This window comes from Alosa pseudoharengus, unplaced genomic scaffold, assembly GCF_046254945.1.
Source record: "Alosa pseudoharengus isolate Yale_2024_CS ecotype anadromous, Long Island Sound unplaced genomic scaffold, YU_APseudo_1.1 YU_APseudo_1.1_scf_7, whole genome shotgun sequence".
NCBI lineage: Eukaryota > Metazoa > Chordata > Actinopteri > Clupeiformes > Clupeidae > Alosa > Alosa pseudoharengus.
Genome location: NW_027468859.1, coordinates 29,809,150 through 29,881,238, shown reverse-complemented (window position 1 = coordinate 29,881,238; position 72,089 = coordinate 29,809,150). Strand labels below are relative to the sequence as shown.

The 72,089-nt window shown below is 40.9% G+C and overlaps 4 protein-coding genes across 4 annotated transcripts; 3 read left to right on the top strand and 1 right to left on the bottom strand.

Moving 5' to 3' along the window:
- Positions 1-11,448: 11,448 nt before the first annotated feature.
- LOC143110015 (G-protein coupled receptor family C group 6 member A-like) lies at positions 11,449-23,035 on the top strand. The gene is made up of 8 exons (XM_076272833.1): positions 11,449-11,678; positions 11,804-12,095; positions 12,188-12,505; positions 13,231-13,371; positions 13,517-13,831; positions 20,602-20,817; positions 20,908-21,025; positions 21,564-23,035. Exons 1-8 carry the CDS (start codon positions 11,488-11,490, stop codon positions 22,760-22,762), a joined length of 2,790 nt encoding a protein of 929 aa, XP_076128948.1. The 5' UTR covers positions 11,449-11,487; the 3' UTR covers positions 22,763-23,035.
- A 4,024-nt stretch (positions 23,036-27,059) lies between these two features.
- LOC143110014 (G-protein coupled receptor family C group 6 member A-like) lies at positions 27,060-39,243 on the top strand. Its single transcript, XM_076272832.1, has 8 exons — positions 27,060-27,314; positions 27,440-27,731; positions 27,845-28,162; positions 28,358-28,498; positions 28,626-28,940; positions 30,483-30,698; positions 30,800-30,917; positions 37,774-39,243. The coding sequence occupies exons 1-8, from the start codon at positions 27,124-27,126 to the stop codon at positions 38,982-38,984; spliced, it is 2,802 nt and encodes a 933-aa protein (XP_076128947.1). The 5' UTR covers positions 27,060-27,123; the 3' UTR covers positions 38,985-39,243.
- A 2,590-nt stretch (positions 39,244-41,833) lies between these two features.
- pcare2 (photoreceptor cilium actin regulator 2) lies at positions 41,834-46,889 on the top strand. Its single transcript, XM_076271934.1, has 2 exons — positions 41,834-44,530; positions 46,127-46,889. Exon 1 carries the CDS (start codon positions 41,834-41,836, stop codon positions 44,528-44,530), a length of 2,697 nt encoding a protein of 898 aa, XP_076128049.1. The 3' UTR covers positions 46,127-46,889.
- A 3,831-nt stretch (positions 46,890-50,720) lies between these two features.
- On the bottom strand, positions 50,721-66,810 carry mcm3 (minichromosome maintenance complex component 3). Its single transcript, XM_076272285.1, has 17 exons — positions 66,645-66,810; positions 65,969-66,081; positions 65,434-65,642; positions 64,931-65,061; positions 60,378-60,616; positions 59,921-60,029; positions 59,087-59,240; positions 58,737-58,868; positions 57,417-57,625; positions 56,877-57,051; positions 56,276-56,399; positions 55,831-55,981; positions 55,429-55,569; positions 55,164-55,273; positions 54,730-54,818; positions 51,721-51,802; positions 50,721-51,444 (listed from the first exon to the last, which is right to left on the bottom strand). The coding sequence occupies exons 1-17, from the start codon at positions 66,717-66,719 to the stop codon at positions 51,246-51,248; spliced, it is 2,442 nt and encodes an 813-aa protein (XP_076128400.1). The 5' UTR covers positions 66,720-66,810; the 3' UTR covers positions 50,721-51,245.
- Positions 66,811-72,089: the final 5,279 nt, after the last annotated feature.

Genomic DNA, 72,089 nt, shown 5'->3' with positions numbered 1-72,089 from the left:
ACGTTAGCGTAAGAACTGGTTTATAATGCTGAATGAAGCACAAAGCTTTACTAAAGCACATCCACTGTTTAAAGTCACAAACACAACGAACTAAGGTAACTTTTATGCATGCGCGAACCTATACATACCGGTAGATATGGCTGTGTAGTCTGTGCCATAACATTTATTCCTGCAGGCTGCCCGTTTTGGCTGTCATACTTTTAAATGGCTTCGCAAGAAGTAGGCCTACATAGACCATAACTTCTAGGCCTACTACTGTCATCTTCTTTAACAACTTTTCCCAAAAACTAGAAATCTAGACGCACCCTAGCGGCGGCAAATTAATTTGCTCAGCCTGTACGTCTAGTATCGAACCATAGGAATTTCAATTGGCTTAACACCGTGGATGTTCTCCAATCACAGCACTCTATTTCGTTAGAGAGTCTTAAGGCAGGCTTAACAGGATAACGACATCATGCGACGGTGAACGGTGACGGTGAGGAAGGTGGCTATGGCGAACGAAGAGCGGTTGTTTGAATCGGCGTTGGCGTCAACTTTGGAGGAGTTGGACTTGTGCTTTTCTTTGAAAGTAGAGCAACACAATGCACTTAAGTCATTCCTTTCGAAGAAGGATGTATTTGCCGTTTTGCCGACCGGATACGGATATGGTCGTAGCGCTGGCCTATTGCATGCCTAGGCAGTTTGAAAGACAATTCTCTGCCCGCCCCTTGGATTAAGCAGGTGAATGATTCGATTCCAGACTATACATTTCAATGATATAGGATGGCCCGCCAGGCTAAATATTTCCCATAGCCTATATCGCTTTTCCTGAAGGGGTGTCTTTATTATTTTAACTCGCGTCTTCAGCTTCTTTACTGTTGACTTTACTGATGCTTTACTGTATTGATGCTAGCCTTCTCGTGATATTTTAAGTAGGCCTATTTGTAGAAATTATATATTTATTTAATTTTAACTGACCCGCCCGCAAATGACCCGAATATCATTAAAATATTTTGTTTATGACTCATAACCGCGGGTGACCGCGGTCATCCGCGGGCGACCGCTTAATTTCGGGCAGACCGCGCAACACTGTTACCTGTATCTCAGTGCACACCATCATGTCTTAATGGCACATTCAAGAAGGTGTCGAATATTTCCTGCTGCTACAGCTGCATCCTCTGTTCTTAAGGGACCGTGTAAACTCTCATGTGTCAGACGTCTTATTGACACGGAATACTACTGTACATCGAACTTTCCCCAAGGGAATTTCCCCTGTGCTTTTTAAGACCATGCAGAACAGTGAATGCCTACTGTACTTGAAAAAAAGTCTGAGTGAACTGTACTTGTTTTGCTTTTGAACAAAATACATTTGACAAAAAAATGACAACATTTGACATTTAACATTTGAAGAAGAACAGCAGCTCTGTGGAGGGGGACCTGGACTGGGCGAACCAGTTGAACCACTTCTACAACAGGTTTGACTGCCCTGCTCCAGCTCCAATGGCAGTGGTCTGTCCACCATCTTCTTATCTTCTACACAGGACACATTCCCACCTAGACAAGGGGAAAAGTGCTGTGATAATCATGTTCTTTGATTTCTCAAGTGCTTTTAACACCATCCAGCCCCTCAGATTGGGAGACAAACTCTTGCAGATGGGTGTGGACGCTCACCTGGTAACCTGGATTACAGATTACCTGACCGAGCGACCACAGTTCGTCAGACTGAAGAACTGTCTCTCTGACACTGTGATCTGCAGCACCGGAGCGCCACAGGGAACTGTGCTCTCTCCAGTCCTGTTCACCCTGTACACATCTGACTTCTGCTACAACACCGAGTCATGCCACATGCAGAAGTTTTCTGATGATACTGCAATTGTGGAGTGTATCAGGAACGGGCAGGAGGAGGAGTACAGGAGCCTGGTGGAGGACTTTGTGCAATGGTGCAAACTCAATCATCTTCAACTTAACACTTCAAAGACAAAGGAGATGGTGGTGGATTTCCACAGGTCTAAGCCCACTCTGCTACCAGTCCACATTGATGGGGTCAATCTGGAGGTGGTTGGCACCTACAAATATCTGGGTCTCCACCTGGACAATAAACTGGACTGGTCAGCCAACACTGATGCACTCTACAAGAAAGGGCAGAGCAGGCTGTACTTCCTGAGGAGGCTGCGGTCCTTCAATGTGTGCAGTAAGCTCCTCAGGATGTTCTACCAGTCTGTTGTGGCCAGTGTCCTCTTCTATGCAGTAGCGTGTTGGGGAGGAAGCACAAGGAAGAAGGATGCGGGGCGAATTGACAGGCTGGTAAGGAAAGCTGGCTCTGTAGTGGGAGCTGAACTGGAGTGCATCACTTCACTATCTGACAAAAGGACCCTGAACAAACTGATCAAAATCTTGGACAATGAGTGTCACCCACTCCACAGCACCATTGTTAAGCAGAAGAGCCTGATCAGCTGGAGACTTCACTCACTGCCTTGCACAACGGACAGACTGAGAAAGTCATTTGTCCCCAGGGCCATTGAACTGTTTAATGCCTCACTTAAGGGAAGAGGAGAGAGACTTCTCTGCATAGTCTGTCTGCCTCTTCACCCCCTCCATGTTTGGTACTGTCTGTCCACTAGCCACTTGTACCACTGTCTTTATGCCTCACTGTTTGCGTGCTATATTAGCACATTAGCACATATGCATACCCCCCCCCCCCCTCCATGCCACAGCGTGGCCACACTTATACATTTTCTTAAATAGTTAAATATATAGATATATAGACTTTACTCTACTTTACTTCTGCATTGTTGCACTGTTGGACTTACTCATTTGCACTGTTGGACTTACTCATTTGCACTATCACCATGACCACTACCACTGTCACCCAGGGGCGATTCTAGACCTAGAGCTTTGCTGGGGCACAGGCCCCCAACTCCCAATACATAAAAAAAATAATAATAAATATAACCGCAAGCGGTGATTTACGGGGTCCGAGCAAAACGAACATGATGTAGCATAGCTTTTTAGTTTTACATATGCTTTGATTGTTTGGGCACAATTGTTCAAAAGAAATGTGATCGGATTTCGGTTATCGGATTTCAGTTACCGGATTTCGGCTATCGGATTGGATCAAATCTTGAAAATGGGTTGTTCAAAAGGAAACAAGGATCCTGAAATTGGATTAGATCACATAATCTATTCTTGGTTTTGATCTGGATAAAACCTTTGTGTTGTTCAAAACTTTTGAGTTAGATTGGAATAAATTTGATCCATAAAATTAGGATTACCCTGTGCTGTAACGTTATAGTGTGCTAACCTCCACAACCCAACAGTATTCTAACAATACTTGATTCTACAGGACTATTTATTTGTTGTGGATAAGATGAAGGGTTTGATAATGGAAGGCAGTGTTTCCCACAGAATTGAATTGCATTTGTGGTGGTGGGTTCTGTGTCGGAGTCAATAAGATAAACAGCCTATAATTATACAGTTATACTTGCCTTGCACTACAAGTCCATATTGACAAGTAGCTGTAATGCTGTAATGTTATAGTGTGCTAACCTCCACAACATTCTATTCTAGTATGCTAACCTCCACAACCCAACTGTATTTGAACACTAATGCTTCAGGTGGGATTTGAACTCTCAACATAAGGATGACCAGTACAAGGCATTATCCCACTAAGCCACTGTCAATCCTACATCTTTACCAGTCACATTCACATGGTGAAAATGTGTATTGGTAAACACACAAGAAAAACTCCAAGTATACATTTGACAATAAAATGAAGGGCTTTCCTGAAAGAGAACACCTGAAAACGTTTGGAAATTCTGGGACAATAAGACATTTGTAGAGAACAGTAATGGATGAAATATAAATATGATAGACTTAATGATGAAGGAAAAATAGTAAACAAAGAAGTTCCCCTATATGTCTTCGAGTGTGTCGGCATTCTGATTCTTGGCAACTAATGAGTGTGAATGTTGATTGCCTGATGTCATTCAGGTGCTGTTCAATGGTGTGACTCTTCAATAACCAATAGCATGTGCATCTTGAGCCTAAAGCTCTAGCAGGATTCGAACGCTCAACCTAACAAACACCAGCACTAGGCATTATCCCTCTGAGCCACTAACAATCCGACATATTAGGCAGTCACATTCACATGGTGAAAATGTGTGTTGGTAAACACACAAGTAAAACTCCAAGTATACATTTGACAATAAAATGAAGGGCTTTCCTGAAAGAGTTCACCTGAAAACTTTTGGATATTCTGGGGCAATTAGACATTTATAGAGAAGAACAGTAATGGATGAAATATAAATATGATAGACTTGATGAAGGAAAAATAGTAAACAAAGAAGTTCCCCTATATGTCATAGAGTGTGTCGGCATTCTGATTCTTGGCAACTAATGAGTGTGAATGTTAATTGCCTGATGTCATTCAGGTGCTGTTCAATGGTGTCAATCTTCAATAACCAATAGCATGTGCATCTTGAGCTTCAAGCTCTAGCAGGATTCGAACTCTCAACCTAACAAACACCAGCAGTGTGTAATGAGTGTGAATGTTAATTGCCTGATGTCATTCAGGTGCTGTTCAATGGTGTGACTCAGAAGGCTCAATGGTATGGAGTGATGACACGGAGATGGCAGGTTTCGGTGCAACACAAGTTAACTTTATTTGAGTTTCAATTCATCTGTTCTTTTGTTCTTTACTTGTATGTGTGCTGCATCAAAGAGGAAACAAACAGAAAATGGAGTAATCAGTGAAATGGGGTAAATCAGTACAGATCCCAACTCACAAACAAACCAATTGACATTTGAACAATAAACTGAAATCATATGGCTATATAAGGTGAAACTAAACAATACTTGACATCCCAAGTCAACCAACATCACCTAATCATCTCTCACATGGGACTCCAACACACCAAACCAACAAACAAAGACCTTAACTTTACACATGATGGCAGAGCTACTCTACAAACTGATAAACATCACAAAAGTCATAGTGAGGGTGATTAAAGTGATGACTTACGTTAACTCAAAGACGCACACAGAGCAGGACACACTGGAGTGCTGGGTTGAGATGAACAAAAGAGCAAACTGAGGGCGAGCAAACAATTTATCCTGGTCTGAGCCCCTGCTCCGGAGCTACAGGGTTTCCCAGCGGGTAAACTTTGGAAAGATTTGCAAAGATTTGGAAAAGATTTTTGAAAGACTACAGTCTCAGACCCTCTCACATCTAAAGACAAGTAGTAGAGTTTTAAGTCACAGACTATGATTTTGCAATGACTAGGGATCTTGCAGGGTCACTATTTACAAGACTGCAACATGATTCCTTTAAATTATTACCCATTGTGCAATAGATAAACAGGAACTGAAAATTATAGCCTACTTAACTCAGTCATATTTTCGTGTTTCTGCAGCATTGTTTCATGCGTGACATCCTTAACCGATATAGAGTTGTTCTGTCAAGTGGAAGAGCCGACTAAATATGTATAAGAAATGACAAATATTATAAGAATAACAAATAATTATAGGCTACAGCTTATAATTATACAGTAATACTTGCCTTGCACTACAAGTCCATATTGACAAGTAGCAGTAATGTTATAGTGTGTTATCCTCCACAACCCAACAGCATTCTATTGTAGTATGCTAACATCCACAACTCACTAATGCTTCAAGTGGGATTTGAACTCTCAACCTAAGGATCACCAGTACAAGGCATTATCCCACTGAGCCACTGTCAATCCTACATGTTGGCCAGTCACATTCACATGGTGAAAATGTGTATTGGTAAACACACAAGAAAAACTCCAAGCATGGAGGGGCGATTAGACATTTGTAGAGATGAACACTAATAGATTAAATATAAATATGATAGACTTGATGAAGGAAAAATAGTAAACAAAGAAGTTCCCCTGAATGTCATAGAGTGTCTCGGCATTCTGATTCTTGGCAACTGATGAGTGTGAATGTTGATTGCCTGATGTCATTCAGGTGCTGTTCAATGGTGTGAATCTTCAATAACCAATAGTATTCGAGCTAGAGCCTAAAGCACTACCGGGGATTCGAACCCTCAACCTAACAAACACCAGCACTAGGCATTATCCCACTGAGCCACTGACAATCCTACATATTGGGTAGTCACATTCACATGGTGAAAATGTGTGTTGGTAAACACACAAGAAAAACTCCAAGTATATATTTGACAATAAAATGAAGGGCTTTCCTGAAAAAATACACCTGAAAACTTTTGGATATTCTGGGGCAATTAGACATTTATAGAGAAGAACAGTAATGGATGAAATATAAATATGATAGACTTAATGATGAAGGAAAAATAGTAAACAAAGAAGTTCCCCTATATGTCATAGAGTGTGTCGGCATTCTGATTCTTGGCAACTAATGAGTGTGAATGTTAATTGTCTGATGTCATTCAGGTGCTGTTCAATAGTGTGAATCTTCAATAACCAATAGCACGTGCATCTTGAGCCTAAAGCTCTAGCAGGATTCGAACTCTCAACCTAACAAACACCAGCACTAGACATTATCCCACTCTGCCACTGACAATCATACACATTCAGCAGTCACATTCAAATGGTGAAAATGTGTGTTGGTAAACACACAAGAAAAACTCCAAGTATACATTTGACAATAAAATGAAGGGCTTTCCTGAAAGAGTACACCTGAAAACTTTTGGATATTCTGGGGCAATTAGACATTTATAGAGAAGAACAGTAATGGATGAAATATAAATATGATAGACTTAATGATGAAGGAAAAATAGTAAACAAAGAAGTTCCCCTATATGTCATAGAGTGTGTCGGCATTCTGATTCTTGGCAACTAATGAGTGTGAATGTTAATTGTCTGATGTCATTCAGGTGCTGTTCAATAGTGTGAATCTTCAATAACCAATAGCATGTGCATCTTGAGCCTAAAGCTCTAGCAGGATTCGAACTCTCAACCTAACAAACACCAGCACTAGGCATTATCCCACTCTGCCACTGACAATCATACACATTCAGCAGTCACATTCAAATGGTGAAAATGTGTGTTGGCAAACACACAACATCAAGAAAATTCCTAGCATACATTTGACAATAGAATTAAGGGCTTTATAAAAAAGAGTACATATCTGAAAATGTGCACTGTTAATGGTATCCACCTAATGATGGTTGTATGGTTGTTATCCAAGAAAAAAAAATTACACATATAGGAATATAGGTGATATAGGAGAAATGGGCTGAGTGGTCGAACTTTTTTGGCCTATATCTCTGAAATGGAACAACGTATCCAAATTCTTTTGATAACTTTTGTGAGGCTTTGTCTAAACATTGTCTGTGAGAATTTTGGTGAAGATTTGATTATTTTTGAAGCCTGTGAAACTTTTTATGATGTTTGGCTTTTCTCTGAAATTGTGGCAAAAGTAAACATTTTTAGAGCATAAGACCAGGGTGAAAAAGATGCATCTGAATGTAGAGATTAATATGATGAAATAATTTTGAGTCTAGGTGAATCTGGTAAGGAGAAATAAGCGTTTTTGACAAGAGCGCCACCTTTGGGTGCAGTACCCCAAATTTGGGTTATGGGTAGTGGGGGGTACTGGTAACAATACTTGAAAATGTCAAGTTTCTAGGACTTACGGTTTATAGGAATATAGGTGATCTAGGAAAAAAGGCCTAAGTGGTCTAACTTTATTGGCCTATATCTCTGAAATGGAACAAAATATCAAAATTCTGAGCGATAACTTTTGTGAGGCTTGGTCTAAACATTGTCTGTGAGAATTTTGGTGAAGATTCGATTATTTTTGAAGAGTGTGAAACTTTTTATAATGTTTGGCTTTTCCATGAAATTGTGGAAAAAGTAAACATTTGTAGACCATAAGACCAGGGCCAAAAAGATGCATCTGAGTTTAGAGATTAATATTCTGAAAGAATTTTGAGTCTAGGTGAATCTGGTAAGGAGAAATAAGCATAATTAACTTTTTTTTTCAATAGCGCCACCTTTGGGTGCAGTACCCCAAATTTTGGGTTATGGGTAGAGGGGGGTACTGGTAACCATACCTGAACATTTCAAGAGTTTTGGAGTTACGGTTTAGGCTGCAGTATGACTTTTACAGAATTTTGGCCAAAAAATGAACGGTACAGAAACAATAGGGTTCCTGCAGCTACGCTGCTCGGACCCCTAATAACTGTGCGCGCAATATGAAATACATGGCTAGCCTGATTTGGACCATCACATATTTCCCCTAGGCTCCCCCGACATCCTCCTCCATACTCTGAATAGTTTTACGTCTAGCCCCCATCATGTTCTCATCCGTTTCTTGCCTGTCTCTCTCCTCCTCCTCCTCCCCCTGCCTGGTACTGGACTGCCCAGCCTGTGCTCTTTCTCCCCTCTCTTCTCCCTCTCTTTGACCTTCTTCTCCTCCTCCTTCTCCTCCTCCAGCACTCTCTCCCTCAATTGTTGTAGCAGCCACTATCCAGCAAAATCCAAACACATAGGCATAAGTAGGCCTATACTCACTGCATTAATTTAATAGGCTTTCCTACTAACACAAGGGAAGCTTATTTTTAGTCAAAATTGAGATATACTTCCCTCCCAGGCAAGGGTCCTATAGACATCCTGGCAATACTGCAGTTCTTTGTAGCTTAAATAGCCTACTAAAGCCTTCATTTTTTCAGCCTTCTTTTGGTGATAATTAGCAAATGTAGCCTATAATAATCTACACAGATGGCTATCTGATTCTGTGTATTATTATAGGCTACATTTGCAAATGCAGCAAACTTATTTGAGTTTGCCATTCAATCATTGATCAAATCACAGCACTGGCTATTACCAGCATAAATGTTAATGTTACCGTTAATGTGGGCAAAATTATCATACCTCCCTCACCCTACTCATCTCTCCTCACTGTTCCTCTCCCTCTGCCTCTGTTCAGGAAGAATTTTCTGATGTCCATCTCTATATAGTTTATCAGAAGGCTATGTTTAGTTTTACAGTAGGACAGCTTCACAAACAGTATAGGCTTTTACAGGACTCTTTCTACAGTAGGCTATAGTATAAATCGTTGTTAATTGTCCGGATGTGTGTATGCAGCCTACGCATGGTGTGTGTGTGTGTGAGTGAGAGAGCACAAGCTGGTAAACTGTTGCTAAGGCTACAATGACGCTAAGCATTGAAAAACAGATGCTAGTTATGTGGGCAACACTCTCTAACAGCGATCAACTTGTCATTTTTTCTGTCAAACAAGTTGTGAATTTGTTGTAACATTAGGGGACGACTTACTCTGTGCTCAAAGTGATGTAATGAGCTCCAGCCGATTCCACAGTGTATGTGTGTGCAGTACAACCAGGGGCGATTCTAGACCTAGAGCTTTGCTGGGGCACAGGCCCCCAACTCCCAATATATATATATATAAAAAAAACATTGAAATGTGCGCGCAATATGAATTAATGGATTTACGTCTAGCCCCCATCATGTCCTCATCCATTTCTTGCCTGTCTCTCTCCTCCTTCTCCTGCCTGGTACTGGACTGCCCAGCCTGTGCTCTTTCTCCCCTCTCTTCTCCTCCTCCTTCTTCTCCTCCTCCTTCTCCTCCTCCAGCATTCTCTCCCTCAATTGTTGTAGCAGCCACTATCCAGCAACATCCAAACACATAGGCATAAGTTGGCCTACTGTATACTCACTGCATGAATTTATTAGGCTTTCATACACAAGAGAAGCTTATTTTTAGTCAAAATTGAGATATACTTCCCTCCCAGGCAAGGGTCCTGTAGTCATCCTGGCAATACTGCAGTTCATTGTATCTTAAACAGCCTACTAAAGCCTTCATACTGACTTTTGGTGATAATTTGCAAATGTAGCCTAATAATCTAAACAGAATCAGAGTCTGATTCTGTGTACTCTGATTCTGTGTAGATTATTATAGGCTACATTTACAAATGCAGCAAACTTATTTAAGTTTACCATTAAACCATTGATCAAATCACAGCACTGGCTATTACCAGCATAAATGTTACCTTTAATATGGACAATTATCATACCTCCCTCGTCCTCATCATCTCTCCTCACTGTTCCTTTCCCTCTGCCTCTGTTCAGGAAGAATTGTCTGATGTCCATCTCTGAACAGTTTATCAGGCTATGTTTAGTTTTACAGTATGACAGTTTCACAAACAGTATAGGCTACTTTTACAGGACTCTCTCTCTCTCCAGTATACGTATAAATCATTATTAATTGTCCGCATGTGTGCATGCAGCCTACGCATGGTGTGAGTCTGTGTGAGGGAGAGAGCACAAGCTGGTAAACTGTTGCTAAATGTAGGCTACGACGCTAATCATTGAAAAACAGATGCTAATTATGTGGGCAACATTCTCTAACAGCGATCAACTTGTCATGTTTTTCTGTCAAACAAGTTGTGAATTTGTTGTAACATTAAAACAGGGGACGACTTACTTTGTGCTCAAAGTGATATGACGAGCTCCAGTGGACGAAATACTCGGAAGAATCAGGTGAACAATTTTCATTGGTTGTTGCGTTCAATCTTACCCAGCTACAGAGGTGCTATTGATGGCTATTATGGCCCCTTTCTTTTTTCCCTTGTTTTTTTTATTGGCTGGTAAGTGACAGGCTCGAGTCATGACTAAAGCAGGTACTGAGATGCGCTCATGAATGCCGTTTCCAGCGAGAGCAGCGCTAGAATTTTACTGGGGCACTGGAGACTTTTACTAAGGCACGTGCCCCAGTGAATAAGGTCTAGTGACGCCCCTGGGGGGAAATCCTGCCCAGTTTCCCTTTAAGACATAATTAAAAGAGACCAGCTAAGGTCTCCTCTGAACTGTAAAACTATCATGTGTCAGACACTCTTTGTCACAGCATACTGCATCAAACTTTCCCCAAGAAAATTTCCCCAGTTCTTTTTAAGACCATGCAGAACACTCAGAAAAAAATCTGAGTGAACTGTAGTTTTTTGCTTTTGAACAAATTACATATTTTCACTGTATTTTTATGCAGTGAAAAGATAATTTGCCACTATCAACAACTTTACAATTAAAGTAAACATTTCCTTATTACTTCCAAACATCCCATCTGCCTTTAGGGCAATTCCACGGAAAATTGACTTTTTGTCACATATCCTTGGCATTTGAATGATGTGAATGATAACATTCATTTTTTGTGCATTTTTTCTCATTTGCATTCTTCAGCCAAAAATAGCAAATACTCAAATCTCATGTAATCATTCACATTATACTATATCATCACATTTTATTGGCGTTATGGATGTTACAAAAAACATAATTTCCCATGGAATTGCCCCTAAGCTATACTCGTTGTCATCTGTGGAATGCAGTTGTTTTTCATTCAACAAGTGTACATTCCCAGAAATTGTAATCTGCTACCTGTAAAGACACCACCCACAGTCAGTATCATAAACAAGAGTCCTCCTTCTTGCCTATATAGGAAACCAGAACAGAAAGAAGTGTCACTGTCTCAGTTTCTCAGTCTCCAGTCCATTGCATGCAGCGCACTATGTGGTTCCATCTCCTCAGCTTGGTGCTATGGGCAGCGCTTGTTCAGACAGATGAGAACAGCTCCCAGTGTCTTGTCCACGCAGATGGAGACATTATCATAGGGATGCTCACCTCGGCTCACGCCACAGTCGACAATCTCCAGGACCGCGTTCGGCCATCGGAGTTCACCTGCAGCAAGTGAGTATAGAGCCATGGGTGCGCCCCTGGAAGGCATATTTAGAGAATCCCTTTCTTGGCTGTTTGTTTAAGCTTTTTACCTGCCAGGTTTGATCTAATCTTTGATATATTATTTTTCCTGACAGTTTTGACCTTCTTCCCTTCGTCCAAATGCTGGCTGCCATCTACACCATTGACAGCATCAATGACTCAGGCTTCCTTCCTGGTGTTCGACTTGGATATACCGTGTGTGACCCATGTGCAGACGCCACCAAAGCTCTCCACTGTGTGGAACACTTGCTGTCAACCAACGGCTCTTTGCCTGTCCTGGATGACTACTCCGAGTTCCGTCCAAAGGTTAAGTTCATCCTTGGAGAGCGATACTCTCTGTTGACCATCCCTGTGGCCAGACTTCTCAGCGTTTATCTCATCCCTCAAGTGAGAAAAAGCATGAATCTACATATCTACTTGTGCTGTACATGTGTTGATTATGTATGAATACCCAATTTGTTTTTTTATCTGCCCTTCAGATCAGCACAACAGCCTCTGCGGTTGTGCTGAGCGATTTGCTGCAGTTCCCAAGCTTCTTCCGAGTGATCCCCAGCGATGTGCACCAGACCAAGGCCTTGGCGCAGCTCATAAGTCACTTTGGTTGGAACTGGGTCGGCCTGGTCTCCATGGATGACGACTATGGCAGGGGAGTCCACCAGAGTTTCCTGAAGAGTGCAGAAGAGGCTGGGGTGTGTGTGGCCTATGAGGAGGTCATTCCACACTACCTGGACCATGAGCAGAAGGGACAGCACATCAAAGAGGTGGCAAAGCAGATACGGGACTCACCTGAAGCACAGGTAGCGATGGGAGGGACTTATACTGGGGCACGCTTCCCAAAACCATAGTTGCTAAGTAATTACCAACTTTGTTGGTTGCAATGCAATTTCCCATTGCCGACCAGGTTAGCAACTATGGTTTTGGGAAACGCACCCCTGATATACAAAGTACAAAGTCATGGATTGATGTAGGAAAAGATATTGAGTTGAACAGTGTACATTAATAGATTGGCTTCATTTTTATTTTGAACAAATTTACTGTTAAGTTTTGATACTAAAGGAACCGTGTTAAGTTTTGATACTAAAGGAACCGTATGTAAGAAATGTATTTCAATTAATCATAAAATGGCCATGATATGTCACTAGACATTAAGAAATCATGTTCATTTCAAATACTTCACTGACAACAGTAGTCCGGCTAGGATATTGTCATTTAAAAAGTGAAGTTGCAGCCCTCAATTGATGTTGATGTTGTCATGTTGTGTTTTGGCCTAATGCGCCACTCTCCACCTATCTACTAATCACGAAGTCAGTAATGTTTCGGCGTCCGGGTTGGCAGCTCTGACAGTCAGGGGGGAGGGGGAGGGAATACAATGCTCTAAAGTAATTTGAAAGTGATTGTAGTACCAGTTTCAGCCACAATCTTACATACGGTTCCTTTAATTTCACACTTTTTCAAGGCGTTTTAGTAAATTGTTGAAAGGCCTTGTGTGAAGTAATTTGCTAGAAATATACATTTTTGCTAGGTGGTGATGGTGATCCTAAGGCCAGAGCTTGTGAAGATGCTGTTTGAGGAGATGATCCGCACCAACAGCTCTCGGGTTTGGATCGCCAGTGATGCTTGGTCCAGGTCTGGAGTTGTCACAACCATGCAGGACATAAACAAGGTGGGTGGAGTGTTGGCAGTATACATTGTTCCAATGAACACTGTTAATGACCATTCTAACAAGAGCATCACAAACTCTGTTCTCTCTTTGAGCAAACATGTATGAAAATTCTGATTAGAAAATGTTTTCATATTTCCTTTTAAAGGTTGGAGACATTCTGGGGTTAAATTTTGTCACAGGAACCATTGATGGGTTTACAGACTACTTGCAGAAGCTAACAGTCCGTCCAGGCGTGAAAAATGATTTAATTAAAGAGTACAACCAGCTGTATTCAGACTGCGACCCTGATTCCTCAGAAGATTGCAGTAAGCCAAGTGCTGACCATCTAGTGAAGAACGTCGACCTCCCAGTGGTCTATGGTGAAAGGGTGGCTGTTTGGAGCATAGCCCATGCTCTGAGAGAACTACTTGGATGTAATGAAGCCTTCTGTCCAGGAGAAACTGATTTCCCTCCATATAAGGTAATATGGTAATACGGTTTACAGTGGGCAGTGCTTCGACTTGGCCAGCTTCACTCGCGGTCCGCGCGTGGGATCACACGGTATCACGCGACTTAATTTGTATTTTCCCAGTGAGACGCTGCAACAACCCAAACAACCGGTAGATGGCTCATGTGAGCAGGGTGTCTCGTAAAAAGAAATGGAGCCTGGAAAACCCTACACACACTTCACTACAGACTTTAGCAGACAGGTTTAGAAATAATTTAATAGCCAGAAATATGCCTGCCTTGCCCTAATAAAGAACTATTTGGTTAACTGAGAGTGAATCCCGTTTGCAGCCGTAGAAGAAACGCAGGACAAATTAAACATTCTGGTTTTCTCCGAGTGCAACAATGATAGACAGACATCATTTGGACAAAATATAGAGCATATTAACCTCCGTTGCTCAGCCAAATGCCTTCCTGTTACGTCCTGTTATCACGGAGTTACAGGCTATAAACGATTTTTGATGGTCACAAGTTTACTTCATTAGCGGTTTATTTTTTTGATTATTAAAGAGTGTTTTTCATTTAAAGGTTTGACTTCGTGCTTATTCAGTAGAGCATTTAGTGCTCTTCCCAATCCCAGACGTTCACATTGCATGTTTGTTTGTAATGGATGCAACCGCGAGGTAGGCTACGCGTGGCTAGGCTATGCATGCCAACTTTTTCCGTGTTTCTCACGTATTTTAACTTCCCCCTGCTGTCTTGCCGTTTTAATGTTTTCCCGTAGAATATCCCATATTTTAATACTCTCATAACAGCCCTGCCATGTGTTGCCCTGTTGCTACCCCTTGCCCTTCCAACGAAACAGATGTCTTCAAATCATCGTTTTCCTTGCTTGAAGGCGAACTTAAAGTGATGTTAACCTGTATGATGATGATGTATTTGTTCAACTTTATGAAGCAGAATTACGCACTAGGCTACTTGGAACATAACACATTTGACAAAGGACAGATGTATGTTATAGTGACAAAATATTAACTTTCAGTGATTTACGATGTCTTTGTCATGGGGAAGTTTTTTTCCCCATGCATTTATTCTAGGCTACTGTCAGTGACTGCCGTGAGAGAAGCGGGTTCTGTGTTTCGTTCATGTCAGTGACTGATGCGAGAGAAGCGGGGTCTGTGTTGCGTTGCATTAATTTATTTTCAATTGGGCATGCCGTGCCATGTTGTCCACAGCTCAGTTCTGACAAAGCCGAATTTACTCCTTTTGAAACAATAAGTGCGCGTGTTTGTATGGTTATATTGCTTGACAGGGGGGATCCCAAGCAGCTTTCAGCCATAAGGCTACTTTGAGAACATTTCCTAATTCACCCGACACTAATATTCAAAATGTTGAAAACTATGTCGGCATAGCCTATTAACTGACCACCCGATTCACGTTGACTGGGGGGCAGGGGGGGGGGGGGGGCATCAGACGTGCCCAGTTAATCTGGCCCTGCCCCCAACAAACCACACCTTCCCACCAGCTGTGACAGCTTAAAAGAAGTCAAGAGGACTCCTAACTCACAGACCTATTCACAAACCGGTTTTGTGGCATTTCGCCTGTTTTGAAATCCTATGCGGCTACAGGAGCTTCCAATCGTGAGGAAGCAATTTTGCATTGTAGGCATAACTAACATGCAATAACGCCACCAACAACAACCGAAACTAGGCTACTCATTGTCAACATGTAAATTAAATGTAACATTATTGTGAATCAAATTAAAATGTTCTCTTTTGCAAACGTAGGCATAGGCATAGTAACAGATTAATTTAATAATGTTACAAAGATACTACATCAATCCGTATGTTTCATTAGGCTACTAGACGGCCTTACTCTTGATTAATTTAGGCTAGGCCTTTTTATTCAGTTATTCATCATCTTCTGTCCTTGTGTAGCGCACGCATTCTCAGACCTGTCACCTGCCACTCATCGTAAGGGAGGTGTTTGGAATCATTCCCGCGTTACAATCATCAGCCAATCAAGGTGGTCACTTCAGTCAAGCTCATGCATGAGTAATAACGTCATCCATAGCAACGAAGACTCACTCACTCTTAGACTGTTAGTCAAAGATTCTAGAGCGCTCAGCTCCAGAATCTGTTCAGGAGTTGTCATTTTCCCTTACTAAGAGTAGCCTAGGTCTGAAAGGCTTTGTGAATAACTTAATAAGAGAAACTCCTATAGCTAAAATATTTTATTGCTATTTAGGAGTAGCCTACTCCTAGTGGTAAGATAAAAGGCTTTGTGAATATGGCCCCTGGTGTCTAACCCAATGTATAGCCCATTTACACAAAATAATGGTTGAATATTAGGCTACTGATGATCATTGTTATTTAAGAACATGCAGAGCACCAAAAACATCTTGCTCGTAAAAAATCATCATACCGCACATTGTGGCGGGTCTGTTATTTAACCTACTTACTGTAGGCTGCGCAAACCACAGGCCTTTATTTTGGGCAAGCCTGCATTCGAGGCAGGCCTTCTGTTGAAGAATTTTATAAAGCCTGCGCTAACAGTAATCCTCCTGCCCCCGATACCACAGCTGTGGATAGTGTGGAATGCAAGTAATAACACAATCCAATGTGTGTCTCAATTGTCCCCCGCTGACCACCTCACAGATTTCTCTAGATTTTGCAACGACCTTACATGACACAATGCCATAAAATGCCAGTGTTTAGGACATCGAATAATGTTTGTAATGATACCAGTTAGGCCTACGTTCAACAGTAACATAAGTGTAATGAGCTATTCATTGTCGAAGGTGCATGGTGAAGTGAAATTCTTACTTTGGAAAACAAACATTTGCCGATATCATTGGATAGGGACTATGCCTTGTTTATTTTTTACGTAGCCTACAATGGCCAGTTCAGACAAAGCCGAAATTACTCATTTTGAAACATTTGTATGGTTATATTGCTTGACTTAAATCCCAGAGAGTAGGCTAGGCTACCGCACCCCACGGTGATGGGCCTAGCTGTCTTATACGCGTTCAGTGTGGGGTATAAACAAACTCAGAAATTAGCGGTGTCACGTCTGCCTGTCACAGACGTGGGGAGCTTAAGCTTGGGATACAGTTACTTCAGTAACAGTATTTTATTTTACTTCTTATGGAATATATATTTTTTTCACTTTTATAAAGGCTTTGTTTGAATGCTGTTGGAACAAATAGTAGGCTAGTTGATTATAAAGGCAACTTTCTGTTGCAATATTCTGTGTGTTCTGGACTGCAGGTAACTTGTTAAGCCAGTGGTTCTCAAACTTTTTCTTTCATTCCCCACTTTGATCAAGGAGGCATTGACTGATGATAGTGGAGATAACGTGTTATCCCGAGGCCTTTGCAAGTCAGCATCTCCGACGGTAGTCTACCCTATTAAAAATATACGTTTTCGATGTCCCAAATCGTTTTTAACGATCTCTATGCTACTCACCAAAATGTAGGCATGGGAACATGATGAAGTATCCAACTGTCGTGTGTTAAATTATTGTGATTACGAGCCAGTGGTTTTCAAACATTATGCGTGACTCGGACATCTATGCAACAGACTCATATCGTCCTCGCATTCGCAAAATGAGGACAGACTGCTCAGATAACAGGTGTACCTCCAGTTATGCACGATTTTAGTCAAGTCATTTAAATGTGCTGGTGAAACAGTTGTGTACTCTGGGCACAGTTCTGGGCACAGTTCTTCCAGGGCCCACTTCCCCGAAAGCATCTTAAGCCTAAGAGCATCGTAAAGTCCCTCTTACGAACGTCTTAAGATTTGCCGACTGTTTCCCGAAACCATCGTAGCTTAAGAGCGTCGTGAAAACACTCGTACACTCTAAAAAAATGTTGGGTTAAAAATAACCCAAATATAACCCAGCCGCTGGTCTACGAGTGCTCCAGAGTACTCGTTACCGGCTAAGAGCGTCTTAACTACTTCTCACTGAGGTCACCAACAGGACATACAGAGGAATTACAACTTAGAATACATAATCCAACTTACGTTCCCATTCTTTATTGTGTTTACCTGTGATGAATCAGATTTTAGCGTGCAAAATACATTTAATGGTCATAATAATGTGATGAAAAGCGGACAAAAATACAATCAAGTTATGAAACGAGACGTTGCCAGAATAGTTTGACATTATCTTTGCTAAGTGAATATTTTATTAGGCCTATGAGGTAAAAAGCAGAGAAAGCAACATGTGGTTTAGTCTGTAGCCTACTGCATCAAAATCTAAGCCTACACATTTCCTCTCTTTCTTACTCGACTTCTTTCTTATCTTCAAACGTGTTCTTAAGTGGCACCGCGAAAAATGATTGCATGGTGCAACAATCTAATCTTAAAATAATTACAATTATTTATGTATCTGTGTGGTATATAACCTACTTGGGATGCTTACATGCAGATGTCAAAGTGTTTCTATTTTCGTATTGATGTGAATTAATGTGTAGATCCGAAGTTTAAATGGTAGGCCTATAGCTGTGACGTGCAGTCACCTGACATCACCGTCAAATCAGAGGATATTTCAGAACTATTAACGTGGACAGCTCCCCTTAAGAGCATCTTAAGAGCAGTGCACGCGCGTTCACGCTACGAGCATGTTCGGGAAACAGTCGGAAAAACCAAACGAACGATCGTAAGATGAATCGTAGAAAACCCTCTTAAGAGCGTGTCTCCGTCGTTATCGGGGAAGTGGGCCCAGAACTATTAACGTGGACAGCTCCTCTTAAGAGCAGTTCACGCTATGAGCATGTTCGGGAAACAGTCGGAAAAACCAAACGAACGATCGTAAGATGAATCGTAGAAAACCCTCTTAAGAGCGTGTCTCCGTCGTTATCGGGGAAGTGGGCCCAGAGCTTCGTGCCAAGTAGGCTAATAAGCGTTGAGTCGAGATGCTTGTGTGAATGAAACGAAGCGTATAGGCCATAGTGTGACATGCGTAAACCAATGGTGTAGATATGACGCCACAGGGTTTTGTTTAAGAGAGCCTACGTTTGTATGTAGGCAATTTATATTCACAATACTTAGGCCTACTAGTATTTTATTTGTATTGGTTGTTTAGAGTAAAAAAAAAATCGGTCGGTCTTAACGCAAGTTTACAACAGTTCAGTAGAGCATTTAGATGTCAGATGTCTTCAAATCATCGTTTTCCTTGCTTGAAGGCGAACTTAGAGTGATGTTAACCTATTTAAGTGATTGTCGTGAGAGCACGATTCATTGGCGCTTGCATGTTCGGCCTTATGTCTACGTGCGCACCTGAGGCTACTCAGCTACTAGAGAAAGAATTTCCCCTGTTTGTATGTTCACTCCAAGTTGGCCTACCATAACTTACCAACTGTGCACTGTAGACCCTAACTGGCTATTTATATTTTTCTGTGAAATAAGCAAATGTATTTGTTCAACTTTATGAAGCAGAATTACGCACTAGGCTACTTGGCAAGTTTACAACCGGCAAGTCGGTCGGACTAAAAGGGGAAAAAAATAAATATTTGGGTCGGTTCTAAATTGACAGGGTCGGTCGGATTACGGCAAAAGAAAATATTTTTAAGGATGGCCTGGCAGTGTTTTTTTGCGCGTCTGCAGAAGTCAGCTAAATATGAATGTAATTATGCGGCATAAAGCAGATGTATTTGTTTATTGTACAGAAAAATAAAAATGACATGTCAAGCAGTCAATTGACTACATTGCAGTCAAGAAGTAGGGCAAATTAATTTACGAAACCAAAACGTGGGTCATAGTTGTCTAAGCCTCTATTGCGTAGCCTGTTAAAAACGTTGCCAGATAGTATTAAATCGGCAACAACATTGTTTTCTGCAGAAGCCTACCCAAGGCTACAGATTAATTCTGAACAGTTATTTCTCTACTGGCTCAATTATCACACCACTGTTTTGATTTGCGTAGCTGCGTTACCCCCAACACTGACAATAATGTAGACAGCAAATTTCTATTTCGATTTTCGTTACCACCGTTATGTGACATGCACCATTATGTGACATGCAGGTTTCAATGTCTATTACTTTGGTTTAAAATAATTTTAAATGATTCATAACAAGCATCATTTTATTCTATAAAACCTGTAAAAATATTTTCTGTGTATCATAAATATATATATATATATATATATATAGAAACGTTTGGTTGCGCCCAGTGGTGTAGTGGTAACATAAGATGTGGTCAAACTATGAATTATGTGAATACGGTTAGGTGGACTGCCAGGAGGAATCAGATTTTTATAAAAGGGCATACAGAACATGTTTGATGATGGTGGAGGTTACTGTCCAATATTTAGAACATTATGGTTCCTAGTGTTGATGAGTGCACATATTGTGAAAGTGGATAATACAGTATACTTTTTGAATGTTAAAAGTTGCAATTGGTGAATAATCTCTTTTGAGAGGTGGATAAACTCTAATAAGAGGTGGATAAAGTCTAGTTCTGAAATTTCAGTGGATAAACTGTGTTTACTTTTGTTTAGCCTCCACTACAACCCTGGCTGCGCCACCTGACAATTTTTGGGCGGTGAAATTGCAAATACAGTCTGAAAATGTATTAAAAGCCCTGGAAATGTTGTACAGCCATTAAGACTTGTTTAAACACAGTCTTCCAACTTTAAATGCATTCTGTCCATTTTTAAAGATTATTTTGACATTTTTAAGTCTTATTTGTCAATGACCCTTACATATGTGTGCGCATGGAATACAGACAGACTGTCTGAGGGACAGAGAGAAAGAGATGCACAGACTGTGTTCTTCATTTGACCCGTTCCCTTATTTTTCAGCTTGTTGAGAAGCTCCACAAGGTGAATTTTACCCTTGACGGTGAGAGAAAGTTCTTCGACAAAAATGGTGACTTTGAAAATGGTTATGATGTTGTCATGTTGGTACCCACTGGTGAGATTAGACAGGCTAAAGTATTCGGGAGATTCACTTTACCACAGGATAAAGTTGTCATCACAGAGAAAAATATCACGTGGACTTCGACCCTCAACAGCACAGTAAGTACAAACACAATTCAACCAAGGAAGCTGTCTCTTGTTGTTACTGCAGTTTTGCTATAATAGTGTGCGTCACTTCCAACCCAACAGTTACCTGTATCTCAGTGCACACCATCATGTCCTAATGGCACATTCAAGAAGGTGTCGAATATTTCCTGCTGCTACAGCTGCATCTCCTGTGCTGAAGGGACCTACTCTGACAGCTATGGTAGGTTTTGAAGTTGCTGATGTAACCTGGGTTGTGTTGAATAGTGTGCGTCACTTCCAACCCAACAGTTACAGAGATGACAATTACTTTTTCATTATGTTTTTATATTTTTGTAATAAAGAGATATGATATTCATGTTTTAAAAGGTGCACTCTGTAATTTGATTTCAGTTTTGTGTAAAGCTGTTAATATTTTGGTTGAACAGTCAATTGAATTACAGACTTCCATGCCTCTGAAACACTGTGTTGATTGACTGGGATTGCTTACGACTCAGTCTAACTCTGTTTTAGAGTAAACGTTGCAATTCATGAGTAAACGAGCAATTACCTGAGTGCAAGACTTCAATATAGTAAAATGTGTAAATGTAGTGGTATACAGCATGCATTGTGAATGGAGAGTAATGGGAAAGTTGAGAGCCTCGGAAAATAGCTGTTTTTCAACTTCTGCCATGTTCTGAATTGAGATGTAAGTTATCTGTATATTGTGAAATCCCTTTGAATATCTGTCTCAAGCTCTGGATACGTGTTTTTCTTTTCAGACCAAGATGACTGCCACATGTGCCCCAATGACACTTGGTCCCTGAGGGGATGGAGTAAATGTGAACCTCGCACTAAAAAATATCTGCAGTGGTCTGAAGCATTACCCGTTGCTACCCTGGTGGGAGTGGGCCTTGGGCTCCTGCTCCTCATAACAGCATTTGTCTGTTTCACCATCCATCGGCACAGCTTAATTATCAGGTCTGCCAATTATCTCATGTCTTGCTTCATGATGGTTGGTTTAGCGGTGAGTTTTGGAAGTGTGGTGCTATTTATGGACGAACCCAGCATCCACCTCTGCCGGGCCCAGCAGATCATGTATGCCTTGGGCTTCACCCTCTGTGTCTCCTGCATCTTGGTCAAAGCCTTCCGCACGTTCCTGGCATTCATGGCTTTTGATCCCATAAGACGCGATCGTCTGAACAGGCTCTACAAACCCCTGATTGTTATGGTCCTGGTGACCTCTGTTCAAGGGCTCATCTGCCTCTTCTGGCTGATCTTTGACACCCCACATGTGGACCCGACCCCCCCATCCAACCAGAGCATGGAGCATATTCTGCAGTGCAGCGAGGGCTCCAAAGTGTGTTTCGTGGTAATGCATGGCTACGTCGCTCTGTTGGCGTTCATCTGCTTCCTGCTGGCCTTCAAAGGGAGGAGGGTCCCGCAAGACTTCAACGAGACGGGTGTCATCATCTTCAGCATGCTCATCCACTTGTTTGTGTGGCTCTGCTTCATTCCCATCTACATCACCAAGAACGAGTCACGGCCCATCGTACAGGCCTCCGCCATTTTGGTTTCTAACTATGGCATCATATTCTGCCTCTTCGTACCCAAGTGCTACCGAGCTATTTGGGGCAAACGCACAACGGAGCGAATGAGAGCACGCCTGCTCAACTTCACTCAGACCAGAAAGCACGCCTCTATGGATGACGATCTTATCACCGAAGGCTCAAAGACAGACACCTTGAGCTCAATGTTTCCCATAGTGAGGTCATTGGAGTCAGTAGATTCAGGGTTTAGGCCAGCCAGTACCTCCCTGTCCTCTACTTCATCCCAGTCAACATTACCATCAGCAGAAGACCCTTCCCTGAACCTAAGTCGCGCTGACTCTGTGTTTGTCATAGGAGTGTCTGAGGGTCCCACTGACTTAGAGAGACCAGACATGACAGTACAAGAGAGGCATAGAAGCCAATCCATGTAAGTGTGAGGTGTTGCTTGTGTACCGTCTGATGATATTTGTCAACATTATTTTTCATGATAATCATGTCAAAACAGTTTCATATGATAAAATGTGTGTTTTTTCTAACCTTTGGAATTTATAAGACATGTAGTAAACTTTTTACTAAACAAATTGGCCCTAAACTTTTATTTGTGTGAATATTTGAAAAATTACATGGAACATGGTTTTTACATTTAACTAGGTGCTGTTATAAAATATGTACTTTTGCAATAAACTGACTGATTAATCCTTTTATTCAAGTTTTTATTCCCTAATGGTAAATTACATGACCAAGGAGGAGGGAAAGTGTTATTGCAACCGCTTATCTCAATCTTTGTGGCTGGTATTCTTTAATGGACAGAATCTGAAAATAGAAGAAGTTTATTTTCGTACAAATCCTTTCATCCGTGATCCCATATATCCAGAGGCCCAACATTATTAACACCATTTCTTACAATTGAAAATGAGTTTGCTAACTCTTACACGATAGAAGACACTAAAATAAAATGCTTATCATACATGGTCCCAGAAGTCCATTACTTATTTTTGACATATTATTGGAATGGATTGGTAATAGAACTAAGATATTTAAGTTTAATTGATCACAAGTTGATCACAATCTAGGCATTAATTGAAGAGTTTGAGAATAAGAATGGTGTGGGAATTTTGATTCTGAGCCTCATTGTTATTCAGATATGAGCCATTGCTCATAACAAGGCTACTTAAAGGAGCAGTACTTTAGGTTTGGGGTTATGGGGAGTGTGGCTATTTGAGTGGTATAATGTGTCAATTAATGGGGTCCAAAAAGTATTTCAGCAGTTAATGGAAGATAAGCCATTTACTCTTGCATATATATATTTTTTTTAAGTATATTTTTTGGGCTTTTTATGCCTTTAATTATAGGACAGTGGAGAGTGACAGGAAGTGAATGGGAGAGAGAGTTAGGGTGGGATCCGGAAAGGACCGCGGGGCGGGAATCGAACCCAGGTCGCCGGCGTACGGTGCAGGTGGCCCAGCCAGTTGCGCCACAGCTGGGGCCTATATTGACAACTACATTTTAATTACCTGTTGGACATTTTGTGAGTGAATCAATTGGGATTTTAGGAATTGTCATGGAAATATCATGTTTCAAATGAGGCCAAGTGTATGTGTACCAAATATCACATTTTTACATACAAATATCACATTTTTACATTTTTAAGTGATTCTTGAGATGGACGTGCGGTAGTTTAAGCTGCTCTGATTGGACCCCTAATGAATAAACTGTTGACCATGGAAATCTAACTGATGTAGCAGTGTGGGTGAATGGGACCTCTGGGATATCATGATTTCACTTGCACAGTTCAGACACCAAAAAGGTTTGAATTCAGAAAAAAATATGCAAACTTTTGGTTAATTTGCATGAAATTTCATGACATTTGGTGTGCTTCCGAAGGATGCTGATTGTGCGTACCTAGTTTCGATGAGATTGGACCTCAGGAGATAGGGATGGGATGCACACACATACACGCACACACACACACACACACACACACTGAAATTTAAAATTCAATAAATATCAAAAAAGTTATACCTATATGCAATATTACTGAATACAGAGAATGAAAGGCTTTAGGTGTGTTTGGTGTACATATAATAATGACTATACTGAAAAGAACACCAAAAGAACCCCAAAGAACCCCATACACCCATGTACCTATGAGAATTATGGTGGATGGGCTGTGCTATTGTGGGGCTGGTGTTATTCCCAAAGACCTTGGGAATCTAATTAAGGTGCATGGTATCATGAACATCAAGAAAAACCTGAAAATTTTCAAAGGAAATCTGTCAGTCTCTGCCAAGACACTAAAAGTTGGTGATGATTGGATCATTCATCAAGTCAATGAACCAAAACAAACATCCAGACCAAAACAAATATGGTTTACTAAACACAAAATCAAGCTTCAGCCATTGCCATCACAGTCCCCTGATCTAACAGCAGTGATATGAGTCAGAGAGGAGAAATCACAAGTGTGGACTTCTGGACGATCTGGGGAGATTTTGTAAAGAAAAACAGTCTTAAATCTCTTGCTTTGTATTCTCCACCTTTATGGGGTGTCATAGGTGAATATTTCAAGCTGTTTTATTGGCAAAGAGAGGCTTAAGAAGGTAGCCTATTACAAGCAGGGGTGCCATTTTCCTTTTTCTCAAAACAAATTTGCTTCCCTTCAAGTTTGGATTTTTTCTATTTTTTTCATTGTGAGATTACAATAAATCACCAACTGATTATTTTTATACCAGTTTTTAGTCAACTTTAGCAGAGGTGCCAATAATTCTGGAGGGTACTGTACATACATACATACATACATACATACATACATACATACATAAGAGGAGTACCTTTGAAACACAGCAATTTTTTGTCAGTATAATCTATAGATGATATATGCCTTGTTTTGTGAGATTCGGATGTTTGGCCTCGGACGAGTTAATTTAGTTTCACTTTCGAGTTTTTTGAAAATGCCGGGAAGTGCGTACATTTGTGGAGCAAAAGACCAATTTAGCGACATGCAGAAGACTTGAGAGATTACAAGATTATGACAATGAATGAATTTTGACCATAGGCCAAACTGTTATGAAGATAACTGCGAAAATGTAAACTTGATTATTAAAGCACCACCTTGAGGCCAGTGTATGCCATTTCATGCGTCTACGTAGCAGGTGAGGTTTTCAACCTACCTGTGCATTGTGGTCCGACAGTTTTTGCTGCCCAATCACTTTGAGCCCTTTTTAAAAACTGACGAGAACAAAAACAATGGAAGCTTTACCGCAAGTTCTACCAGGTAGACTCTAAGGGTACGTTCAGACTAAGCGTCTTTTTCTGCCGGCGTCCGTTTTACATTACTAAGGCTACATCACTTGGTCGGGGTTCATTGCACCTGAGCCCCGACTAATCACCAGTCTCCACCCATCTTTATGTTTTGCCTAACACGCCTGCTCTACTGCCTTAGGTGCTGTCATTCAATGTCCCTTCCTTCCTCTCTATCACCACCAGTTTGGTGCCTGTCCATCTGTCCAGGGGGTAGGCTTCGCCCATGGCAGCTAATATCATGCAGAATCTGCATGGTGAAGTTACTCCAAGAGCTGGACAGATGACGGGGCCTACGGCAAGGACTTTTAATTCTAATTCTAAGTGTTAGCTTGCCAGACTTTTTAAATTACATGTGAATTAAATCTTTGAGTCTCTCTTTCTCTGTCTCTCTGTCTCTCTCTCTCTTTCTTTCTCTGTCTCTCTTTATCTCTCTCTCTCTCTCTCTCTCTCTCTTTCTGGGAGAAATAGGGTTCCGGCAGCTGTTCTGCTTGGACCCCTAATAATGGAGTAATCAATAGCACTGTAAAACTGTAAAAATCATTTTCTTGTAAATGCATTGGAAAATTGTATAACTGTATATTAGCCACTACAGTGCTCTCTACTGCACTACTTCATAGTATTCTTTTCGGTGGACAGTAGTTGTAACTGCAACTCAATTTCCTCTCAAACCAATATGGCTGACAATCACAAACCACGTTTACCAGAGCAGGAATATCCTAATAATTATTTTAATCGAGAAGTCACTGCAGGTAAAAAATAAAGTATGCTGATATTAACATCTGTTTTAACATGTTGTGTCTAGTTTAAGACACAAATAAATTTACTAATTTACTGTAATATCATGAGCAAGATCCAGAGCACAAACATCAGAGGATCAGTTCAATAAAAAAAATGAAAACTGTAAAGTATTTTATTTTATCTTAATTAATTAAATAATTAATTAAATAATTGATTAATTAATTACTCATTTTAACCTTGATGGTGACTGGTGAAGCTCTGGAGAATGCCGCTGACACTGCCACTACATGTATTTCAGAAAATAATAGCAGAGAAAAACACTGACAGAACGGTAATCAAGATGCACTACTTTATAGTGAAATGGTAAGCACACATGTGTGCAGTGCTTTTGTTTGGATATGGTGGATAGTGATCAGTGATTCAGAAAACTGAATGCAAAACTGTCAAAACATATCAGATTAATTACAACATTTCCCAGCAGTTAAGCAGCAACAACAATAGAACAAACTATTTGGGGAATTTTCTTGCTTTGAAGCCATTGTTGTGACTGTTTTACCTTGATGCCACTTGGCATAGGCATAATGCAATAGCATTAAAGAGGATGTTACGGTAATAAAGAGTGTATGTGATGCTATCTGTAAGGACACCACCCACAGTCATTTTTATAAACAGGAGTTTTCCTCCTTCTTGCATAAAGCAAACCAGAACAGAAAGAAGTGTCACTGTCTCAGTTTCTCAGTCTCCAGTCCATTGCATGCAGGGCACTATGTGGTTCCATCTCCTCAGCTTGGTGCTATGGGCAGCGCTTGTTCAGACAGATGAGAACAGCTCCCAGTGTCTTGTCCACGCAGATGGAGACATTATCATAGGGATGCTCACCTCGGCTCACGCCACAGTCGACAATCTCCAGGACCGCGTTCGGCCATCGGAGTTCACCTGCAGCAAGTGAGTATAGAGCCATGGGTGCGCCCCTGGAAGGCATATTTAGAGAATCCCTTTCTTGGCTGTTTGTTTAAGCTTTTTACCTGCCAGGTTTGATCTAATCTTTGATATATTATTTTTCCTGACAGTTTTGACCTTCTTCCCTTCGTCCGAATGCTGGCTGCCATCTACACCATTGACAGCATCAATGACTCAGGCTTCCTTCCTGGTGTTCGACTTGGATATACCGTGTGTGACCCATGTGCAGACGCCACCAAAGCTCTCCACTGTGTGGAACACTTGCTGTCAACCAACGGCTCTTTGCCTGTCCTGGATGACTACTCTGAGTTCCGCCCAAAGGTTAAGATCATCCTTGGGGCGAGATACTCTCTGTTGACCATCCCTGTGGCCAAGCTTCTCAGCGTTTATCTCTTCCCTCAGGTAAGAAAAATCATGAATCTACATATCTACTTGTGCTGTGTTGATTATGTATGTAAGTGTTGATTATGTATGAATACCAAGCCTGTTATGTTTTATCTGTTAATACCCTTCAGATTAGCACAACGGCCTCTGCGGTTGTGCTGAGTGATTTGCTAGAGTTCCCAAGCTTCTTCCGAGTGATCCCCAGCGATGTGCACCAGACCATAGCGTTGGCGCAGCTCATAAGTCACTTTGGTTGGAACTGGGTCGGCCTGGTCTCCATGAATGACGACTACGGCAGGGGAGTCCACCAGAGTTTCCTGAAAAATGTTATGGAGGCTGGGGTGTGTGTGGCCTATGAGGAGGTCATTCCACACTACCTGGACCATGAGCAGAGTGAGCTGCGCATCAAGCAGGTGGCAAAGCAGATACGGGACTCACCTGAAGCACAGGTAGCGACGGGAGGGGCTTATACCGATTAGGACAAAGTACATGGATTGATGTCAGAGTGATGATGTTCCATGTGAAAAATGAGATTGAGTTGACCAGTGCACTTTAAAAAAATAACTGGCTTAATTTTATTTTTAACTGATTTACTGTAAAGTCTTGATATCTTTAATTTGACACTTTTTTGAAATTTTGGGTAGGTGGTGATGGTGATCCTTCGGCCAGAGCTTGTGAAGATGCTGTTTGAGGAGATGATCCGCACCAACAGCTCTCGGGTTTGGATCGCCAGTGATGCTTGGTCCAGGTCTGGAGTTGTGTCAACCATGCAGGACATAAACAAGGTGGGTGGAGTGTTGGCAGTATACATTGTTCCAATGAACACTGTTAACGACCATTCTAACAAGAGCATCACAAACTCTGTTCTCTCTTTGAGCAAACATGTAAATGTGTGCATATTTTCTTTTCAAGGTTGGAGACATTCTGGGGTTCAATTTTGTCACAGGAACTAACGATGGGTTTACGGACTACTTGCAGAAGCTAACAGTCCGTCCAGGCGTGAAAAATGATTTAATTAAAGAGTACAACCAGCTGTACTCAGACTGCGGTCCTGATTCCTCAGAAGATTGCAGTAAGCCAAGTGCTGACCATCTAGTGAAGAACGTTGACCTCCCAGTGGTCTATGGTGAGAGGGTGGCTGTTTGGAGCATAGCCCATGCTCTGAGAGAACTACTTGGATGTAATGAAGCCTTCTGTCCAGGTGAAACTGATTTCCCTCCATATAAGGTATGGTAATAATAAGGTTTACGTATATACAGCCAAATAAAATAATATATAATAATATAAATACTTTTATAAAATATTCCATTTATATAATAAAATAAATAGTCATACAATTTTCTATTTTGTAGAATGTATGAGCTCTATACTAGTAAATACACACCATGCAGTTGTGTAATGCTCAACTACTAAGATATGTGTGTGCATGGACAGTGTTGGGAGGGTTACTTTCAAAACGTATTCCGTTACTGAATACAGAATACATGCCCAAAAATGTAATCTGTAACGTATTCCGTTACGTTACTCAATCTGAGTAACGTATTCTGAATACTTAGATTACTTCCGCATTGAATTGCATTTTATAAGTGTAGGAATGCGGCCATCAAATCCTGCTTAGGCCTACTAAACAGGCCTATTCTGGTGTGTTCTTCTGTTCCAAATGGCTGAAGTGTTAGGCCCACATAGGAGAATGTAAAGTCAACTAAGCTACCTGATACAACTTTAAAATAGCAAGGTGACCACTAAAACTACTGTACAGCAGGCGACTAGGCTAATTAAAACAAACTAAATAAATAGGCTATAAGGGCGTAGCCAGAAAATATATTAGTGTGAGATTTTTCGGTGGCATCAACCCAGTACAAGTGAGGGGCGCATATGACAGGTGGAACGCAAATGACCTGTAAATGTAAACACTATCTAGGCTACTGTATATCAGTGCTCTCAAAATGAACGTGATTGCGTAATGACAATCAAAAACCGCACATTAAAATATGCTAGCCTACTCGCAAGAATAATTCTTCAGAGGCTGCACCATATAATTCATTTAAAAACGTAAATGTAGATTAGGAAAATGTTTTTATCCATAAAGCTATTTTAAGTTAGAATAAAAAACTTAGAATGCAGTGCCTATTTTAGAGATTGGTTTAATTGTAGGTCTAAATCAACACGTGAACTAGGCTCTGTTTATTGATTAGCAAACTGTGTAACCGATTGGCCGAAGTAGCCTGAGCTATTAATACTTGGGAAAATATCCTTTGAACAGACATCAGGAAATGCGATCAGTGAGGAACAGGAGTTACCTCCACTTACTTTACTCCTAATTTGCTGTGCAAACAGTCATTTCAGGGTCTCCGATGACGCGTCCATAATGCACGCTGGCTGCGTTTTGAGGCTAGTGCAAGACGGCGGGGCTTGGATTTGAACATGGAAATCATAGATTGCTTTCAGGAGCTTCTGGGAAATGGAGTTGCCTTAATTTATTTAGAGAGTGAATAAACTTATGAAACAGAGAAGTATCGTCATGTAATCCATTGATTTCAACAATGTAACTGTATTCTAAATACCAACTATTTAACTTGTAACTGTATCGGAATACAGTTACTCATAATTTGTATTCTGAATACGTAACGCCGGTACATGTATTGTTACTCCCCAACACTGTGCATGGAATACAGACAGACAGACAGACAGACAGAGGAAGGCAGAGAGAGAGAGAGAGAGAGATGCAGAGACTGTGTTCTTCATTTGACCTGTTCCCTTATTTTTCAGCTTATTGAGAAGCTCCACGAGGTGAATTTTACCCTTGATGGTGAGAGAAAGTTCTTTGACAAAAATGGTGACTTTGAAGATGGTTATGATGTTGTCATGTTGGTGCCCGCTGGTGAGATTAGACAGGCTAAAGTATTCGGGAGATTTGCTTTACCACAGGAAAAAGTTGTCATCACAAAGAAAAATATCACGTGGACTTTGACCCTCAACAGCACAGTAAGTACAAACAATTCAACCAAGGAAGCTGTCTCTTGTGCATGTTGTTTGTTGTTACTGCAGTTGTGCTCTAATAGTGTGCATCACTTTCAACCCAACAGTTACCTGTATCTCAGTGCACACCATCATGTCCTAATGGCACATTCAAGAAGGTGTCGAATATTTCCTGCTGCTACAGCTGCATCTCCTGTGCTGAAGGGACCTACTCTGACAGCTATGGTAGGTTTTGAATTTAAGTCGCTGAGATGACAATTACTTTTTCATTATATTCTTATATTTTTGTAATAAAGAGATCTGATATAAATGTTTCAAAAGGTGCACTTTAAAGATGCAGTCTGTAATTTGATTTCAGTTTTGTGTAAAGCTGTTAATATTTGGGGTGAACAGTCAATTGAATAACACCCCTCCCTTCCATGCCTCTAAAACACTGTGTTGATATGCTGGATTGCTCATGACTAGCCTTGGGTGTTGGCATTTCTGAAGAAAACAACACAAAATTACGGTTAGTCTTGGGTGTTTGCATTTCTGAAGGAAACAACACAAAATCTGATAAACTCTGCCTTTTGTGTGCTGCCTTCCGTCTATGAAGTTCACAGAGACAAAAGATGTCCTATCAGTAGCTCATCATCTCTGTCATCACAGTGGTCACTGCAAGCAAGCTTGCGCATGAGAATTGTTGTCAACAAGTATTTCTCTTATCTTGTGAGCTGTCAGTCTCAGCAGATTTTTAATAGTTTTTAATAGAAAACTTTAAGTGTGACTAGGTCTAGGAGTACCCAGTACACTACTCAGTGATTGCAAGTATGGGCCGACACAAGATTATAAAAAAAGTGGTAAAACAGATTTTGTCCTTTCCAAAAACTCTGTGGCTTGTATGGGATGACTTATTAACAGGGGTGGTTGTTGGGTAAATAGAAAAAAACAATACAAAAATGTGTTTTCATAGATAACTTTCGGTGATGTCCATGTCCCATGTCAGTAAATGTTTTCATGCAGACAATGTGTGGTATATGGATGGGGTTATGCCCTGTTTCTCTGTCTTTAAAGGGACACCAGGCAAGCCTGATGCTTTTTCTCTACGAAACTCCCCCTCACTCGGTCTGAAGCTCTTTTCTTTTTCTTTGCGTCTTCCGTCAAGGGTTTTCGCTGCTTCTTCGCCGGCTCTGCCATTATACACACGTTTGCAACAATCTCTAGCGTTTCGTTAGCCTGCCTCTGTGCTGTAAACTGATCCTGCTTCGGTCGGCGGGTAGGATACACCGAACTTGCAAGTGGGATATTCTTCCTACAGGCAGTAGGGGCGGGCGAGAGAGCCTTCATTCGCCCCGTAATGAGTCATTTAACCATATACCGACTTACGAAGATGATTAATTAACACGAAAACGTTGCCTGGTGTCCCTTTAAGGTTAACATTAACGTGTCTACAGTCAATTTGTGCTGGAAATGTAATTGTGGAGACAATTTTACAATAATTATTTTGCTAAATGTATGAGTAATTACATGAAGACTAAACAAACATTGTTGGTGAAAGTCAATCTGCAAAACACTATGTACAGGGCCTACACGAAAGTAGTCAATATTTCTTGATTTGTCATTCAGATCATGATTTCAGAAAATCATTTCAGAAAATGGCTGCTTGTCCATTCCTGAAAACTAAACTTTTTTGATGATAATATTTCTAGTGTTTTCTCTCTTGTGCATTCAGAGTATCCAAAACAGAGACAGACAGAGAGAGAGAGGGAGAGAGAGCACATGATGATGCCAATAAAAAGGTGGCATGGATGAAAAGTGGTATGGTTGAGTGAGGAAAAGGAACAGAACAGTTAAAACAGTTAAAAGTGTTGCAGGGTGCAGTTGTTTTGGTTTCAATACTGTTTACATGATCACATTGAACCATGGTAGTCTGGCCACACATTGGACTACCTGAAAGGTTAAGATTAGAAGAAAGCAGTGCAAACATGCAAATGTTGCATGGCCAAGTTTTCAAATAAAAATATATGGTCTTATTTTCTTATAACATAGATTTTTGTTCTTATCATTGTAGGTATTGTTGTAATGCAGGGGTCGGGAACCTATGGCTCGCGAGCCACATGTGGCTCTTTTGGGAACTGCATCTGGCTCTTGGACAAACCTGCCATTTGTTTACTCAATAAGTCATGAATAATTTGGGTACTGTATTAAATTAAAAATGGACCTACTGAAATCAAAATGTTAAAATAGTGTTCGAAATATAATATATGTTCACGTAGTTTAATCCATCCCATGTCTGTTCTCTACCGCTGAAATTCACGGTTACGTCGATGTAGCCTACTGTACAGATATGAAAAACGTGTTTTTTTATTGGACAATGCTGTGCCGAGATAACATTCCACCCGCTGATGCTTTACTTAAAAATTCAGCTAGCTAACGGTTGTATCCAAAACAAAGAAAATGGCGAAGAGAAAAAAAGATGAACGAGAACACTTTAATTGTTATTGTTGATGTGTGCGCTTGCTGTAGGCTAGATAAGGAAAATGTCAAAAAGGAAACGTCAGTGACCACAGCTTGCGAGCGCGAACACAAGCGGGCTGAAATGGGAAAGTTTCCATCCGAAGACTGATTCTGAAAACGCGAAATGAACTGCCCGTTATATATCGCACACTGCAACGAGTTAGTATTGCTGTGTTAACCCTATCGGTTCCACTTGCATATGAGAAATCTTTCTCACATATGAAAAATATAAAGACAAACCTGCGCTCACGTTTAAGGGCAATTCCGCGCAAAACTGTCACATCCATAACGCCAACACAATGCCATGTTGGCGTTATGGATATATGACAGTTTTGCGTGGAGTTGCCCTTAAATGATGACAGCCTCAATTCTTGCATTAAACTTCACCTCACTGAATATGAGCCAGCCAGACTCCAAGGCCATCACCAAATCTAATCTCTGGTACAGTAGGCCTAATGTTCAATTTCGCCAATGACATGTAGACATGAAGAAAATAGGGGGTGGTGTTTAGCCTACATAAGCCTAAGGCCTATACTTCTGTCATTCCACTTTACATTTCAAGTTACTTGCACATTACTTTTAAAACTAGTAGAACATGTATTTAAAAATCCTCTGTTGAATGAAAGTAAATGTACGTTAAATATCTAAACTTTTTCTTGTAACCGTCTTTAGATAAAAAAAAAAAAAATGGTAAAAGTGGCTCTCCAGGCAAAAAAGGTTCCCGAACCCTGTTGTAATGTATCCATCCCTAATCACTAACATTAGATAGAATAACATAAAAACAAGAGGAGCAGGATCATTACTATTTTTAAAAGAAAACATATACAGGGGCCTATTTTCGCAAACCGGCGCCTGGCGGATTATTATCCCAGTGAAAAATGTATTCTTATCTTGCACGTCTCTTTTTATGAGCAACGCACCAAGGGGTGTGGCAATTAACGACCTAAGGAGGGGCCTGGCGCATTGTCTAAAAATCGCTATCGTACACTACTTAAAACGCATTATGCCACTGACCAAGAGAAACCTGGTCAGAAATAGCAAGTTTGTATGTTATCTACAGTCATATGGGCAGGTGCACAAGGCACCCTGCTTCTCTCATCCACGAACACACCAGCGCACATCCATGCAAAACATTACAAATTACACGATTACAATGGAAAACATAATTAGAACTAGAAATGTAATGCCAGAGGAATTACAATAGTGGATGGAAAGCTGCTGGCTTAATGTTGGTGGGGAGATTCTTGAAAAAAAAAACATTGAATCACTTAATCTTTGAGTTCATACAAACCCTCATACCAAAAAACCTTGTGTGTCAAGGCGTTCTTGAGATATAACACTCAAGGTGTTTTTGACCTTGACATTTGACCTTTGACCTCCAACATCAATTCACTTCATCTTTGAGTCCATACAAACACTCATACCAAATTTCAGGCATGTATGTCAAGGCATTCTTGAGATATCATGCTCAGAGTATTCATGGACTTGACCTTTGACCTCCAACATCAACTCACTACATCTTTGAGTCCATACAAATCGTACCAAATTTGAAGCATGTGCGTCAAGCCGTTCTGGAGAAATAATGCGCAAAGCATGAGATATGGCTGTGACTTTTATTTTGACACACGGGAAACACTTCAACAGGATGTGTAGTTCAGGGAGAGCCAGATTGTATGCTTAGAAGCTGAGACAGTTGGATTCACAGGTGAAACCTGTGCCAGTGTTCTGATTAGCCCGGGAACTACTCTGGGGCTTTAGGCCATTATGACATCACAGCCTCCATTCAAGTCTATGGGGGAAAATTTAGCTTTTTAACATTTTTAATCCCCTATTTCACAAAAAGTATAAACTTTTTTAAAATTCTGAAATAATAACTCTCTTGTCCAACTCCAGACCTACACAACGGTTATTTCAACATGTCTGTACGTTAAGCGGTTAGAGTCGCATTCATTCTTGAAAAGCTAAAAAGAAAAGGTTATAAGAAGAAGAAGCCAGAAGATTTCAAGATAGTGGATTCCATCCACTATAATAAAGATATTACGCAATACATCTCACAATGAGTAGTAGACAGGGCAAAACCCAGAACGATCTGATTAAGGTCACTACCAAACTTTTCTCAATTGATTCTATAGTACTTTTTCGCGTAGAATCCATTTCTGCTTGGGACATTTTTATATCACGCATAGTTAATGAGATCATTTGCATATTTGAATACATTAGTGAATATAAATGCATAATAAAGAAATGTATTGATAATACGGCTGTAAGTAGATAAGTTAATGGCTTTATGGCCAAATAATATTCAAATTGTATCAAATATAACAAATGATCAAACAAAAGTATAGCCTAGAAATCTAGACGCGCCCCTAGCGGCAGCAAATTACATTACATTACATTTGCTGCCAGGGCTAGTCTAGCAACTCTCCGTTGGCTTGTGAGCTCCAGAAATCGAAACTCAATCAGGCCAATGAAATCGTGTATAGAGTCGTTAGGTGGGCTTAACATAATGATTGATGGCAGAGTTGCAACGGTTTGGCTTGAATTCCCTGCTACTTGAAAACAAATAAGATGGATGTTGCTGTTGGTGAACAGTGTGACACGAGTTAAGCTTTTATTAAATTGGCAAACGTTTGAACTAGCCAACTAGCTCCGCTGGTGGGAAATGCATGGGACTCATAGCGCTGCCGCTGTCCTATTGCGTGCAGAGGGAATTTGAAAGACAACTGATTATCCCGCCCCTCGGACTGAGCACTGCGAACGGTGAGTGCCCAGACCCTACATTTTAATGTGGGTCTGGCTCGTCAGGCTAACAAGAGTATGTTTTTAGGTGGGATATTGCAGTTACATTATGCAAATTAGATTTGTTTTTAAACCTCTTTTGTTCATGTGCCACTTCACCTTTACAAGAACATCATGGCAAAGCAATTATGAATGTTTTTACGTAATTAGTGCAAATATACACTCTGTGCATTATTTTGTGAGAGCTAATTTGCATATTGGTATCATTTTGTTGACTAATTTGCATGCAAGAATGGGTCTGTGAAGAAATATTCATATTGTTACAAATATTGTTTTCATGCTGTGTTGTAACTGATCTTCCTCTCTAGTTGTCCACTTAATTTAGTAATAGTAAAACGCTTATAAAAATAGTATACAGTAATAGTAAATATCCATTTTTTATATCACGCATTGTTAATGAGCTATTTTGCATATTTTGACTAATTAGCAGAAATAAAGGGTATGGATTGTCCCACTTATGTTTGGGTGACATTTTATGATTGGTTAAAGAATATTCTATCTCTTTCAGGTGTAAAGGTATCTGCAGTGTAAATTCTGGTCATGTTTATATTAGTAAATTTACATAAATTATGCACATATTACAAAAATGCCAATGCAAGCACATAGCAAGCTCCTGCAACCCATTTTTTCAGTGTTCAAATGCTCAATGTCCTCCAGCAGATCTTTCATCAGATAAGCTTCCTTATCCTTAGCTTTCCTTTCGATCAATTTCAGAAAGTCCTCAGTAACATTATGGGCTCTAATATGATGATCAAAAGCGTGGCACAAAGCGTGTGTTATCACGACGCAAAGCTTATTCCGATTGTACACCCGAGTTTTTCGCCATGCGCGTCTCTCTTTTATTAAACAATGTGCTCAGGGGTGTGGCGATTAACGACCTATGTGTGGCCTGGCGCAAGATCTAAAATCGCTATCATACACTATCTAAAAAGCATTGCACCACTGACCAATAAAAAACTGGTCTTTAGCGAGGCGCATATGGAACACAGCTGAAGATGAACTGTCACGAGATGTAAGCAGCAACTCTTCTGCAGGATAAATTTCCTTTAAATGTCCTTTTTGTTTTATGTTGTCATTCAAACATTATTGGGGTAAGTGTTGCTTTTTTCAGGCTGTTTTCAATGATAACCCATTGTCAGTCAATAGTGAAAGTAATTAACTGTGTATCACTTTTTTGTCTTTGACTATGACACCACGGTGAAGTTAGTTTCACTTTGCCAATGAGTTCAAATAATAGACGAGTAAAAACGAGTGTAGGCTATACTCTGCTAGGTTTTAGTAAAGCATGGTTTAGTGGAATAACTTCCATACGGTCTCGGGTGCGAGCAGATTCCTTCAACTGCGCCGCTGACTATCAAAACACTGATGCGCTGTTGAAGTTGTGTTGCTTGCTGTTAAAGGGAATGACAGATGTCATTCTCATTGGTTTAAATGATGTTGCGCCCAAAACACACCCATGACTGATTAAGAAACCTAGGAACGCCTTGTTGCGCCATCTGCCTGACGTTTGATAACGAAAACACTCCCAATGTGGACTGGACATCCTACTAAATTTAAATAAGCTTTTGACTAGTGACCATGTATTTTAGATCAAGATAATAGGACCCATAAACTCCCCACTCAATCTCTTCATGAATTTTTATATAGGACATTAAAGAGGTTCGTAAAATAGCTGTTTTGTACATCAACTTTTGCCATGTTCTGAACTGAGATGTAAGTTATCTGTATATTGTGACATCCCTTTGAATATCTGTCTCAAGCTCTGGATACGTGTTTTTCTTTTCAGACCAAGATGACTGCTACATGTGCCCTAATGACACTTGGTCCCTGAGGGGATGGAGTAAATGTGAACCTCGCACTAAAAAATATCTGCAGTGGTCTGAACCATTACCCGTTGCTGCCATGGTGGGAGTGGGCCTTGGGCTCCTGCTTCTCATAACAGCCTTTGTCTGTTTCACCATCTATCGACACAGCTTAATTATCAAGTCCGCCAATTATCTCATGTCTTGCTTCATGATGGTTGGTTTAGCGGTGAGTTTTGGAAGTGTGATTCTATTTATGGATGAACCTAGCATCCACCGCTGCCGGACCCAGCAGATGATGTACGCCTTGGGCTTCACCCTCTGTGTCTCCTGCATCTTGGTCAAAGCCTTCCGCACATTTCTGGCATTCATGGCTTTTGATCCCATAAGACGCGATCGTCTGAACAAGCTCTACAAGCCTGTGATTATTATGGTCCTGGCGACCTCTGTTCAAGGGTTCATCTGCCTCTACTGGCTGATCTTTGACACCCCACATGTGGACCCGACCCCCCCATCCAACCAGAGCATGGAGCATATTCTGCAGTGCAGCGAGGGCTCCAAAGTGTGTTTTGTGGTGATGCATGGCTACGTCGCTCTGTTGGCGTTCATCTGCTTCCTGTTGGCCTTCAAAGGGAGGAGGGTCCCGCAAGACTTCAACGAGACGGGTGTCATCATCTTCAGCATGCTCATCCACCTGTTTGTGTGGCTCTGCTTCATTCCCATCTACATCACCAAGAATGAGTCACGGCCCATCGTACAGGCCTCCGCCATTTTGGTCTCCAACTACGGTATCATATTTTGCCTCTTTGTCCCAAAGGGCTACGGAGCTATTAGGGGCAGACACATGACAGAGGAAATGAGGGCACGCCTGCGCAAATTCTCTCAGACCAGAAACAGCGCCTCCATGGACGGTCTTATCGCCGAAGACTCAGAGACAGACACCATATCACACCGCTCTGTGAGCTTCAAACTTCCCATATTGAGGTCATTGGAGTCATTAGAATCAGGGTTTAGGGCAGTCAGTACCTCCCTGGCCTCTACTTCTTCCCAGTCAACCTCACCATCAGCAGAAGACCCTTCCCTCAACCTGAGTCCCACTGACTCTGTGTTTGTTATAGGAGTGTCTAAGGGTCCCACTGTGTTAGACAGACTAGGCATGGCAGTACAACAGAGACAGAGAAGACAATCCATTTGAGACATGTACTGTACAGCTGTTTTTGGATCAAGTTGTTTGTGTACTGTCTGATGATTTGTCAGCTATTTTGTTTTTCATGATAGGCTAATCATGTGAGAACAGTTTAATATGATAAAATATGGGTTGGAATTATAATGCATGTAAATGTTTTACAAAATAAAATTAATTGGGTGAAGTTTTAAAAAATTACATTTTGCTTTTAACCAGGTGCTATTAAATTACCTTTATTAAATTATTATTAAATTACATTTGCAATAAATTCACTGATACTATTTTTTTTATTCTCTAATGGTAAATTCAGCATGACTTAGGAGGAAACTGAGGGTGGAGGAAGTGTTATTGCAACAGCTCATTTTTAATTAGTGGCTGGTATTCTTTGAATGGACAGAATCTCAAAATAGAAGGTTTAGTTGATTCTCTGGCATTGTTTGAATGAACACAATCTCAAAATAGAAGGTTTAGTTTGTCCCCGTACAAATCCCTTCATCCCTGATCCCACATACCCAGAAACCCAATGAACTACTACTCCTGTGGGCCCCAACATTATTAACACCATTTCTGACAATGATCTGTCCAAGAGTATATTTTTGCTGGAAGATTATGAAACAACTGAACACTAAAACACTATAACTAATGCAGTATAGCTTTTTACTGAGTTGTCTAAAACACAGGATCAGCATGTTTTGGGTTTTGACTAGCCATTTGGTGCATAGCAGTCACTACAGTGGACAGCTATTTAAAAGTAATTTTCTTGCAAATTTCTTCAATACATTAGAAAATGGTAAAACTGTATATTAGACACAAGTGCTCTCTACTGCACTACTTCATAGACTTCTTTTCAGTGGTCAGTTGCTGTAACAGCAACTAAATTTCCTCTCAAACCCATATGGTGGACAATCTGTCACACCTGTTGGCCAGAGCAGGAATATCCTAATAACTCTTTTACAGTAATCCAGAAGACCACTACGGGCAAAAATAAGTATGTAAGTATGTTGATCTATTTTAACATGTAGTTTAACAACAAAGCAAAATCTATTTGCTAATTGAATATCATGAGAAAGATCAAAAGCACAAACATCAAAGGATCAGTCCTATGCACATAAACAAAAACAGGAACAGAAAAGAAAATCTCATTTTCAAAACCCCTCAATGCAATAAGCAAGCATGAAAATATCACATATAGAACTGTGATGTATTTTATTAAATCTTAATTACTTTATTAATCATTTCAAACTTCACGGTGACTGGAATCTGTTTCGGAGTGTGCCACTGACATTCATTAAACTAATCTATATGTATTTCAGTACAGTACAGTTCAAGACAAACACTGACAGAATGCTAATCAAGATGGACTACTTTATAGTAAGACAGTAAACACACTTGTGCAGTGCTGTTGATCTGATATGGTGGATAGTGATCATGTTGGTTTCACCCAGGAAAGTAAAAGCAAACTGTCAAAACATCAGATTAACGGAAACAGGTTTCCCAGCAGTTAAGAAGCCACAACAATCGAATGAAATATTTGAGGTATTTTCATACTTTGAAGCCACTGTTGTCAGCAGCACGTATGAATGTTTGACCTTGTTTTCACTTGGCATGGGCAATAAGATTAAGGAGGATGTTACGGTAAGAGAGAGAGTGTGTGTGTGTGTGTGTGTGTGTGTGTGTGTGTGTGTGTATGTATGTGTGTGTATGTGAGTTGGATGTCTGCCTGATAACATAACATCTGAAGAATCTAAAGAAGTCACCAATTGACCGTAAATCATTTAGTCACTTTTCCTGTAAGTTACAATTGATAGTTCCTTTGTTGGCAGCTCTGCATACATTACACTGTGTGTCACATTGCATGTAGTATGAGTAATTCAGAATTGTATGCAGTTTACTGTTTTGTAAACTAATAATAAGTAAATAAACGTAAATTACATAAAGTAACCCTAATCAATTTTCCAAATCATTTTAAAGTTTAAATACAACACAGCGTAGTAATTTCACCCAACCCAAAGAATTTCACCCAACAAACATACCCAACATAAAACAACTGAAAAACACATTAATAATTTATTATAATATAAGTCCCACACCCTATAAGTCCATTTTACTGGGATGCACTGATGTGGTAAAAAGCCAGTGGGGGATCCGAAAGGGAAGCGTCCCACACACATGGAAAAGCTACTTTACCTTAAGCGTATAGGTTACACACTGTAGCAAGGACTGGTGTGTGAGTGTTGCATGTCAGGGATGAAAGTTGCACATTAATGAAACATCAAATTAAACTAAAAAAAACAATTACTTCTAAAACAACTCTTTCTCTCTCCACCCCATATGATGGAAACACTCTTATCAGACCACATATAGAGATGGGGCTTAAAAAAAGAAAAAGCAATCTGACAGGCTACCTGATTACCTTGATGGGCTTAAGGTCTTACGCATGGGCCTTATTCTATTAACGTGACCATCTGTTGCATGCAAAGGGTTTGGACCGGAGAGAAGGGGAACTCCAATCCTCTTTATGCACTCACCTTTTCAGTGTGAGTGGTGAGCCGCAGTGTTGCTGAGATACCTGGATCTGAAGACACTCACCTGAGATTGGACATGTCGGTGGAAGCACAGCCAAGACAATGGAGGAAATGGACATGACTACCTGAAAATACCTTGTCTGCAAAGAAAAGGCTGCCAGTGGAGATTAGATGAAAACTATAGGAACTTTCGGTGCGTAAAAACTCTTCATTCTGTGCTTGCATCTATCTTTTGTAAGTCACCTTGAAGCCTTCTTCTTCTTCTTGAAGTTCTTTCATTATTTTTAATATTTATTTTGTTTTGTCACCATTTGACTAAAGCTATCAGCTAAAATGGGTTGCTCTCCATCGAAGGGTAAACTTTTCACTGGGGCTTTCAGCCCCAAACAAAAGGCTCTACCGGCACCACCTGAAAAAGCTAATGAAAGTGCCACTATCGCTGAGATCAGTAATCAGTGTGTAATGGACAAATCTGCTGCTGATTGTGGTTCTGGAAAAGATGAGCAGGAGGAGCCTATTGTCTCACAAGAGAAAAGATCTTCTCTAGCTGAGGTGGTCTTTGATACCACTTCAGTGATTGAAGATGGCATACAGAAAAAAGATGCAAATATAGTGGCCCAAGAGGAGTTATCACAAGTGGAAGAACAGCCTCAAGGTAAGCCACCACGAGAGAAAGGTGAGAGAAGAAAGAAATCCAAGGGAGGAAAGAAAGTAAGGCCAAAGGATAAAATTAAAAAGAACTCCATCATCCAGGCAAAAATCGAGCTTCCTGAAGACATGGTGAAAGCCCACCAGGCAGCCTATGCTTACCTAAACCCCAATATCTCCAAATACGAGACCTTGCTGGGACTCCTGGACCAAGCAGCCCAAACTCAACACTCCCTTCAGTCAATGGTGACCATGGTGGCAATGCGGTACGATGAGATCAACCAAACTTTAGAAGAGATGGCCAAGGAGGGCGAGAGAATGCTCAAGGAGCATGGAGACCACATGGCTTGGCCCGCGGCCCTGATGAACACCCCGCTGGTCCCTGGTGTGAAGCCAAGCGTGGAGGACCAGGGCTGCCCTGGGCCGCCACCCCCCGACCTTCTTCAACAGCTTCTCCAGCACTCCACCGAGAAGATGCGTCAGGTGGGGGAGTCTGTAACGGGCCTGGGCGACTCTGCCCTTGAGGAGGCCACAGAGTATTTTGCCTCACTCTCTGGGCTTTTAGGGGAGAAGTTGATGGCAAAAAGGGATGCTGAGTGTCGCCTGAAGCAGGTACTGACCTGCGTTGAGGCAGCTGCTGTGCGCAAACTTGGTTTGGAAGATTCCGCCTTGCACAGTGAGGACAGTGGTATTGGTGGGGAGAATGAGAGCCTCCCGGGGTCAGAACGGCACCGCAAGCACAGAGAGAGCTGTGCATCATCCACTGTAGCACACGGCATACTTCTACCACATGGTGAAGATGAGGAAGAAGATGAGGAGGAGGAGGAGGATGACGAAGATGATGATGAAGACGTAGAAGATGAGGAGACGGCGAAAGAGCATACAGATACAGTTGTAAGAACAGATAGGAGGTCCTCTAACTCCTCTTTACTAGCTCACAATCAAAAGGCCAACCTCAATGCACCCAAACAAAATCCCACCAAAGAACAAAAGCAGACAACACGCCCCAAAACAGCTGACAATACCAAACCAAGACATAGACGTGGTCAGTTGAGAGGCCCACGTCGTTCCTGCTCTTTGGACAACCTATACCAGAACTCTTCTTTAGCTGAACCAAATGTGAATCAGAAAGGTTTCATCCAGAGGCAGGAGAGGATTGGAAGAGGTATGGAGGGTGTGCGAGGGGCTGCTGGAGTGAGCTCATTAAAGGCAAAGTTGAGAAGACACTCATCAGGAGGACAGAGTATTGAGAGAGGCCCCATCAGGGCCGGTGGCCCATCCACAGCACTCCCTATGTTGGCCCCAGTACCTCCAGGTCGCAATGCAGTCAAGAGACTAATCACAACTTTCAGTCATGGAGTGAATGACAAACCATCTGTCCCTCCCCATGTGAAAATAAACAGGAAATGCCATTTCCCAATGATCTCCAACGCACAGACAAGTTTTGATGGTCCCAGCAACAAAAACAATGGGGTACACCATAGACACCCTGACAGGCATGATGATTTAGATGTGGACAGCCTTCCTCCACCTCCCCCAGAGGTACTGATGGACAACTCCTTTGAGGTCACAAAAGGCCTTCTAGGTCAAACAGCGGGCCAGAAAACCAGTGTGTCCCAAAAACTGAGGGCATCTGTACAGTCCATGACTGTGTTGCCAAATCGGGGAAGCATCCATCAAGGCTCCCTAAGCCTGTCTCCAGCCTGTCACAATAAAACAGATGCTGTGGAGGATCAGCTAGAGGATCCAGATGAGGAGGCTGAGACACTCTACCGCCAGGCCCGAAAGATCATCCACTTGCGTGACGCCGCATGCTCTCCAGCTAACAGATGCAAGGATGGCATGTGGAGTACGTCTGGTGCTCCAGCTGGGCTTGGGTCAAGACAAGGAAGCAGTGACTATGGGGGTGATGGTGATACTTTAAGCCCACAGCTCAACACCTGCCCACCAACAACACCTCCTGTGTCAAGGACCCGGTTGCCACCATCTTGCCCCTCGGTGTGTCGCACTTTCCCTGCGCCCTCATCCTGCCCCTCTGAGGGTCAGTGGCGGGCACCATCACCCCCTGCCTCAAACACTCCGAGGTGGACAAGGGGGAACAGCAACAGTGATGAAAATATCCCTGTCTTGACTGCTGTGGCATTTGCAAGTGCTCGCTCCGTCTTCTGTCAAGACCAGACAACCAGGACACCATCCTGCACTTCCACCCTGCCTCGACCCTGGGGAGAGACCTCACGTGGGAGACTACCCATCAACCACGGTGGCCTGCAGGGCTTCGCCCGACGCAGCTCCTCAGAACAGAGGGCACCCAGCTCCCGTCAGACTGAGCAGACCCCAACTTCCGAGGACCCAGCTGAATCCAGTGCCACCAAAGAAAAATAGGTAACTGACTCTGCCAGACACCAGTAGTTCCACACTGGTCTCATTTTGGGACTAACAATTTCACATGGGTATTAAGTCTTAATGAAAAGAATTCTAGAATTCAAATTAATTTCTCAAAATAGGATAGTAAATACACATACTAACATAATACCATTATTACCTTTAAAATTTAGCCTAAAAATAGCCTACTGTCCTATCTTAAGCACTTTTAAGTATTTTTTTACCCCACATTCTGTGAATCTTTCAGAATGATTCTCACTTTACAGTTGTGATCCAGCAGTTGAAAAACACTGATGAGCCATATAATTTGTAAGCTCTCTCCAATTCGACCTTTCAGATCATTCACTGAAAATTTTTTCAGAAATTACATGTAGGTCATCAACCTTCAAAGACCTTAACTATGACCTTTGTACAACATGCACCATAGCAACAAATATGCACCATAGCAGACAGTAGCTGTCTAAGACACCAGATCGACCTGTTTGGAGAATAAGTTGTCATCAAAGTGATCGTTGTCAAATTAAAAAACATGTTTTTTTGGCATCTCCCAAGGCGCCATGCCTCAACCTCCGCATTCGTAATCACAAAAGCAAGGAATCTCCCCCTCACTATTAATACCATCTTTTAAACAGGTAGTAGAAAGCTCAGGGCTAAACATGGTATTCGGACCATGTCAACATTGAGGTTGCACAGGATAAAATAGATTAAGTAAATACATTTTTATTCTACGTCTGACCCAAAAAAACAACTGTCATTACAGTCATCAGTTCTGGATGTCAGATCAGGTGCTTGTACTTTAATCTATGTGTATACCCTTGGCAGGTGTTAACTCAAACCTCATTTCCTTGCCAACTCTTAACACGCTATACAGTCTGCCTTGCACACGTGAGTGGATATTTGTTTCTCACAATGTTCTCTCACTGCATTCTTGAACCAGGCATCAGATCCATCTCACGGGGAACTCACAGGGAGATTACCTTGTTTTTTTCTCATACCTCCCCTGGGATTCTAGTAAACAGGTTTATTTACAATCCAAAACCTTGAAATTGTCACTGGTACCATCAACTTTGGGCCAAGTGTGTCTGTGTTTGTGTGTGTGTGTGTGTGTGTGTGTGTATGAGAGAGAGAGAGAGGGAGAGAGAAAGAGAGATGTATTTAAAAAAACTCAAAGGGACATTTGGTAAATGTATTAACAAATAAATTCTACAGCAGAGCACAACTGCTGAACTCATTCTCAAAAGTTCAGCAATGACACAATGTCCATTAATGCCATGCCATTGTTTTGTATGTGTGTTAGTGACGCCTTGCTCATAGAACAGGAAGTCAATATCATAAATTAGCTGCATGCATTCCTGTTTGTGCCTAGGCTTTGGGTGAGCATGATGATTTCACCACAACATGGGCCTTATCCTCTGTTGAAGTCCAGAGCCTTGAATTGACACCAACTGGTTAGTGTTAGATCTACTTAGAAAGATCTATCCCGAGAGGGCCAATTGGTAATCTTAATCCCCACTGTTGCCCAGTTACAGCCCTTGCTTTGCTGACCCAATTACTCTCCCTTTGCACTTATATCCCACCTCCTCTGCTCTCTCATAGGTTGGAAGCTAACTGATTGACAGGAGCAGTGCTGGGAGATGTCCAATGAGATTTTTGCATGGTGGTTCCCTAAGTGTACCTGGAGCAATGGTAACCAAGGTTTACGAAGCACTGTAGATGATGAAGAGGTGGAGCTAGTGCACATTATGGATTAAGGGGTTTTCGGATTAAGACTCTTGCTCTTCTCTAACAACTTCATAGGATCTGACACTGTGTATGCCAGTGTGTTGTGTAATATTTCCCCATATATCACCATCTTTATTTAGAAATGTTTACTCAGAATTGTGTCTTTGTTTGCTGTTGTTAGACGTTGACTTTTGTGTCTTATTTGGGATGTTTGTATCCAATATTTTTTTTAATGTTTTATAACTCATTGTAGTTGTAAAACCCAGACAAAAAATGCCAAATATGTTTATCAATAATACAACTTAATAGTGTAAACATTTCATGTGAAACATATTTATCAAGTGTGAAGAGAACAACTAGTCTCCACAAGAGATTTAACAACTGTCTAGTATTCAAGCGAACACCATTATGTTCATTCTGTCTGAGAAAAGAAGAAAAAAATAATAATGAAAAATATAATCTATAAGAGTTCAACAAAACAGTGTATCATTCTGAGAATTTCATAATTAATTTTGCTTGTATTTGTACCATTTGGTTTTTGCATGTCATGACCATTTTTCATTTCTAGTCTTCATGTTGGTGTTTGCTTTGAGTTTGTTTTATACACGTTCTCAATAATAATTTATCCTAATCAGAACAGGTTTCCTTGACTTTATTTTGTCAGGTTTACCAGTGATGGTACAAAGTTACAAATGTCAATGCTCTCCAATCACACATATTTTGCGTAAATATTTGACGTGCAATAATGATATTTATATGCTCCATATTTGTTTGTATTTTGGTATGGCTTTAATTTAATGAAAACAATCTTTAGGACTGAAAGTATCAACCACCCATCTCCCCTAACACTAAGAAGAAAAGCTCTCTGCAATGGTATGCAATAGCCATAATGACTTAAATTAAATTATTAGGGCAATTCCACGGAAAATTGACTTTTTGTCACATCCATAACGCCAGTGAAATGCCTTGGCATTTGTATGATGTGAATGATAATTCATTTTTTGTGCATTTTTTCTCATGTACATTCTTCAGCCAAAAATAGCAAATGCTCAAATTTCATGTAATCATTCACATCATACCATACCATCACATTTTATTGGCGTTACGGATGTTACAATAAACGTAATTTTCCATGGAATTGCCCATTAGTTAAACTATTAATTACAGTGCATGAAAATTATTATTGCATGAAAATGCACTGTACTGTTCTTCCTAGGCAACAACAACTTATTATTATTATTCCACTTTTTCCGTACGCAATTTCTCTTGAACAGTTTAACTTAGAAACTTCATTCAAACTTTGTAACGTAGGTATTCAAACGGACCAAGCTGCTATGTCTTTTCAACTTTGAAACTTGTATACTTTTTAAACTATTAAAGAAAAACTTTTTAAAAATCCCCATAGACTTAACATTGCCGATTGTGACCTCATAATACGGCCGTTAATCAATTAGAATCCTATGGCAGGTGTTCAAGCCACCTGGTTCAACTGCTTCCTCTGCCAAAAACGAATTAAAAATAAAAGTCCTCACTACAATATTTCACTATTAAACAATTTAACCCTTTAAACCAGTGGTTTTCAACCACTGTGCCGGGGCACACTAGTGTGCCGTGAGAGATCATCTGGTGTGCCGCAAAGAATTACCCAAATGTCACTCACTGGTCCAGAAAAGCAACTGTTGCATCAAAGAATTTATAACCACATGCTCTCATTGATTGTATGATTGCACTATTTATGGTATGTGGGCATTGTACAACGGGGGCCCCATATCCAGTATTCACAGAATCATCACATATCCAGTTCATAACAACAATTAAATTAGATATAGTCACCTACAAATGAAATAGAGGGTGTACCTCTATTCTACCTATATACAGCCATTAAACTATTTGAATATCAACATTCATTAAACTGCTAGAAAATGTTAGCTAAGTTAGCTAAGTAGCATGGTTAGCATGTTAGCATTGCTAGCACTGCTATAAAACATTAGCTAAGTCACATGGTTAACATAGTTAACATGTTAACATTGCTAGCATAGTTAGCATGTTTATCAAAACTGCTAGAAAACGTTAGCTAAGTTACATGGTTAGCATGTTAGCATTGCTAGCACTGCTATAAAACATTAGCTAGGTAACATGGTTAGCATAGTTAAAAATCTTAGCATAACTGCTAGCAAACATCAGAGCCATTCCAACTTTCAGTTATCGTCAAATATCTACCTATACACAGCCATTAAACTATTTGAATATCAACATTCATTAAACTGCTAGAAAATGTTAGCTAAGTTAGCTAAGTAACATGGTTAGCATGTTAGCATTGCTAGCACTGCTATAAAACATTAGCTAAGTAGCATGGTTAGCATAGTTAAAAATCTTGGCATAACTGCTAGCAAACATTAGAGCCATTCCAACTTTCGTCAAATATCTACCTATACAGTCATTAAACTATTTGAATATCAACATTCATTAAACTTCCAGTCTGTCAACAACTTTTAAACTATTTACCTTAAACTTTTAAACGGTCTACTTTTAAACTATCATTAAACTATCTATTAAACTAGCTGTCTATCAACAACTTTTAAACTATCTACTGTCTATCAACAACTTTTAAACTATCTACATTCAGCTTTTTAACAGTCTACTTTTAAACTATCAACTTTTATTAAGCTATGCAACCACCATGTCTATCCTAGCATCACCGTAGTAACCATCTCTGTATTATCTGCTTTAACTATACATGATATTTTACATCACAACTTTTTGTGCACTGGTAATTCCTTGGAATTGCATTTCTAGTTGATTTATACTCAAACTTCTTAAAGTGTCATAAATTATATTTTGGGACAGCAACACTAAGGTATACTTAAATGGTATACCTTTACATAATTTTTTTCTATTTATTGATTGATTTGCAGATAAGTCAAATGTTTGAACTTGGAGGGTTAGTTAGACTTTAACTAAGAGGTTCTCAAAGGCACACCAAAGGTCTACCAACTTATTACTGATTATAAATTATATCACCCACATTATTATAAGCCATAACAGTGGTAGAATGTTCATGAGCTGAGACCACAGCGATAGGCATATGCTCACATGATGTTGAATGAGCTTTTTAATTAAGAAGCGGCGCCACTGATGTATTTAAAAACAGTGTTACATACCGGCTGAAGCATGAAACATAGAGGGGAGGCCACACACAGTAAGTAAATTTAAAATATTAAAGATTATTGTAACGAAGATTAAGAAAGTCAGTATAATGAAGTGTAAAATAAGAATGTAGTGCCAGTCAGTGTCTAGGGGTATGTACAGCAAAACGGAAAACAAAAGCCAACGTCGGAAGAGGAGAAGAGAGCCCTCAGCATGGGGAGAGCAGGCTTCTTATCCCCACGCCAATCAAGAGTGATCTCACACACCTGGGCACACCTAGTTACCTGCCACAGAGTGAGGGAGACAGAGCACAGGCACAGAAGTGGGTGGGGCCAAAAGAGACCCACCAGGGTCGTAACAACAGCCCTACAGCCCGTCTCATGAGTCTGTATAAAAACGCATTGGGTTCCTCAACATTCCACGGCGCATCTCACTTTTCCTCACGTGTCGAGCCTTGGCACACTGCGTGAGAACCACTCGGTTGGCACTTCGACGGTTATCACAACAGAGTAACTCGACCTAGAAGCTGATGGGGGTATGTTTATTTTGGTAGCTGGCCTTGGTCCTGGACATGCCTATAGCGGAGATTGCGAGATATACCCTACGGGAAATTGTGAGTGTGTGTAGAGTAGAAAAAGGAGAAAGGGGAGGAGGGACATTTCACAACAGAGGAGCATGTGACGTATGGATGAAACATTTTGTGCACAGTACAGGGCAAAAGTTTGGACACACCTTCTCATTTCAATGCGTTTTCTTTATTTTCATGACTCTTTACATAGTATATTCTCACTGAAGGCATCAAAATTATGAATGAATGCAATGTTATTTGGCCCACAGATTAATATTTGTCAAGTTATGGCTTGCTGAATATGGTGTTAAATTATATAAAACTAGAATAAGACATGTTTTCAGTTATTTTACACTTTTTTGTTAAGTACATAATTCCACATGTGTTCATTAATAGTTTTGATGAATCTACAATGTTAAGTCATGAAAATAAAGGAAACGCATTGAATGAGAAGGTGTGGCCAAACTTTTGGCCTGTATTGTATGTGGAGGATGAATACTATTGTATTTCACTCTAGAGCGAGCAAGTCTCTAAGAATTTAGGTCAAATTTGTACTATGTGTTTCTACTATTAGGTGGGTACGTGCAGGCACACACAATGTTAAACCATACTGTCATTAAATCATTATCAACCATGTTTATGTAATGAGACATTTACCTATTATCAGATAATATACAAAGGTGTGGTCACATACCACAAACAGGAAATATAGCCGCATTCCACATTAAGAAAATTAGACACTTTACCCTGGAATAGATAACATATTATTTATTTGTCCTTTAAGTAACACAGCCACATTTCTTCTTCAATAAAAGGACTATATAAGAATCAAATAAAAAATAAAATATGTACAAGACAAGCACCCCTCCTTGAAAAAAAACCATGTAAAAACAGACTAGAATCCTACATGATGCAGCCCTGCTGTTCCTCTTAAGCAATTTTCTAATCAGAACATGAGTTGGTTACCAGGTCTCCCTGGCTGCACTCTGGAAACATACTGAATGAAATCATGATGTCTAATCTGAACTCAATTCAGACCCTGTTTAAGATCAGATAGAAAACATCAAATCACATAGGAACGACACGAATCGTCTTCGACCATAAAACACAGATGAACTTTAAAAAGTAAATCTGAAAGGTAAAATAGGGTAGCTTTTCAATCTGTGTAGGTACGACTGTGTAAAACTCAGACTAGGCCACATGGGGCCTGCACAGCTAAGATCTTATCTCTCCACGATGCTCCTCGCCTCCCTTCTCCTCCTCCTCTTCTCCTCCGCGTTAAATGAGGAAGATGATGTCATCAGTCACCATGACCTGGTTGTCGTCCTGCATACGCGAGAGGCTGGCACGCACCTCGTCAGGGGTAAAGGGCGCAGCAGTGCTCTTGCCAATGCCCTGCAGCAGGGCGTTCATGCCCACGGACTGTGCGTGGGAATCACGGAACACGTCCAACAGCGCTGCCTTGAACGCCTTCAGCCTGGGGGCACACAGGTGGTCACATAAGTATTCATCTGAATAGCACTAGAAAAGTTTAATCTGCTAGTCACACTTTGTTTGCTCTGCATGAACACCTAACAGGAAACAGACTTGAAATGTTGCATCGAAGGAATAATCAGCATGAACTCATGCATAAATTGACTATCTCCTGTTTAAACAACATCGAAAGCAAAGTGAATACGACGTGAACACTTCACAAGTGTCAAATTTCCCTGCTACGATAGTGAAATTCTGTAGTTAGACTAAAGTGTGTTACCTGTCTGGTGAGACCTCAGTGTGGCCATTCTCTGGTGGTGTCTCTGTGGTCTCCTCAGCTGGTCTGGGAGCAGGGGAGTGAACTGCAAGACAGGAAATAAGAAAGTTATATTTTTCAGGAAAAAAAGCAATTAATAATTGAATATAATTTAATATATTATCATATAATGCAATAATATAATATTACTTATACTATTATATAGGGGTGTGAATCTCTCATGTAAAAGGCGATACGATTCGCATCTAGATACATGGGCACGATTCGATACAAAAGATACATGTTTATAAAAAACGATTCAGTACGATTCGATGCAATGCGATTCGATGCAGTTCAAGAATGGAAAGCATTCTGAAAGATTTTTTATCATTTGCTCATGGTGCACATTAATTTTATATTATCAATTATCATAGTCATGGTTGTCAATTAGGCAAAAAAAATGTGTGAATATGATTATCTAAACTGAGGTTTGTTTTATATACTGTATTGAAATGAAAAAATAATAGTCTACATTTCAGTCAAACACAGCAGCCAAATACAACATAAAAATACATTTTTATAGACTTTACAGATTTTATAGAGTTATATCTGATTGTTTTCATGGAGCTGTAGCCTTGCTGAGGTAAGACAATACCAAAATAAAAGTGCTTAAGAAACTCTTGGCCTTTTCTCATATAGCCTACCCTACAAGAATAAAATAGGCCTACAAATCAATGAACTCTCTGGGCTTATTTTGTTTCAACAGTAGACCTAAGGCAGAAACCTATAATGCCACAAGTCTGAGTGAATATGAACAAAATCATTGGCTAATAATTTGTGCATCGTTTTAGCAGCAAGGGCCAAATTATTATTTAACATTACGGAAATCCCTTCATCAAAGGTAAGGCTACTCTACAGACTATCTTTGCTGTTTAGGAATGCTATAAGTGTTTAATTGCCCGCTGGATTTCGAAAAACAAAAGCCGACCAAGCCGACCGAGTTGTCACATGCTTAAGTTGCTACATGTTTAAGTTGCAGTAGATGTATGGGTAATGAGGTCATTTGACAACTTTGGGCAGTGAATGTAACCAAAAACGAACTGCAGTACCCACAATTGACCGATCCCAAGCCCCTCCTCCCATTGTCAGTCCCATAGTTACTGTTGCTAAGTCGGACAAGTTTGCAGGAAAGTGTGCGAGAACGCGTGTTCAACATGGGGACGCAGCACCCCCATTTAGCCTAGTGCAACAGTGTATGCTGGATTTCTGGGCGTCAAGTAATATTGATATATTCAAAAAACAGAAGTCGGAAAGGCCTTCAGTATGCAGAAGGACACATTCACAATGTCCGCTGTCATCAACGAGGTGGAACACCACAAATTGAGGACAAAAAAATCTGGTGTCGTGGATCTTAATGGGATGCATGTTAACTGGATAAACAATTAGCACGTTATCCCGAGCAGGTAGTTTACCTTATTTGCTGCAGATGTGACTCTAATTGAATAAACAGGTCTGTGCGAACATATGGTGTTGACGTGTCCATAACAAAATCTAACCATATTTCGAGGATTAGTAAGACGGGACCAAGTGCTGCAGATCCAAGTTCACGCAACTTGGGAGAGTGATAGCCTGTTAAGCAGCTCATGTTGGGGAGGTGGAGAGATAGCTTCTCTTCGGTAGGCCGAGAGTCTACTTATTATTTTGAATGGCTGCTTTAGAAGGAAGAGTTCAAATAAACATGATACAAGTGTATTGAAAAGAACCCACTCCGAGTTCAAACCCATACCACGCATGACATCTATGTCCTACCTATAGGCTATCTGCAGTTTGCAGGCGTGGTTTGTCTTGCACTAGACTTCATCATTATGCTATAATTAATTTAAACGTGGGCAATGTAGTAGGCTAGGTCTAATATTGCCGATTTCGAGACTGCATAGCCTATAGCAAGGCATAGTTTGAATCAGCACATGATTCGATCTTTAGAAGACATTGTCTATCTCTCGTTCAGCAATCAATAATGCATCGCAGTAGGCGACGATTATTGCGTTTGTTGAAAAAATGATCATTAGCCTATTTCTGTCAACAGTCTTCTATCCCAAGTTAAACATGGCAATGTAGCAAAGCTGAAAGTATGTTCTTGATGTGTGTAAGGCGATACGTGATTGAAGGTGTAGCCTTTTGCGCGTCTTCCAATCGTATGTGCGAGTTCAGTTCCTGCAAGGTAGGCTAGGTATATTTTTTTGCGTAGGCTTATGTTGTTTCATCAGTGGAAACCAGATTTAGTTATGTTTTTGTGTGTAGTTATGAACACAAATAAAGGGAACATTTTCGTACACAGTCAGATTTCTTTACTGAAAAGTAGCAGCCTATCCAAAGTTATGCAAAGTTAGGCCTATGTGTGTTAACGTTTCACACGGTCAGGATATCGGATGTCACTTCTACAAGTATCCCAGGCTTATCTTTGAACCTTTTTGAGCTCTTTAGTTATTTAGTTACTCGCAAAAGAAGCATTATAGCATTCGCATAACTGGCGTATTGTCATACAGAACGGACACTAGAAAATTCAAAATTGACCGAGGTTGACCGAGGTCCTCCGAAGTCCTCATTGTGACATAGTAAAAGGGGGCGGGGCTTGGGATCGGTCAATTCCGTACCACGTATAGTTTTAAAACCGGAAGTGGGATGAACGCGCTGCTTGGAACGTAATTGACAGTCTGAGCGAGCAGAAAAGGTTGTTAACCGATTCATAACAAGTAAATCGATATAACGACCGGTTCATTTCAGTTTTTTTCCGATACGGGGCTTCACATATCGATGTAGCCGTATCTTACACGTTAAAAACGGATACCGATACGTATCGGTTAATCTTTACACCCCTACTATTATATCAGTACTATATTTAATAGATTTTTGGTCTGCTAATTTTAAGATGTCATCCATGATACTACACAAACACAAGAACAGACTGTGGTCCAAAGGGGTGGCATGTAAAGAAACTGAGGAACATCAGCTGCAGTCTGAAGAAGAACTTACTTTCTGGAACTTGTTTCTCTGTGGTGAAGTCGTAGGGGTCATAGGCCTCACTGCTCTGCGAGGGCCTGCGCTCAGCTGAACGGCGACCTCTGGTGGCCGATGAAGGGACGAGAAAAGGAAAAAAAAACATGAGTGCACACAATCACACAAGGAAGTAGCATGGGTGACCATACACACACTGCATGTGTAGGAATTAAACACACATTTTATATACTTTATTTGATTCCACTTTACAAGTCAAGTTACATTAGAAGTTAAGAAATCAATTATTCTGAATAATCCAGTAGATTAAAGCAGTTCAGCAATCTATCATGAGTTTACAGATTCAAGGGTATAGGAAGCATCGTCTCTTCCAAATAAACATGCTTCCTATAATTGCTAATATGAAACAGTACACACACACACACACACACAAAATGGATGACACATCTTACCTCTTGCGTGGTGGCCGTGGTGTGTCCTCCACGTCTTCCTCTTCCTCCTCATCCTCAGACTCCGTGTCGCGTCCCTCTGACCTCGAACGCTTCTTCTCCTTCTCCAGGACCTGACGACAGGGCACATGGCAGGACAGCAATTGGGTCAATCCAACTTTCACACACCGACAAACTCAACAAACGCAAAAGGAGAACAAAAAGATTCACAAACAAGCCTCAAGCTCTTCTGGAGACCGGCAGAGAGGCCAACGGGAAGGCCACTCACCTTCTTGAAGTAGGCGAACTGCACAAGCTCCACGGCCACCTCTGCGTCCTCCAGCTCCACGGCTTTGCTCATGCGGGCCTTGGCGTGAGCCGTGGACAGGCGGATCAGCGTCTCCAGGGATCGCGCGGTCACTGGGGACGTCTAAGAGAGGAGACAAGAGGAGACCGTCACACTCAGTCTATACGTTCATGTGCAGGTTAGTATAACCATAAGCTTCTATTTACCAACACACAAAATGTTCTAGTTTTAAGCCCAAAGAGCATCTTAAAGGGATTTCTTTCTTCATGGATTTATTCCAGGGTGTCCTATGGACATACAAGGCTCTGTGTGTGTGTGTGTGTGTATGTGTGTGTGTGTGTGTGTGTGTGTGTGTGTGTGTGCATCCAGAGTGAATCTGCTTACCCTGGCGATGTCGGAGCCCAGCTGTTCCTGGCTGCGGAGCCTAGCATACTCCTCTGCGATGTGACTGGCTGCTTCGCCGGTCAGCACAGGAGTGATCGCCTTGGCAACATGAATGTACTTCCTCATAAACTCCTTGCTCACAATCCTATCTCTGGATCAGGACAAACACAGAGGAGAACAGTGAGTTTGTAGTCATTGTGGTTATAACGCAACTGTGGATCACAAGACAATACTACGAATGGAACGAGTTTTAAAGGAATTAGAAATTAGTTCCTGTGGCATGCGGCCTAAAGCATCCTTACACCAGAAGACTTTGACAAGATTTGGGAAAGATTCTTGAAAGATTGTAATCTTTTGAGTAAAATTTGAATGGGGGGGCATTAGTTAAAAGACTCCAATCTTTCAAGAATCTTTCCAAAGTCTTTTGATGTATGGGTAACATTACCTGCGTCTCTTGCCGTGCAGCAGGTTGTTGTGCTTCTCATAGACCTGCATCTCTTCCTGCTCCTCCTGAGTGGTGTCTGGATCCTCAGTGGCGAGCACGTCCACGGCGCCACCTAGGGACAGCACTGCAACACACACACACACACACAGCAAAGTGTCACAAAGTACAGATATACAGTATTTTACCTTATTGCTCACACACACACACACACACACACACACACACACACACACATTAATACACACACACACACACACATTAATACACACAGACAGAAAACCATGGTATGAACACCCTGAGAAAACCTTGGGATAAACCACTGAGAACCAATCACAGAAATGTACAAATGTCCTTGTAAACAAACAGAAATGCTATTAAGAAATACTTATTTTAACGCACACACACACACACACACACTCACACACACACACACACACACAGACACAAGCAGACACACACACTAACACACACACAGACACATATACAGACACACACACAGACACACACACACACACAGACACACGCAGACACACACACTAACACACACACAGACACACACACACACACACACACACACACACACACACACACACAGACGTACCGTCTCCGTCCTGTTCGCGTGGGTCCCGGTAGCGGTGCATGCGCAGCACGTGGTCAGAGATCACGCGGTCCTGCTCCGCGTCCATCTGGTCCAGCATGATGAAGAGCAGGTCAAAACGCGACAGCAGCGAGTCCTGCAGCCCGATGTTCTCCATGGGAGTCTTATACTGATCATACTGCAGCAAGGCACAAACAGAGGTCAGAGGTCATTTGCAAAGCACTTTACTTTTATAAAGCCCTTTTATGGAGCACAAAAACAACAGTAGTTGATCATAAGTACTGTGCAAGACCACAAATAAAAGACTCTATATAAATATAATGCAAGTCTCACTCTTGGCTGTGGTTAGTGATCTTACATATGTACTGGCAAAAGGCTTAGTGATGGTGACAACTTGGTTTTAAAGGGCTTGTTCATGTCTGTGTGTGTGTTGTTCTCAATACAGAACAAACACACACTGACCTTTGCTACCAAATAGGGGTCTTTTATGGGTTTGAGATGACCAATCTAGTTGAGGCGCCGGTGGTGTCGTGTTGAGCTTACCCTGCCGTAGACGGGATTGGCAGCTGCCAGCACGCTGCAGCGGGCATTGAGCCTGGCGTGGATGCCCGCCTTGGCGATGGTGACGCGGCCCTGCTCCATGACCTCGTGGATGGCCGTGCGGTCCATGTCAGACATCTTGTCAAACTCGTCGATGCAGACCACTCCCCTGTCCGCCAGCACCATGGCGCCGGCCTCTAGGCGACGCTCGCCTGGACGAGGGAAGAGGAGAAGGGGAAAAGAGCGGTCAGTTTGTCAGTTTGTTTCATTTAAGGCCATTTCAGCAACTAAGGCTATTTAATGGCCAGAGCATTGTGTGTTATAGAAGCTTAAAAACATTTTTTAAAAATCTATGCTAGTAAGAAATTCTAAAACCTTTTAAAAAGGTGAGGCCTTACTTAAAACATCAGCTATAGAATTTTGCTGATAAAATTGTTGTCTTTTGGTTTTCAAGGCAGGGCAACAGATGTCAAAATATGTCTCACTGACAGGGGCATTATTAAAAGAGCAGTCAGTTTGTCTATTCACATTCACACATCGTCAGGAGCAGTGATACTACCATGGGACTCTTCTCTTCTCACCTCTTCTCACTTTTTCTCACACTCACACACACACACACACACACACACACACACACACACACACACAAACACACACACACACACACACGCTGCAGGACAGGTATTATAACTAAATACACCCGTACACTTAATGATTGAGTTGCAGAGTCTAGAAACAGTTTAAGTAAATCTACACATGACATCTGTACAGACAGCTGCTAGTTTGACAAATGGTTCTTTGATGCAAAACAATCTCTGTTGATGAGGCCAATGACCTGATGCTTGTGGAGAGCACTGAGTCTGTGATCTCAGTCCACTGCTACGGTACTTTGGAATGAACTGCACACATCTGTCAAAAATACTGTATCTGACAATAGACTTCTGAAGTTTGCCTACAAAAAAGCTGCCATCTTTGACATCCGGTATTTGGCGATTTTTCCTATGGGAAAATAACATGGGGATTTTGAATTATCGCACCTGTTAAACTCTCGCGGCGATGAAAAAGTCTGAAATGCAGACGTTTTCCTGAACACACTTTTGTCCTCAGCCTTCGAGTGGATTCTGTGATCTCCAGTATGTGAAGGCGGCACACTTAGATTTTTGCTACCCCAGAGCTAACTTGCAATGCAACTTGCCATAGGTAGTTAGCTTCAATTAACAACCAGATCTCCTTATATGGGCAAGGATGGCCGTTTTGGTTCTTTTTGTAAGCGAACTTCAGAGGTCTATTAAGCCACTGATCTGGGGGGGGGGGAGGGAGTACCTGTTTCCTGGTCGGTGGTGACGGCTGCAGTGAGACCCACGCCGGATGAACCTCGGCCAGTGGTGGGGATCGCCCGCGGTGCCGTGTGCAGAACGTACCGCAACAGCTGGGACTTGGCCACCGATGGGTCACCTGGAAACCAGAGAAGCGAAGAGAAAGAAGGACAAGGATTAGAAAGGTCACCACAAACAATAACAAAGTCGGGAAAAACCATGAGGAGATAACTGAAATCTGGCCTCAACCGTGACAATTGTTAATTTTTGTTCTGCAAATCGAGTCATCAGTGAGTAAAATCCACTGTAATTAAAAGGTAACGAAGAAGTGAAAATTATTCATCTTGCGGGACATACCGATGAGCAGGACATTGATGTCTCCACGAAGACGCGAGCCATTTTCCAGAACCTTCTCCACCCCACCCAGGAGCATGCACAAGATGGCTTTCTTAATGTACTCATGGCCATGGATACTGGGCGCCAAGGAACGAGCCAGCTGGTCGAACACATCCTACAGAAAAGAGTGTGAAGGGACGAGAGAAAAGGGAGGAGAGGAGAGAACAGAGGATAGGACAGGAGGAGAAGGGGAAAAAAGAGAGAAAAAACTGATTGAACACTATAGTTATTTGAAAAGTAACTTAGTAGAGGGATTTGATTTTACACTAGCCTGACGAGCCAGACCCACATTACCAGCACCATTTGCAGTGCTCAGTCCGAGGGGCGGGATAATTTGAAAGTTGTCTTTCAAATTCCCTCTGCACGCAATAGGACAGCGGCAGCGCTATGAGTCCCATGCGTTTCCCACCAGCGGAGTTTGTTGGCTAGTTCAAACGTTTGCCAACTTAATAAAAGCTTAACTCATGTCACACTGTTCGCCAGCAGCAACATCCGTCTTATTTGTTTTCAAGTAGCAGGGAATTCAAGCCAAACCGTTGCAACTCTGCCATCAATCATTATGTTAAGCCCACCTAACGACTCTATACACGATTTCATTGGCCTGATTAAGTTTCGATTTCTGGAGCTCACAAGCCAACGGAGAGTTCCTAGACTAGCCCTGGGGGGCGCGTCTAGATTTCTAGGCTAATATTACACAGTAATTGGTAGGAAATACTTCAAAGAGATTGAGGTTTCACTGTGTAAATGCACAGGCTCGTGTTGATCTGGGTGACCGTAAATGCTGGTGCTCCTCACCTTAGAGCGCGACTTGCTGAAGGACTTGATCTTCGACACATCATCGGCAGAGAAGTACGGAGCAGCTTCTTTGCTCATCTGTTTAACCTGGCATGCAATCATGATGGTCCTGATTCAAGAAGGGGAAACATTTTCATGTTAAGACACACACTTAGCCCAAATTTGTTCCTTGATCCTGCAAAAACTGCTCTGTCTATATGCCAGCATTACTCGGCTTTCTTTGCTGTTTAATTTTCTCTTTAGTCTCTGAAGGAGACGAAAAGCTCTTGTAAAACCTTGGGATAGATACATGCCCCTTTTACTGGGTCAAACACCACAAGATCAAACACACTTCACCAAAATGTATTTTGGTGTGTAGGCATTATAAAGTCTTTCTTGAGTCAGCCTAAAATCCTCTATCCAGAGGATACTTAACACTTTTTAAAAGATGAAGTCAGAGAGGAACCATTTCCCTTACCTGAAGGTTCCAGAGGTATAGCCACCCTTCTTGCCGGGGAGGCAGCGGTAGGTTCCAATGATCTGCACTCGGTCCCCGGGCTTGATCATGTCCACCAGGTCGTTGTCCAGGATGATGTCCACGGAGCGGGGCAGCTGGCCGGCCGGAGCCTTCTCTGGCATCTCCTGCACCGTCACCGTCTGGTGGTCCTTATAGATGGACAGACCAAACTCCGTCTCCAGGGGATTGTTCTCCTCGTCCTGGGGGCGGGTACAGGGAGGGGACAGGGTTAGGGCTGTGTCTGAGCTATCGGGGGCCCAGGTACTAACTGAAGACAGTTAGATAGTCAATCCATATGAAAAGAAAAATATCTAAACTTTATTACAGGCTCTAGACCCAACAGCAAGACATACAACAACAAAAAAAAGGAATAGATACATAAGCACATACAAACATACTCTGATTCATGAGAGTATTAACAGGCACCCATACCAAAGTTTCCACAAATATGATTGATATCTGACCGAGCTGCACCTGGGGCTTGTGAGCATCATTATAATACAGTTTTGTGACTCATCAAATCGGGACATGAACTTAAACATTAGGTTCCTCAAGAGAGCCTGTAATGTGCTTAGACCTGAGCTAGTTTGAGAAAGCTGGCAAAAAGGTTAACATCCAAACATATCTGTACTTAGATGTGTATTTACATATTGACATAACAGCTACATCTCAGGCAAGCCAATGTCTCGAATACTTGTGTCAGGGCCTACACGTTTTAGACCACAACGCTGTACTGCTTACATAACAGACAGTCTTTTGCTGCATTGCATATTTTTACCAAAGATTCTAGAGCGGAGCAAGATAGATCAGTTACATCATAGGCATGACGTATGCTCTGAGCCTGACAGGGCGCCATTTTAATAAGCAAAATTTCATATACAGTTCCAATTCTATGAGCCCACCTGTTTTTAACGTTGCCAGCTGTTTTTTTTTTCTCGTGCAGTCAAAAACTCCCAAATTGTCCTGCTTGTCTATAGGGCTGCACGATATATCTAAAATTTATCGTTATCGCGATATCAACGCTTGCGATGGACATACCGCAAAGATTACTTAATTTTCGATACATTTTGATACATTTTCTGTGCCGCACGCATTCCATACAGTCTATGGTGTATTCACATTCTGAATGTCAACATATTTTACCAAACCGATGCTGTCATGCAGCCCTAGAAGCCTGTCCCCCACCAGTTTAGGTGTGTGGTGTTTTAGGTGTTGAGGCAGGAGCTAAGTCGTGATGGCTGAAGATAGTGAGTCAAGCGAGGTAGGCTACACTTAGGTGAAGAGGAATTGGTGACTAAAAGGAAAAACACGTCTGTTATAGGGAAATATTTTGGTTTTATGAAGGCCGACTTACAAACACAGCGCCAAATGCGTCCTTCTCCACCGTGTTCAAATAAACAATTTCTTTCGTTGTTGTTATAGGATCAGAAGATAGCCTATCTGTCTTTCACTGTAAGGCTTGTATTTCATAATTTCCATTTAGCAAAAGCCCCAGACAGCAGCAGAGAGGTAATCAGGATTCGTTATTTGTAAAAGTTGTTTAGCCTACTTTGTTAGCCTGGACTGTGTGATCGCAGCCACTTACTTTCACTTTCCGCTGCCCTCGTAGTCGGCATGCCGGTAGCCTAATAACGTGGGATGCGCAGCGTATGAGGTTACAGACTGGGATACTTAAGATTTTAGATGAGTGACCGCCGCGATATAGCTTAAGTACAGTAGCTTTTTTGCTAGGCCCAGCGAAGGCTGGCAATGTGGAATATTCCGCTGGTTGGTGCGCAAGTATTCAGATTGGCTGTCTATCCGTCTTTTACGAGGATTTTCTTGGAGCACATCTTCCACACAACTTCGATAGCCTAGTCAGTGGGTATCTTAGCTGTCCACCTAGGCTACATAATATACTGCTCAAACACTTACAGTTTTCCACAATTGTTCAAACCAATTTTTTGAAACCTTCCACCCTTCTCTCCATTCTCAAACTACATTCACAGAATGTCTGACAGTTCTTGCAAAATAAAACACTCGCCTTAAAAGTTTTTCTTCTGCTCAGAATCAAACAGTGTCAGCACCAATCCAGTGTATGATTGAAGTGTCCCCTTAATTTTTGAGCAGTATATTTTATATTGTTTATGTAGAAAATTATACATTTATTTCTGTAATTATACATTTACCCCCCCCCCCCCCCCCCCCCCCCCCCCACCCTTCAGTCTATGTTAGCAGCAAGTAGAATGGAGAAAAACATTAAATATTTAAATATCGCAAGTTATATCGTTATCGCAGTACTCAATAATGTTATCGCATATCGCATGTTTTCTTAATATCGTGCAGCCCTACTTGCCTATGTAAAATGCATATGACCACAGAAGTTCGCTTTCAAAAATCATTAGCTTATTTACAGGCTGCAGCCAACTTAAAACACGTCCAGATGAATCTAACCGTTGAACTTAATTTGTGTAATTAGGCCTATATGTTAATTGAAAACAATTTGCTTGAGTTATAAAATATCTGATCTGCTAGGCCTACTGTAAATCCTCAAATTATGGCAGGGCTCTTTTCTTTACTCATAGGCTGCGTAAGCATGCCTTTATTTAATTAAGCATTATTTACTTTTTATTATAGGCTGCGCAATTGTGCATCTTAAGCCTCTCGCAAGCTCAAAAGAGGGGAGCACGCGACTGAGCTTGAGAGCGACGTGAGGCCCGTGGTGTAAATATTAACTTTCAGTGTTTTACGTTGTCTTTGTAAATTAGGCCTATATGTTTAATTAAAAAGTGTTTCTTGCGTGCGTTCATTCTCTCATTCCCTCTCCAAAATGTTCCTGTTCTAGGCTGATCAAGTGCATGAACCCAGCATCGGTGTGCGCGTCACATGAATCACAATTGAGACAATAGATTGACCATCTTGTACAACTGCAAAGCCTTATCATAGGCATGTTACATTCATGACATGAAAAATGGAACTTATAGAACGAAAATGACAAATTAGGCAGTTGGCTAAACGTTTTAAACTTGCGTAAAACTGATGAACCCAGCATCGGTGCGTTGCATAAATCAAAACACAAATTGAAGCAACACTGACCATTGGACAATCCTACCACAAAACCTTTCCATAGGCATTCAACGTTTATGACATAAGAAGTGGAATATGAATGCATTCCATCACACCTGTCAATTAAACGGGGTGGCTGATCGCGATTTGATTGATTCTTGAGGTTTCCGCCCAGTGTTGACTTGCATGCGCGTCTTTTTAAGATGATGAGCGTAAACGAAGGAAAGCCTTCTAATCGGACGGGCAAGACTGACAAGTAGACGGGCCTAGGTCTGTCCGTGGCTACGTGTAGGCCTATGTCAAACAGATGCTTTTTCTTCGATCTCCACAAATTAAGCTACAGTTAATTCCTTAGCCGTTTGAATAAATTTGCGTTTGCGATTGACAACGCGACAGACAACGTTGTGATGAATAGGGTATAATAACTTTGTTCAAAATTGATACATTCAAGTAGCCTGACGAGCCAGACCCACATTAAAATGTAGGGTCTGGGCACTCACCGTTCGCAGTGCTCAGTCCGAGGGGCGGGATAATCAGTTGTCTTTCAAATTCCCTCTGCACGCAATAGGACAGCGGCAGCGCTATGAGTCCCATGCGTTTCCCACCAGCGGAGCTAGTTGGCTACTTAAGCTTTTATTAACTGTAAATGTAAATGTAATTTGCTGCCGCTAGGGGCGCGTCTAGATTTCTAGGCTAACATTCAAGTTGACTTTGCAAAGTTGTGTAGGCTACCGCGTCAGTTGAAGTCTGCATGAACAGTTATTGCACAAGCCACCGTTTTGATTTGCTTAGGGGAGATGCAGGCTGAACCCGTTTGATGGAGAGAGGCGCAGGGAGAGAATGCGTGCTGTAGCCTACACTACGCACATCTCTATGAAATAATGTAGCCTAGGCTGTCAAGGCTAATCCATATTTTAAATAAGCAATCATGGAGACAATAAGTTAATAGGCTATATTAGTAGGCCTAGGCCTAATGCAGGAATGGACGTTACAGTTATTCAGTAACTGTAATGAAATTTAAATGTACCTTAGACTACTTCGTTTCCCAACAAAGTAACGAAATTAGGCCTACATTAACAACGCTATATCCCAAACATAGGCCTATTGAACTTAGTTTTGGTGGATGATGGACAGATGTCAGTGCTCAAGCCTAATTTACCCTCGGAAATAATTCGACATTGTCTTTATACAATATATTTAACTGGTCTAGACATGGGTTGGTCTATTGGGTTTCTCGTAATTTCAACATACAGCTTTAAAGAACAAATATTGATAACATTTTAGGATCAGCGCCATAGGATTCCCACGGTAGCCAGCGTCTGTGACGACACCTAGGCTTATTAAAATGGCGCCTATAGAGTCATAGAACGTACTTCAACATATCCAACGTATTTTCCAGCCAGTAATCCATCTTGCGCGTAGCGCTCTAGAATCTTTGATTTTTACTGAGGCTCTACTACAATGTGTACCTTAGTAGGGTAGATAGCACTGGAGGGGAAAGCGTCCAGTGAAGTCATGTCCGTGTATTTGCGCTCCATAGTCTTCTTAGTAGCTGGGCAGTAGTGTACGCTGCGGACCACCTTGGGACGCACCAGCGAACCTTTAGGGATGGCAAGGAGACAGTATTTGGATCACATAAAGCCTACACAGTTTTCATTCATTTTCTGTTCTATAATTAACTCATGTCTGATGAAGGGCTAGGGCCCGAAACGTTACACGTGGTGATAATACCATTAAAAAAAAGCTAAGGAGCAGATTCTGGTATGCGGACTCAACGTTCTTTTACATGTCTGTTCTATAATTACCTCTGAATAACAATATAGAAGTTTGGTTGGGGGATTAGACAATGAACTCAATTTTAATTACCATCCACTGTCAGTTAGGATAACACTACTATCACAATGTAGCAACAACATACTAACAATGCGCCTTCAGAGTTGCATGACACTGTAATGGAAGAGAGGGCACTCACATTTGGTGACGATGCCTTCCACACACACCATGCTACCCAGCAGGCGGGAGGTGAGGGTGCGGGGGGTTACGTGCTTGGTGCCGAAACTGCCCTCGAGCCCCACAAAGAACTCCTCATGCTGCTTGGCGTAGGTTGCGTCCACAGATGCCACTAGGTCCTTCAGCGCACGCTGGAAGGCAAGGAGCTCCTCGAAGGCATTATTCATCAACCTATAGAAGATCAGGATATCAGTGAAGGGCCTTGTGTGCAAGACTAAATGTGTCACAATGTTATTTTCGCTTAGTGCTCCCTGATTATCCAGCTGCTGAAAACAAAGCAGACTTGCAGTTGCAGTACCTTACTTGGAACTTTAAAACTTTAAAAAAAGTTTTGTGAGAGGAAAGGATGTAAACTAAATGTGTGCATCATCTAGACAGTAGACTGTTTAACCCTCTAAGTACCTAAATCCCCAAATGATAAATGATCATTGTGCAGGTGCAATTCAGCATGCTGAGAAGTGGTTGTGCTAGTCTTAAATGAGAACGGTCTCACTCACCTAGCTGCACGAGTCTCGTTGCGCCGCCGGAGGTCGTTGATGTTCACGATAAGGCGAAATTTGTTTTCACTGATCATGTCCCGCACTTTGCTCTGGTAGATGCCCTGATCTTGCTACAAGAATTGAAAAATACGAGTTAAAACATTAAAGCAAATGCAAACATGAATGCCCGTGTTTAACACGGAGTTACTTAACTGTGCTAAGCAGGGTAGCAGCTATTGCTAATACTGCTGTGGAGTTACGTTAACATAATGCAACTTCGTATAATGTGTTACTGCCGTAATAATGTGCTTTATTATGCACCAACGTTAGCCCATGTAACTAACACATTATAACTGGTCAACTAACGCCATGTGGGGGTTAACATTACTTCGAAAGAACATTAACGTTTCGTGACCAATTACAAGAACAACAACTATAAGTTAAGGGTCTCACTACATGTCCCTTTTTTTGTTCGGTCAGTTAGCTAACGTTAGTGTTACTTGGCTAATATCGGTGAGTCGCTTCTATCACTATCTGACAAATACAAAAGTCGTAGCTGGTAATAATACATAACAAAACTTGTTTGGAGTGCATTACCTAAATATTTGGTTCAGTTTAGCACGAGGGTTGAAAACGAACTTAATTCAGGAATGACAACGTTGAGACAATAGAATATCGAGTAAAGGATACTTACATCATCATCAAGAAAATCTAGATAGTCCCTCTGAGCTTCCCTCATCGCTTGGTCGTCAACTACTTCAGCAGCCATTTTTGGAATGAAAAATTAAGATATTTAATAAGAAAAAAGGTCCAGAAATCCACAGCCGACCAGACTCTACAACGACGGCACTTCTTCCTGAGGGTTTGCAACTTTTCGCGCCACACAGCCCCCACGAGGTTGGTATATGCTTTTCTATTGGTTAGTATGGTGAATGTAATTAGCATATTCGGCGCGTTCTGTCGTTTTAACCAATAGAAAATACTGAATGAAAGTAATCCCACCTCCTTTCAATAATTCCCGCGAAAAGTCTTTTCGGTGCATGCGGTGAAAAGAAGAGCGAAATATACAATGGGCTGGGCAGTGCATAGGCTACTCAGTTAAGCATGTTTAGTGCAGTGTATTGATTTGAGAGGAGAGATAGTGTTTGTGGAAAGGTATTGCCAACAAGGTATAATCGTATTAAGCACAAAACAGTGCAAGATGTGTGAGTATCGTTTGAAGATGTGCTGTAGACTCCCATGAGTGTTATACATGTTGATACACTGTATCAGGTAGGCTAGCTAGCCTATAGCCTAACCTTTTGTTTCCTCGGGTTATCAGGCTACACATGAACACTTGAATCTGTTTTATGTTACAGTGAGTTACACAAGATAAGAACTAACATACATGCACTAGTTGGGGGCCTGCTTAAAAAACAGCTCCTATAAAATAAAAACTGGGATGTACATTACGGCCCATAGTCTATAAAGGTTGTTGGCCTATAAAAAATGGATACTTATGTTGTTTATCAATAGCCTACAATCAGTTACACAGGAGCATGACATGTGACAAGCGTGACCACAGCTTTAATAGACTATTTAAATAGGCAAAACTGCATCACGGAAAATATTTTTTATCTCAAAATAGTCAATTCTGGGATAGATGATGTAGGCTAAGCAGGTCTTCATAACATTAAGTTATATTATGACTATTAAGTGAAACAAATTATGTAGATTTGGGCCTAAACAATGATGTGTGTGTGTGTGTGTGTGTGTGTGTGTAGGCAAAATAATCTCACTTTTTTATTCTGTTTCCTCCTTTTCACTAGGCCCAAGTAATTACATGTTTAGACCACCAGGGTAGAAACTAGCTCATGAAATGTGGTAATAAGTAGGGCTGTCAATCGATTAAAAAAATTATTCTAATTAATTACATACTCTGTGATTAATTAATCTAAATTAATCGCATATATGATTTTTGCTGTGAAAGTATTTTAGTGACATTAAAGTTCAAAAACTCTTTTATTATTATTTTAATAATGGCCATAAAAATCTATGATATGACTTCATATGCTGAGGAAATAAATTCAAAAGTGCTTCGGGAAGTTTTTTTTATCACATACATTGCAGAGGACTTTATTTTAATCAACACTTTATTTTTATCAACACCATCAAGCCGTTTTTGAAAAGTAAATGTTCCAATCAATGATCTAGGCAGCACATTTTCTTCTCTCTCCTTCATTTTACAGTCTAATGGTTACTGACTACAATGGCTCGGGGTCAAAGGTCATACAGAATCGATTAATCTGCGTTATTTTTTAATCAGTTATTTTTTCTCAAATTAATTAATCAAAATTAATCAGTTAATTTGACAGCACTAGTAATAAAACATTAATTAAACTTGTGTGTGTCCTCAGTCTCACCTCGACTCCTGACCCAGTAATACATTTTTACCAAGCCTTCAGATGTTATGGTGCAGTCAGGCTTTTTGAGAGTTGTCAACAGTATTCACAGTAGTCATAGCTCCACTGAGTGGTCAGTTGGTGAACATGTTTGAAGAAGAAATGCTATATGGTGGGTTTCACGGTAGTCTTTATTTGCATTTTGAATGCTTGTATCAATGCAGAAAAAAGTTAAATCACTTACAGGGGTCATGCCACAGGAAACTATTGTTAACTATTGTGTTCTTGTTGACTTTGAAATAAGATATGTCTTTGTGATTAAGGGACTGATTGGACTTTTCAAATCTGACTTCCCTTTCTGTAATGGCTGGCAAATTAGAAATAGAATTGCTCTCATTAATCCCTCTCCCAATAGCAATCTAGCATTACGCCTGATATATGCCTAAAGATGTTGCCTAATCAGAGTGAAGCCAATTATGCATAATTTTATCAGTAAAATAAACTCAGCTGCAAAATATTTTTTTCCTACAGGGTTTACAATAAAAAATAATAATAAAAAACTTGCAGAGTTTACAAAAGCATTTCAGGAAATGTTAAAATAAAATATTATTAATAAAATAATTGAAATCTGTATGGCATGGCTTCTCTAAACTGAATACAATTCAGAGATCATTTGGATGATCAGGCTAATGAAAATATCAGTTGTTCAGAGCATAATGTATCAGTAGTTCAGTATCAGAATGGAAAATGCAGAATTAGTATATTGTAAATAGGACTAAATAGAGTCAGTAATTATCTTCTTGTGAAATACTGAAGGCCCATGAAGTAAAGCAGTGTGCCTCTAGTGGTGAGGTCGATGAATTGCAACTAACTGAATACTACTCCATCTCAAAGCATGCAATACAGTGGTCGTCAAGTGCCATAAGAATGCTGTCTGCCCTCTCTTGAGCCAATGTTTTGGTTTGACCTTTCTGGGCTACTGCTGCAACTTGCAAGATGCCGGCGCAACATGTTGGGGGCACCTGCTCATTCTGAGCTAGTGACAACAGCAATTAGTCTTATAAACTAATGAAAACTGTTGAATATTCTATTTCTATTTTGCCTTAAATCCTACACACTGTAGCTTCCATGTATATAACATGTACATAACTCATTAAAACAAACTATGAGTAGGCTATTGTAATTGAATCTCCAAAAATGCTATGATTATGTAGAAGGGAAGTGATGTTATTCCAAAACCTGAGGTTGAATGGCTTCAAGAGGCTCTGTGGAGATATATACATGTTAGACAGAATGTCTGAGGTCATAATTAAGCAAGATTATCAACCATACAAAGTACATTCAAGCATGTTTATTGAAACATTGTAACTGTACCTTAAGATGTACTGGAGATCACTTTTTTGTTTTTCCCATTTCATCAGATTCCGTCATAAGTTCCAATCCTCCGGTTGGATCTGAGATAGGAAGGAAGAAGCGAGAGGTTCAGACATGAATGGAAATTAAATGTATACAAAACAAATATTTTAGAGAAGAAAGGAGTGATTTTAAGCCGTTAATGGTGCTTCAAGGAGTCTTTGTTAGAGCTTAAAAGGACAACTCCGGTATAAGAACAACCTATGGTCTATTTTTGAATGATAATGAGTGTAAACTTTTGTCGGGGGCCAAAACAGAGTTAATTGGAGATGTTATGCATAGATGATGCTATTTCGTTGTAAATGCATATTCAGATTTTTACTCAAAACTAAACCGATTAAAGCTGCTTTGGAAAAACGACAGTGTACACTCGTTATCATAAAAAAAGACCCTGGCTTATTCTTAGACTAGAGTTGTTCATTAATCAGTGTGTGAGAGGGTGCCTCTGTCCTCATATCCCAATATTTGTCTAGTATTTCCACTGCAAAGGGGGTGGGGTTTTCTTTTCTGTTTTTTTCTTTACCTGCTGGCATGGGGTCATTTAAGGGGAGTGGTCCTAATCCACGTGTTTCTGGACGCTGCACACAGGTTGAGGAAGCACTAAACTAAGGGGTGGAATAGGCTCTCTCTGTCCGTGAGGATGTGCCACAAATATTCACATGAAACCATTTCAGCACTTTGCAAGGTGAAGAAATACTTGATGAATTGAAAAAATAAGCTTTACTCATTTACCAAACTTTGTGTACGTGGCTGTAATATTACGCCATCTGGTGGTCAGTTGGCATCTCCATGTCTTCTCCCTTTGGTGAAGGTGCGACTCTTTGAGTGTGGTGTGACAGGTAGATATGTTTTGGATCTGATGGTCAGCATTTTCTTGCAGTGTGGAGGCTTCCTCATCTATCCAGCTCAGATGAATCCTGTTAGTAGAAGACACTTTTTCACAGCCCTCATGGGTGTGCAAGATGCAGGAGAGAGTGACATCACCGTCCGTCACATTGTTAGATATTGATGGGGGTTCAGAGACTGCAGAAGAAGCATTGATGAGAGCTGGTCAGAATCCAGCGCAACATTAAGCTTTAAGCCATTTCAATGGATTCGCAATCACGTTATCATACTGTTATGAAGATGAACTAATATTATAATTAATGGAACTAATGGTTGAAAACACTGGTTAATTGTTTTGGCTGTGAAAGAGAAATGAAATAGTACAATGATAGTTTAGCTAGAGCATAATAGTTAATAATATATATGGTAGACTGTGGCTTTTAGGTCTTCTTTGCATGCTGATGCATTGAGGTGTTCATGTAGGTATAAACAATTTTAATACAAATATGCAAAAATGAAGAAGCATTAGTTGATATATTGAGGAATGCTGGTTATTCATCGACAGCATGCCTTCTGAGCTAAAAAACTCAATATATAATATAAAGGATTTTCAATAATAATAACTAACTATACTCAGTGTTTTTTAACACTAATCCACTTGTCAAAAAGACTGATGTGAATTTTGTGAGGAAAAATATGGTCATAGGCAATCAGTAGGCCTACAAACAACCACTACAAGCATGTGAAATACTACTTACTTTCTAGGACATGGAGATAAACCTCTCCAGCCCCTGGTCCACAGTAGTATTCTCCAGCATCCTCAGCGGTGACATTAACAATATTCAGTCTGCAGCAGGAGTCAGGGCTCATTCTCTCAGCTCTCTTTGTGTTGTCTGTTCGGACCTTCCCAAAAGTCATCACTTCATATTTTTGCCCTTGTGAGTTGCTGTAGGTCCAAACGGTATTATGGCAGTCTGATATACACATGTCAGCACAAGGCAGCAACACATGCCCTCCAGCAGCTCTATACCTATATCTGTCCCAGTATCCTCTCACACCTAAAAGAGCAATGTTAATGGAAATCCATCATTTATTTACACATTTTCTATTTAAAAAATTAACACACAGTGTTGATGTCAACTCGCCATGAGACATGTATAATGTTTTGGCGCTCATTTAAATTGAAAATATAATTGAAACTCATCATTATACTGTATTGTTTTCATTGCATAATTTCAGACTTTTGTGGGGGGTACGGGTGAGATGTCCTCTTTTTGTAGTCAGCGCCCCTTACCAGTGTGAAGGAAGGTGGTGATGCAGAAAATCAACAGTGTGCATGTTCCTTTCTCCACAGCCATGACGTTTCTGCAGATTAAGCGTGCACACGCTAGATCTTTTGATCTTCAAATTCTCTTCAACACCCAATTCCCCTGTTTCTAAAAAAGTTGGGATGCTGTGTAAATTGTAAAACCATAACCATATATCCATCAATAAAAAAGAATGTGATGATCTGCAAATCA

Bases quoted from the DNA above. Each gene is read 5' to 3' on its own strand.
- LOC143110014 (XM_076272832.1), top strand. From the start codon at position 27,124: ATGCAGGGCACTATGTGGTTCCATCTCCTCAGCTTGGTGCTATGGGCA. The intron at 27,315-27,439 runs GTGAGTATAGAG...TTTTCCTGACAG, and splicing joins TCGGAGTTCACCTGCAGCAA to TTTTGACCTTCTTCCCTTCG. The intron at 30,918-37,773 runs GTAGGTTTTGAA...TTTTCTTTTCAG, and splicing joins GACCTACTCTGACAGCTATG to ACCAAGATGACTGCTACATG.
- LOC143110015 (XM_076272833.1), top strand. From the start codon at position 11,488: ATGCAGCGCACTATGTGGTTCCATCTCCTCAGCTTGGTGCTATGGGCA. The intron at 13,832-20,601 runs GTAATATGGTAA...CTTATTTTTCAG, and splicing joins CTGATTTCCCTCCATATAAG to CTTGTTGAGAAGCTCCACAA. The intron at 20,818-20,907 runs GTAAGTACAAAC...CCAACCCAACAG, and splicing joins CTTCGACCCTCAACAGCACA to TTACCTGTATCTCAGTGCAC.
- mcm3 (XM_076272285.1), bottom strand. From the start codon at position 66,719: ATGGCTGCTGAAGTAGTTGACGACCAAGCGATGAGGGAAGCTCAGAGG. The intron at 57,052-57,416 runs GTAAGCTCAACA...GCCTTGCTGCAG, and splicing joins CCAATCCCGTCTACGGCAGG to TATGATCAGTATAAGACTCC. The intron at 51,445-51,720 runs GTAACACACTTT...GTGTGCCCCCAG, and splicing joins ACTGAGGTCTCACCAGACAG to GCTGAAGGCGTTCAAGGCAG.
- pcare2 (XM_076271934.1), top strand. From the start codon at position 41,834: ATGGGTTGCTCTCCATCGAAGGGTAAACTTTTCACTGGGGCTTTCAGC.